The sequence below is a fragment of the Magnolia sinica genome, chromosome 1, assembly GCF_029962835.1.
Source record: "Magnolia sinica isolate HGM2019 chromosome 1, MsV1, whole genome shotgun sequence".
In the NCBI taxonomy this organism is placed as follows: Eukaryota; Viridiplantae; Streptophyta; class Magnoliopsida; order Magnoliales; family Magnoliaceae; genus Magnolia; species Magnolia sinica.
This window is the reverse complement of record NC_080573.1, coordinates 103,892,981-103,965,069: the sequence shown is the minus strand read 5'-3', so window position 1 is coordinate 103,965,069 and position 72,089 is coordinate 103,892,981. Positions and strand designations below refer to the sequence as shown.

At 40.7% G+C, this 72,089-nt stretch overlaps 1 protein-coding gene across 2 annotated transcripts; it reads left to right on the top strand.

Moving 5' to 3' along the window:
- Positions 1 to 12,825: 12,825 nt before the first annotated feature.
- Positions 12,826 to 66,186, top strand: LOC131252871 (phosphoglucomutase, chloroplastic). 2 transcript variants are annotated; one of them, XM_058253640.1, is made up of 22 exons: positions 12,826 to 13,174; positions 13,253 to 13,318; positions 14,268 to 14,312; positions 14,396 to 14,488; positions 14,620 to 14,672; positions 26,263 to 26,314; positions 26,412 to 26,480; positions 40,340 to 40,408; positions 40,562 to 40,684; positions 40,780 to 40,832; positions 50,241 to 50,319; positions 50,413 to 50,477; positions 50,562 to 50,629; positions 62,864 to 62,982; positions 63,067 to 63,141; positions 63,314 to 63,429; positions 64,934 to 65,075; positions 65,272 to 65,357; positions 65,453 to 65,495; positions 65,596 to 65,673; positions 65,775 to 65,880; positions 65,962 to 66,186. In XM_058253640.1, the coding sequence occupies exons 1-22, from the start codon at positions 12,971 to 12,973 to the stop codon at positions 66,027 to 66,029; spliced, it is 1,872 nt and encodes a 623-aa protein (XP_058109623.1). In that variant the 5' UTR covers positions 12,826 to 12,970; the 3' UTR covers positions 66,030 to 66,186. The 2 variants fall into 2 exon arrangements, with proteins under 2 accessions (XP_058109623.1, XP_058109616.1); XM_058253633.1 differs by having other exon boundaries at positions 12,828 to 13,174; positions 65,272 to 65,353; positions 65,449 to 65,495.
- Positions 66,187 to 72,089: the final 5,903 nt, after the last annotated feature.

Here is a 72,089-nt window from a genome sequence, read left to right as displayed (position 1 = left end):
CCACATAAAATTTCTTATGTCGTGTGATTTGTGCTTTGATTTATTTCATTGCTTAATTATGTTGTTTTATTATATCACATAATTATAGTGTTTTGGAGAGGCGAGATCCTAAGGTTTTTGTGCAACGCTCCCAGCATACAGAGAGGGAAGGTGTTAGGCACCTGCTATGCGCATACAAATATATGGTCTCTACTTCATAAGATCTAACTGTTCTTGAGAGTTAGGATTTAGTTCTCATATATGAATGTGTGCAATGCTTATGACAAAAATGTGAAGTAATTGGCAAGTTTTCTGTTGGGCAGGATCCAATTAAATCAGCAAGCGTCGGAGCATACTTCTGAGTCAATTTGGTGCAAAGTGTGTTAATTGATGAGATGAATATTGCACTAGACAAATGTTATGGCTAGATGAGGCTTGATTGAAAATAGTTAGTGGACGGTAGTGTGCGAAGATCGTATCTAGTAGAATGGATTGAACTTGGGTTGGCTAAAGAGGCTAGTGTTAGGGCTGGACTTAGGTTAGGCTCTCTTCCTCACTCTCACTCTCCTTAGTGGGTGGATAGCTAATGGGGTTTAGAATGCTTGAAAGAGGCTTGTAGGTGAGAGGGATGGTTAGTGAAGGATAAAAGAACGGTGAGGAATGTTTGATTAAGGATGCTTCTAGATCGATAAAGATACTTGATTGTGGATGATAAAATGTGAAGGAAATGGGGGTATTTACAGCCCTCTAGCCTGGTTTTCTAGTAATTCCTGCAAAGCTTGAGGTAAAAAAGGGCTTGGATGGCTAGGATTTAAGATTACCATGTGACAAGATCTCGTGTTTTGGTTTGGATGGCATAAGGTGTAATTTTGATTTAAGAGGGGCATCTGAGTAATTTTAAAGTTTTGCACCTGTATGAAATAGGCATGGAGGACGACTGCACACAAGTAGGCAATTGGCCAAAGTATAGTCAGTGCCACATGGCCAACAGTACCCTGGGTGTCGCTCGTCCTCCACTTTTGCTCCAGCTTCAGAGGGAGGCTCCTCTTATACAATTGGATCTCTTTAATCCTCTGAAGCTACTTTGTTATCTCCGCTTTCCTCCTATTCGGGCTTTGGAATGGACTTAAGCCAAAATGAGTTTATAGACTTGGCTTGATTAGGTGAGTTGACTAAGTGGGTTGACTCAGTAGGTTAACCTAAGGGTTAACTCTATAGGTAAGGTTTTTCCTAGAGTTTGGGTTCGAGACCAGGTTTAGGGTTTTGTCGGGTTATTGCGACTAGGCTAACTAGGTTTTAGGGTTTCTAGGGTTTCGATTGGGTTTTGGCTTAGGGTTAAGGGTATGGATTGAGGTATGGATTGGGGTTTGGCTTACGATTAAAGGTGTGGATTGGGGTTTCTGTTCAATCTTCATCAAGCATTTCGGCCCGAGGTGGAGTGTCTATAATGTGTTTGACTCCTACCGTCATCGTCAGGTGAGAAGAGGCCTGACCCACCTAGCACGAGTGGATGTGCGAATTTGGTTCAAGTTGAACCCTGTATGTTAGAGTGTAATGGGTTTGCTACTGGCTACTGAGTGGAATAGTTTATAGGCCACAGTGTGTTTGGCACCACTACGAGGCAAGTATGTGAGGTCTTACACCATGGTGCGTTTGGGTAAACCCATGTGTCTACTTATTAGATTATAGTATTAAGGTATGATTGGCCATGGGTTAGTGATTTGACTGCATTCGCATATTATGGCATTACCCATGTTCATATGGTATTATGTGATATTACGGCATCTCGTTTTATTTCCTTGTGCATTCTGATATTCACATGGTCATGACATGCAGCAAGAACACTATACACATGAGATGTACTCACTGGGCTTTTTTTCAGGTCATGATAAGAGGCCGAAGTAGTTTACCTATAGTGCTCTACTATTTTGATACTTCTCTTGCGATGTACCTACTTGGTGGAGACTTTTGTACATGTAAATATTATATATAGTGGAAAAGAAAACTATTTTGGCTCGTTATGGAGATTACATTCCCTTGCTCATATGCAAAAATATTTTCAAAACTCCCATCGTGTGTCGGATTTAGGACACAACACGTAAGTGCCGGGTATTAAATTTGAGGCACAATAGGCTCGATGCTCACTGATTCATAGGGAATAGCCGAGTGTTGAGTGGGTTCGGGCAGGGGCGTGCGTTCGGACAAAGAGAGAGGGACTTAGGGTTAAGGTCAGTGAGGCTCGAAGGGGGGGGGGGGGGGGGGTGTATTTTTATTACTTGGTCAATTTGAGTTGAACCGAGTAGGGTTCGAGTAATGGATCGAGTCGAGTTCAATGTCTATTTGACCGACCCAACATCCTGGTGCACGTTGTGCACACAGGCCCGTGGTGCACATGCACGCTATGTGGACCCCACCGTGGTGTGATCTTGCAATCCACGCCAACCATCCTCCTTGATGATCCCACTTGAGGTGTTTGGCCATTTATCGGGACTATCCAACGCTTGGGTGGTCCCCAAGTTGTGATTGGAGCATTATTTGGAGTTTTTCAGCAAATCTGAGGGCCAGATCGCTTTGAGTTTGAGTGTTAACGGTCCAAAAAGAGTCTTGGCCCTCCTAAAAGACTCTGGTGTCATGTCTTAGGCATTGATAGGTAGTTTTGATACGTAGGTCTATCCCTTATCTTTGTTTTGGTTTGAATCTAGGCTTACCATTATATTAGCAATGTTTATTAGTAACACCTGTACTAAAGATGTGGGGGTGTTACATGAGTCAAGTTGAGCTTTTCCGAGCCAAAGCGAGTGAGTTAACCAAGTTGACTCGATTCATGTCCAGCTCAATGATTAGGTGCACCTATTGAAGTGAAATGTGTCTTTAAACAGAAATTGTTGAAAACCGTCCTCCAATACATGGGTCAAGAGAACAAATCCACATAAAATTTCTATAGAATCAAATATGCACCGTTGCATGATTTATAACCCCTTTGATTCCAAGCATATGTCCATACCTGACTAGTGAGGGGAATAAAACATTTTCAACTTAATTGAGAAATAGTAATCGAGATTGGTTGAATGTTGTTGATTCCCCTGGATTCATCAATGATGGGGCTGAAAGTCTAGGTTTTTGCAGAGGTGGATAGGACCCCCATAATGTGGGGATGAGGATAATGTATGTGCCTTATATCCACAATGCACAACCATAGTGAACGCTCATTTTAATATAGTTGAGTTGGTACAGATTTTGGGTGTAAGATATTCATAAGAAACAATAGCCAATAAATCACTAGTGGGCCATCTGTGATGTACAACTAATACTTACATTGGTTACTTGTCCAAAGTTGGGGGCTTCGAAAAAGGCTGAACGGAGTGGATGTGGTAACATACATCACAATGGGCCCCACAATTACGGATCTCACTCACCTCAGCCGTGAAAGGCGGTCTCACCTAATCCGCTTGTGATTGAGTTGAGTACCATATGCTCTTAAAGACACATCAAATACTTGATGTATTGGATTGTAAACGGTCGCTCAATATCACTGGGTTTTATGGTGGGCTAAACATGGCTCATCCAAATGGTATGATTCCAGCCGTGCCCTTAAGGAGTGTTTGGCGCATGGAATTAGATGGTATTAAATGGGATGGAACTTTAAATCCCTTGGTTTGAAAAATCATCCCTGTTTGGTTCATCATAGGTTTCCAATATTGGATCCTATGTATAAAGTAGAGAGGGTTAGGGAATTCAACCAGGATTTACGAAATCCATGAGATTTCCTCCTAAAAGCATGAGCTAGGAAGTTCTTCCATTGAGAAGGGAGGTGGGGTCCACCCAGTGTTTGAATTGTCGACGAGAAATCGATAATATCAGCGATATTATCGGTGTCGCTGAACCGGCGATACCGAAACCCCAAGTTTTCATTTCTCTTCCAAATATCGACGAAATATCGGCGATATTTTCGATTTTATCGAAAAAATAGCTATCGTTCTCCTTATTATTGAAAAAAATTGAAATAAATACAAAAAATATATACAAAAAAGATCTCTTACCTTCTTTTTCTCCTGATCTACCTGCGAAAGTGGATTTCGGCTAGATTTAGTGGCAAATCGCTGTTGATAGCTCTGAATTATCCGAGATAAGAAAACCCTTTTAAAAAACCCTTTTGTTTTCTTCAAAGAAAGAGATTTGAAAGCGAACTTGATTTCACGGAGATTTACGAAGATTTCTGTTCGGATTTGAAAAAGAAAAAGATAAATTTCTGGAAAGTTTTTTACGGAAGATGAGATTGATTGCGATTTTCCGGAGAAGAGGAGAGAATTTCGTAAAAACGAAATTTCTCTTACATCCGGGAGGGGATTAGCTACTGACGGGTTGACTATACTCACAGGTTGAGTCGCGAGACTAGCTACTGAAGTGACGTTGGCAAGTTCCGTGGGCCCCACCATGATGTATGTTTTGCATCCACACCTTCCATCCATTTGGAGAGATCATTTTAGGGCAATATCCAAAGAACGAGTTAAATCCGAAGCTCCAGTGGACCCCAGCACAGAAAACAGTGGGACAGTGACACCCACCGTTAAAAACTTCTAAAGGCCACAAAAGTTTTAGATCAAGTTGATATTTGTGTTTTCCCTTATTTAATGTCTTTTTTAACTTTTAAACAGGTTGGATTTCAAATAAACATTATGATGGGCCTTAGGATAGTTTCAACGATGGGAATCACTCTCCCCGTTGTTTTCTTTGATGGGGTCCACAACAGATTTTTATTTGATTCATTCTTTGGTTCATACCCTAAAATGATATCAAATGATATCTAAAAATGGATGGACGGTGTGGATATAACATATACATCATAGTGGGGCCACATAACTTGGTGACGTCACGTCAGTAGCCGACTGGCTACTCAACTTGTTAGTATCCATCTAATCCGCGTCCTCTCACACCTGCTGTATGGCTGCTGTATACGTAAGCAAGTTCTGTGGGTCTGATCACAGGGTATTTGTTATTTCAAAACCGTCCATCAATTTGGCGAGCTCTCTTAAGGCTTGAGACGAAAAATAAAACAGATCTAACTATCAAGTGAACCACACTGCAAAAAGCGGTGGGAGATTGAACGTCTACCATTGAAACCCTTTTTGGGGTCACAAAAGTTTTAGATCAATATGAAATTTGTTTTTATTCTTCATTCAGGTCTTTGTGACCTTATGAATAGATTGGATGGAAAATAAACGTTATGGTGGGCCCTACGTATTTTTTAACGGTGAAAATCATTATCTCTGCTACTATTTGTGGTGTGGTCCAAATGATCTTTGGACATGATTCATTTTTTGGATAATGCTCTAAAATGATCTCTAAAAATAGATGAACGATGTAGATATAATAAATACATCACTGTAGATATAATAAATTCCATCATTTTCCCCATTATTCGTCATTTTTTTTCCGCATTTCCGGTTATCGGCGATAACGATAATACTTGTAGCGATACCGACAACTCGAACACTGGGTCCACCTTGATATTTGTGAGGAATCCACTTCATCCATCTATTTTACAAGATCATTTTAAGATATGCAACCAAAAATGATATAGATTTAAAACTCAAGTGGGCCACAGAAGAGAAAACAGTGGGAATTGAGTGACCACCATTGAAACATTCATATGGCCACAAAAGTTTTGTATTACGATAAAGTTTTCTATGTTGTCAGTTCATCCCGATAAGAATGAACTTATAAATAGTTAGGATGACATATAAACATCAAGGTGGAGCTCAGAAAGGTTTCAACAGTAGGAAATTCTTTCCCCACTCTTTTCTCTCGTGTGACTCATTTGAGTTTTGGATTTGCTTGACTTTTGGTAGCATGTTTTAAAATAATCTCACAAAACGGATGGACATGGTGGATTACTCACAAACATCGTAGTGAGCCTCACCTTACTTCTGATAGTTGTTTTCCATGTACAATCAAACAATTATGAATCAAAACATGTATTTAAGCTTTACATCCTACATGATCCATACACCAGAGTAAATAGCTCACTCCCATGACATCAAGAGACAATCCACCTACAAGTGCATTTATGTGCCAAACACCCCCTTGGTGTTGAAGGAATATTCATAAGTCTGTTTTGAAATGGGTGCTAAGATTCCCATCAGGGTCCTAGAGACACCCACAGGCCACAAATCTTTAAAAAATAAAAACTTATTTACGTGTGGCTACCATGCCACCTGCCTGATTCTTGTAAACTCAAGCTCCGTAAGGTGCTTGTGTTAAATCCAATCTGTCCATTTATTTCACCAGTACATTTTTATGACATGGACATAAACATGAGAGAGATCCAAAAATCAAGTGGAGTACACCACACAAGAAGCAGTGGAGATGGAAAATTTGCCGATTGAAACCGACAAGGCGACATAGAAGCTTTGGATGAAACTGATATTTGTGTGGGAATCATACCTCGTGAACGCTTTCCAACTGGTATAAACATCAAGGTCTACCCGAAGAAGGTTTGACTGTGGACATTTTTCCACTATTTCTTGCAGCTTGCACATCTGATTTTTGGATCTCCCTCCTATTCGGGTCTGTATCCTAAAATGAGCCGGAGAAACAGTTGGACCGAATGAATATAACACAAACATCATAGTGGGCCACACAGCTTGGGCCGCGCCCGTGTGGGCAGATCCAAATCTCCAGTGGACTTCATCACAAGAAACAATGATCATGAGAAATTGAACACTGTAAATGCCACCTTTTACTTGGCGTCTTTTCGACGCGCTCTTAAACTTTACTTTCCCAAAGTAAACCATTTTGTACGGACACACTATTTGCAGGCGAGATACCCTTGTGTTGAGTGTGGCTTAACACCTGTGGCTGCGGTTATAATCCGTAGCTAAATACCAATCGTACTACGGTATGCCTTTACAGAATGGCTTACTTTGGGAAAGTAAAGTTTGAGAGCGCTTTGAAAAGACGCTGGGTAAAAGATGGTGTTTACAGTGGTAAATTTCTCGGATGATTCATTGTCCATTAAAAATCATCTGTGAGCTCCCTTCATCTGGGCCTGTGTGACCTTATAAATAGGTTGGATGGCAGATAAAAATTACTGTGGACTTAGGAAGTTTTTAATGGTGGCATTCCTTGATCACGGTTTCCTGTGGTTTGGTCTACCTGGGATTTAAATCTGATTCAATTTTGGGTCCGTACCCTAAATGATCTTGGAAAAATGGATGAATGGCGTGGATATACAACACACAGATCGAGGTAGTCCCCACGGTCACGACCTGACCGAACTCAGTCAGGGCCCGATCTGACTGAATCCGCGCCCGGCTCACATGCCTCTTCCCCAGCTTTAAGTGCGGCAGTCATCAACTGCCATCCCCCGGAAGAAACTTCGATACTCTACCATACCACGACCTTTCACACTCATGCATCCAGAAATGCCCTAAGAATATGCGTAACCCAGGTCAAACCGACTTAAACATGGCCCCGCCTTAGATGGATCGCAAACAAACAAAAATTACCCCAAACGAACACATAAATTATAGCATTGACATACATCAAATGGACGGCTAGGATGAAAAAATAACTGATGAGGATCCCTGTGCCATAGCTTCTCATTGGTCCAAGTCAGCATTCATGAAATCGGCTGACGTCAGTTAAGAAAATATTTTTAAAAAAATACATATGTATTTCTAGAAGGAAAATATATGTACTTCCTTTTTGTTGGGTGGATCTTATGTGGACCCTACCATGATGTATGTATTAGATCTATAATAAATTAGTTCAAGGCATTAACTTAAAATCAAGGCAGATCCAAGGCTCAAGTGAGCCACACCATAAGAAACAGTGGGAAACTCATCGGAGGCTAAGGAAAGCTCAAGTTAATATTTGTATTTTTCTTTCATACAAGTCAGTGTGACCTGATGAACAGGTAGTATGGCAGATAATTGTAACGGTGGGCCCAAGAAATTTTCAACACTAGGTGTCCCATTCCCACAGTTCCTGTAGTTCTGGGTCTGCCTTAATTTTTGTTGTGATATCGCAAAATGGACGTGTAAATTGGATCTAACAACCCTCACCCAAGCTGGTGGACCCTTACCGTGAGGCCCACTTTGATGTATTTATTTTGTATCCACATCATCCATCACTTTCACAGTTTAGCTTAGGGCATGATCCAAAAAATCAAGCAACATCGAAATCTCAAGTGCACTATACAGTAGGAAACATTGATGATTGGTCATTTAAAACTTCTTATGAGCCTCAAAAGTTAATGAGTGAGCTAATCAACAGGTTGGATGGCAAATAAACATTATGATGAGCCATAAGAAGTTTTTAATGGTGGGCTCTTAGTTGCTCCTATTTCTTAACTGACAATTCTCTTGACATTTGGATCCGCTTTATTTTTAGGATTTTGTCGTGTTGTTCATGGGCAAAACGGATGGACAAAGTGGACATGGTAAAGACCACACCTTCATGGTCATGGATGAGATTGGGCTGCACCGAATGCCGCTCCGCCTACTTGGACGTAGATTGCCTGGCGAGGTAGCTACTCACAATGCTTTGTGGGCCCATCATGATGTATTTGTCCTATCCATGCCATCCATCCAATTTTTTAGATTATTTTATTTAGCCAAAAAATGATGAAAATTCAAATTTCATATGGACGACACCTAAAGAAAAGTAGTGATTGTGTTCAAAACTTCTTAAGAGCCACAAAAGTTTTAGATTAAGCTTATATTTGTGTTTTATCTTCATCCAGTATACCTAAACTCATGAAAAATAAACATTACAGTGAGCCCTAGGTAGTTTTTAATTATGGGTATTTAATCGCCACTATTTTCTTATGGAATGGTTCACTAGAGATTTTAATCTCCTTCAATTTTGGGCTCATGCTACATAATAATCTCTAAAAATAGATGGATGGTTTGGATTAAACACACATATATCATCTGGGACTCACATAGCATTGCCAGTAGCCACCTCGCTACTGACTTTTAGTACTCAATCAGCCCCATCTGGATTGCCTGAGGGAGCTTAAAAACTTCCTACCACAGGATTTTTGCCATGCTAGGATATTCTTTGAAAATGTGGCAGTTTCAAGACTCAAAGTGGGCCGCATGAGGGGAAGAAGTGGTTAGGAAAATGTCTATCATTGCCAATTTTGCTTATTTTGAGCTCCTTATCCTAACGTGTTTTGATAAAACATATGAATGGAGTGGATTCCCCGAACATCATGTTTGGAAGTAGAGCTGGGCATCGGACCGAGTCGGATCGAATTTGGTCCAACCCGATCAGGTTCAAAATTTGTAGGTCCTGACTCGAACCCGATCAGATTCGGGACCGGATCCAAGTCATTTAACTTGAACAGATCCTAACTATTGCTGGCCTGAATCGATCCGACTCCGACTCAGTCAAGAAAACCGAGTCAGATCAGATTGAGTAATGTTCGAATAAAAAACTGATGGATTGTGTGGATAAACCAAAAAAAGCTCAAGATGGGCCCCACATAATTAACTCAGTAGGAAAAAATAGACGCTTAGCTTCTTGAAGAAGCTTTACACTAGAGATAGCCTCTTGAAGAAGCTTTACACCGCAGAGGCTTCTTGGAGAAGCTTCGTTACTCCCAAGTATAGTGTTCAGTGTTCTGTGGGGCCCAACATGATGTATGTGTGTCATCCATGCCGTCCATCTATTTTTATATATCATTTTATGATATTAGAAAAAAAATGAACTATATCTCAATCTTAAGTGGACCACATTACAGGAAATAGTGTTGAATGAATTTTGACCATTAAAAACTTTTTGGGGGCAATAAAAGTTTTGGATCAAGCTTATATTTATTGTTTCCCTTCATCTGGGTCCTTATGACCAAATCAACCGATTGGATTTCAAATAAATAGTACAGTGGGCCTTCGGAGGATTTTAATGGTGAATATCCATTCATTATTGTTTTGTTGTGGTGTGGCCCACGTAAGATTTATATCCTTATACTTTTTTTTTATCAAGCCCTGAAATGATCTGTAAAAATGGATGAATGGAATGGATGAAACACATACATCGTGGTGGGGCCCACAGAGCACCGACCATCAGCCACGAGCGGGTGTACTTGCTTCGTAGCTAGCACCAGCTAGCCTACCAAGCTGATCTAGGTACGTGTTGTGCGAAGACGGGCACTGACGTGCCTCGAGCTTCGAGTTGTACAAACGGTTCAAAGGATATCCACGTTACATGGCCCCACAGTGATGTGTTTACTATATCTATACTGTTCATCTATTTTTAGAGATCATTTTAGAGCATTATCCAAAAAATGAATCGTATCCAAAGATCATCTGGACCACACCATAAATAGCAGCGGAGATCATGATTTTCACCATTAAAAAATTTGTAAGGCCCACCATAACGTTTATTTTACATCCAATCTATTCATAAGGTCGCAAGTACCTGAAAAAACATATTTTATAAGGTCACAAATACATGATTGAAGAGAAAAAACAAATTTCATATTCCTATGACCCCTAAAAAGGGTTTCAATGGTAGACGTTTAATCTCCCTCTAGTTTTTGTAGGGTGGTCTAGTTGATGGTTAGATCTGCCTTATTTTTTTATCACAAGCATTAAAATGAGCTCGCCAACTGGATGAACGGTTTGGATATAACACATACCTCGTGATCAGATCCACAAAACTTGCTAACGTTAGCTGAGTCCGTCCGCTTCTCGCCTTCTCCTTACTAACTTTCTCAGTATATCTCTCTCGAGCAGCTAAGTCCAAGCTCCGAAACCTCCTTCTCACCTTCTTGTTCAACCGAAATAGAGAAGCAAATATGGAGAGAGAATCTACGATATAGAAAGATGGAGAGAGATAGAGAGATAGGAACGAGCTCAAGTGTACATTGGGTGGGATTTTTTGGCGCCGAGGCGAAAGCTTAGGCGGTAAAAGTAAAAATGATATATATATATATATATATATATATATATACGCGTATATATATATATATATACGCGGTCCGGATCGGGTTGGTCCAAATCGGATCCAATCGGATTGGGTTTCGGATCGGGTCGGTTTGGAACATGGACTATCCCAATTCAACCCAAAAATAATTCGGATCTGGATTACGCTACCCGATCCTGACTGATCTTGACCATCGGTTATATTCGAATCAGGTCGGATCGGGTTTGATTGGGCCGGATCCACTAGTTCGGGTATGAAATGCCCAGCTTTATCTGGAAGTGGTTGCAAAAAAGCTTTCGCAGGCAATCATAGTAGGCTACGGAAATTCAACAAGTCAAAATATGGACCTGATGGTAACTTCACCATTTGATAGTGCAGTATGGGTCCAAAATGATTTATGTATTCCATCAACACTGGTCATCCATTTTCATCATCATTTTAGAGCAGAAGCGCAAAATTAAAGAAGATAAAAATCTTGGGTGGACCACGCCATAGGAAAACAATGGTTATTGAACCCACCATTAAAAACTTCCTTGGGCCCATTGTAATGTTATTTGCCATCCAACATATTGATTAGGTAGCAAAGTCCCGGTGAAGGAAAAAAGTATATTGACTTCATCCAGAGCTATTGTGTCCCACAAGAAGCTTTTAATGGTGGGCATTCAATCACCACCATTTTTTGTTAGATGGTCCACCTTAGATTTTGATCTGCTTCATTTTTTTAGCTCATGTCTAAAAAGAAACTGAAAAAAATAAAATAAAATAAAAATAGAGTGAATAAAATACATACATCATGGTTGGGCCACATAGCGCGGTCTACTAAACATGAGATTGTTGCACTATACACTGCGAATTTCGATTTCCCGGGGAGAAGAAAACCAAAGTTTTGACATGGAACTTATGTGAGTCCAGATCCTGAGCTCAAGTGTACCACGCCCCGGGAAACAGTGGGAATGACACCCTACCATTGAAACCTTTTGAGGCTAAAGAAGGCTTGGATCGATTCAATATTTGTGTTTTGCCTTCATCCAGCTCCCTGTGACCTGATGAACAGGTTAGATGGCAAAAAAATGTCATGGTGAGCCCTACCAAGGTTTCAACAGTAGTCATTTAATCCACACCATTTCCTTTCGTATGGTCCCATTAGGGAAGCTTGGTGCAGGTTATTAGATGAGATTGGTGGGATAGAATTGCCTTTGGTCTCTTGTAATTCTGTCCCGCGTTTGGCGTTTAGAGATGACGGGAAAGTTTGGGATTACATGGGATGAAATTGCATTTGGTCCCATAGAATTGCCTTTGGCCCATGCATGATTTAGGTGGATTTTGAAATTTACTACACAGGTGGGCCCACGTTAATGCATACGTTTATTCATGCCTTTTATTCATATAAACAGTTTACCCGTGACATTCTAGTTATATATGTATACAAGTGAGTGAATGACATCTCTTATGAATTTGGTCCCTTGATTACAATTCCACTGTCTACCAAACATGATTTTGTTTAATCCTAAGGACATGCAATCGTTATCCAATAATGATGTTAATCCCATGTAATACAATTTAATACCATTTCTATATACCAAACAAGCCCTGAGCTTTTGATCTGCTTCCTTCTGAGGCTAACGCCTCTTGGGGCTAACGCCCTAAATTGATCTGAAAAATGGATGAATGGTGTGGATCTAACACATAATCATGGTGGGGGTACACAAAAGATCCACACGTCAAAAACATGTGTTAATGTTCCGTGCGGAGTGATTAAATCGGTGCATGAAAAGGAAACACGTACAGGTACGTATTTCCCTTTATATTTTATTTATATTTTACATTAGCTGACGTCATTAGTGTTGATGTGGACCCATGAGAAGGAACGGCACAGGAGTCCCGTCCGAATCCGAAGAGGAGTCGACGAGATAAGGACATTTTCCTTTCTTATTTATTCATTCTACTTCTTTCGATCTTCGCTTACCAACGTCACACAATCTCGGATCACGCCCCTTTGGTAGAGAGAGAGAGCACAGAGAAAACTGAGAACAGAGAGAACAGAGAAAGAGGAAGCATGGCTACTGGAGTGAGACTGGAGAGTGTGTTCCTCTCTCCTTCTAAGCTGCCTTCATCTGTGAAGAAGACAGCCAGTCCTTATTTCCCCTTCGCCTCCTCCTTCTGCAAGAACTCTCATCTCTCTTCGTCGACATTCCCTCGGAGACTGTCGTCGGTGATCAAGGCATCTTCTGCCACTGTTACCGAACCCGAGGGCATCAAGGTCCTCTCTCTCTCTCTCACACACACACACACTCTCTCTCTCTCTCAATTGCTTCTTGAAATTGATTGTTTTGAACAGGTCACCGCAATCCCTACAAAGCCGGTCGAAGGTCAGAAGACAGGAACCAGCGGCCTGCGGAAGAAGGTATTGCTTGTTCTCTTTCTCCTTACTCCTATGCGAATAATCATATCATCCTATTGGATTAGTTCGCACCATCTTATGGTGCAAATTAGTTGATTTTGGATTCTTTGACTATCTGATCATTGATCTGGACCGTCCATCTGGTATGAACCACTCATTGTTGGCTGTCGAGCCAATATTGCACTGATCGGATTATCATAACCATTCGATCAATGGGTTGTGAAATGGATGGTGTGGATAGGTTCTAATAGAAGGTCTGATCATCAAAAGGGATTGCTCGCTTGGTGGGTCCTTTCTTGGATTGCTTGTGCCTTGCAGGGATCAATTGATTGGAAGATCCAAATTATTTGATTGGTGGCATCGGAATGGATGGTAACTACTAACAAAAAACGCAATAGATTGGATGGTCGGATGGTTAGGATCAACCAATTTCTATTATATTTGGCATGTCAGCTTATGAAGATTGAGCTGGACAGGATGGATTCTCGCCATCAATTCAATCCTAACATGCCACTAAGTGCCAGAGTAGATATGGGGATTGTTAATTTGTTACTGTGAAGAGATGGGACAAGGTGTTGGGATTGTTGTGAAATGGCATGATCCAGCTGATAATGGTAAGCTATGATCCCTATCATGATATCGAATGAAACTATCCATGGAATCATGAATGTGGACCATTGCCATTCTTAACCAAGGCTCGGGTTAAGCTCCCTCTCAGAACCATCATGGGGTTAAAAGTAAAGCGGCTTGATGTTTCCACTTCTCGTTGGGTGTAGAGAAGCACTGAGGCTATATCCTGGATTGTCCGTGATCCCAATACAACTCATTTGCACTATAATTAGTGTCCAAACTGGTTGTATAGGATCATTCCCCTATTCTTCTTATTATTTCTTGAACAATCATTACCCTCTTCTCATCAGGTTTTATTGTTGTTCTTTTCTCTTTCTCATAGGTTAAAGTTTTCAAGGAAGAGAATTACCTCGCAAACTGGATTCAAGTATGCATGCCTTCTTTATTATGATTAGTTTTCCTTTTGTCTAAGGTGTTTACACAAAAGATTTGGTGCTTTGGTATTGCTAGGCATTGTTTAATTCCTTACCTTCTGAGGACTTCAAGAATGGTTTGCTGGTGTTAGGAGGTGATGGCCGCTACTTCAACCGAGAGGCCGCTCAGGTCTTGCTCTCATCACCCTAAAAATCTTTTTTTTTTTCCCCTTTCTTATTTCTCTCTACCTTTCCTCCAAAAGCTTAATTTCTCATTTGCCTTTCTACTTCCTCATTGTGTGTTCAAATATAAAACTGTAGATAATAATCAAAATTGCTGCGGGGAATGGTGTTGGCAAGATCCTGGTTGGCAGGTTTGTAACTTCATTTCACTTTGCTGTTTGGATCCAAAAATATCTTTTGTTAGGTTGAAAGATACACAAGGGTTTATTTGAATATGGTTATTTCAGTGCATGCCCCTCTCAATACAGGGGACGGGTATCCATTTTCTCCCCATTTGGGCTATAAATGTGAAGGCCTATTCTGAATATTATCAAACCTTTCTTGGTTCACAGGACATGCAATCTGCATGTAATTGTTAAATGTGCAAACCGAACACGTTTAGTTGGATATGTTTTCCTTATGTTTGGTTATATCCGTCTTTGGCCTTTGTTATGTTTATGTTCTGTAAGTTGGAAGTTTAGTCCCATGCCACTTATTTTTTGTGTTTGGAGCCTTTCCTCTCACCTATATAAAGAGGTTTAGTACTACTCCATGATTACTCAATTGAATAGAGTTGGAGCTCACTTTTTGTGAGAGTGCTCATTAGTATAAATATTTTTTGAGTTTGTTTTCCTTGACTAAAATTGCCATTTAGTACAGGAAGCATGACATAACCAAGGACATGATGGCTGCCCCTGAGATGAGTTTATTGGGGTTCTCTTTCATGTAGGCAGATGTGCCATTTACCCTAATATTGCACCTCCAAGATGGCTTAAACGACATACAAATCTTGGGCAATTCTAGCTTGAATTTGTTTAATCGCCTGCCTCCCTCATGATGACATTCTGAAGCAATTCAGTAATAGAATGAATGAGAATTTGATACCTGAATTGTCAGTATAGATGAAGTTAACACAGCACTAGAAGATATGAATAGAGAGGGATAAATAGCTTATTGGAATGGAAATCTTCGCGCTAGTGACAAACTACTTAGAACTCCAGAAAGCTCAGAAAAGTGTAATGCAGTAATGCCTCTGCCTCCTAGAACGAGAGCTGTTTATATACCCAAAAGACGTCCTGGAATTATTAAATCTTTAACCTAGATTTCCAAATTCTTAGATTGATTCAAAATATCTCTAATCTATTCAAATAGGATACTCTGCATCTGCAAGGATTCAGCCAAACTGTGGCCCAAAATAGAATTTGTAGATCCAGAGAATCAACCCAAAATTTTCAATGAATCAATAAAATCATCAACAATACTCTTCAAAAAGCAGTTATTGTAGCCAGAAAAATTCAGCCCCCAAATTAGTAGAAATTCAACACATGTTGGGCTCATAATGGGCCTTGGGCATGTATGGTTCCCCCTAGATTGGAGAGAACTCAACACCAGTGAGTTAGATACTTCATGCCAGTAGAGGTCCACATGCAACTTTTCAATTTGTCACCCATGATCCATGTGCCTTTGAAATGGGGCTTGTTCTTCCATTTGACCAACTTTTCAACTGCATTTATTGCCCTCCTTTGGTGTCAGTAGTCTTCATGGGATACTTTTTTAAATAATTCCTTCTTCAGCAATTGTTTTCCCATGTCACCAATGATTTCATCTTGTATGTTTTGTTTTTTTGAGAGATAACTGCGAAATTCATTAAGAGCGAAGGAAGCAAACATAACTGAGAGACGACCCGCTGAGGTAGCAGACCACTCAACTAGCAAACAAGGGAAAAATTACAAGAGGAAAGATTAACAACATTAGAAGCCCATTCAAATAGGAGAAGATGCAGAAGATGCACCCTTGTAACTATTACTTCCATGGAGTTCGACACGTCACGATAACATCTATTATTTCTTTCTTCCCAGATAGCCCACCAAACGGCTAGAATAGACATTCTCCAAACCACTACAGTCTCCTTTCCCAAAGCCACACCATGCCAGGCTGCAAGCAGATGGTTCGTAGAACGCGGAAAAGCCCAGGAAACCAAAAAGGAAGAAAGCAAGATTGACCAAACTGCTGGAAAAACGGGCAATGGATGAACAAATGATCGGTCGATTCTTCATTAGCCAGGCAGCAAGGCATATGTTTGAGATAATCATTCCCCTTTTCCTAAGGTTATCCACCGTAAGGACTTTCCTTCTCCCTACAAGCCAACCGAAAGCTGAAATCTTAGGAGGCACTTTGTACTTCCAAACTTTCGCTGTCGTAACCTCATCCAATCTTGCTGAAATTCTGCCTATGCACAAATAGAGGGACTTAACTGAGAAAAGACCCTTCTTATCCGGGCGCCAAATCAACCTGTCTTCTTGAATGGTATTGAGTTGCCCTTTGTCGATACGTTGAAGAAGGGCCACATAATCGTCGATTTCCCAATCGTGGAGATTTCTTCTACAAGAGGGGTGCCGGATGACTTTATTACCATGCATCGAAAAACAATTTGCAACCAAAATGAGACAGTTGGGAGCCAGGCGATAGATGGAAGGGAAATCCTCCCTCAGCGTTGAAGAGCCGACCCAAATGTCTTCCCAAAATCTGATCTTGTCACCTTTGCCAATAGAGTGGCCGATCCTGCTAGAAACTTCCTTGCTAGAGCTCAGCACCCCTCTCCACAAAGACGAGGCTCTATAGGAAGAAGCTTCCTTGGATCACCACCCATCAGCTGAGCGGCCGTATTTGGTCTTGATGAGCTTGTTCTGAAGCGCCCCCTCTTCAGTCCCAAGTCTCCACCACCACTTCCCTAACAAGGCACGATTCATCACTTTTAGATTTCTAACACCCGCCCCCCCTTCTTGATATTGCTGACACACCTCTTTCCAGTCAAGCAGATGGAATTTCTTCTTTCCCTCCATCCCATGCCAAATAAAATCCCGTCTCAGCTTTTCTAGGATCTCTATAATCTTAGCCGGGCATTTAAAAAGAGACATGAAATATAAGGGGAGATTAGAGAGAGCTGCTTTAATCAAGGTGAGACGCCCACCTAACGATAAGTATCTGCATTTCCACCTGGCTAAGTAGGATTCAAACCTTGCTATTACTTTGTCCCATAAGGCCGTTAGAGGCTTACCGACACAAAGCGGGAGACCAACAAAAGTTGTCGGAAGAGTACCCGTGTCACACCCAAAAAAATCTGCAAACTCTTTAACTTCAGAGACATCCAAGTTAACCCCAATCATCCTAGATTTAGATAAATTCACTTTCAGACCCGAAATCGCTTCAAAACAACAGATGGAGGTGCGGAGATTGCTGACTTTCGAAACATCTGCCTCACAAAATAAAAGGGTATCGTCTGCAAATTGGATGTGGGAGATAGGGGAATCCATGCCTTTCACCTTAAACCCACCAATGATACCTTCAACCTGGCCTTTTCCTAGCATACTTGAGAGGGCTTCTCTCACAATCAAGAAGAGAAAAGGGGGAGAGAGGGTCACCTTGCCGAAGACCCCTCGAACTCTTGAAGAAACCTATTGGGGACCAATTGAGGATAATCGAGAAATAGGCTGACCCAACACATTCCTTAATCCAGGATATCCACTTCGACCCAAAACCCAACCTGTGAAGCATAGACAAAAGAAACTGCCAATCGACCCGATCATAGGCCTTCTCTAAATCAAGCTTGCATAAAAGACCCTGTTTACCTAAAATATGACTAGAGTGGAGACATTCAGCTGCAATAAGGGCACTATCGATGATCTGTCTTCCTGGAATGAAAGCGCTTTAATTATGAGATATAACTTTGTCTAGAACCCCCTTCAGATGAGAAGCCAAGACTCTGGCCGGAATTTTATAGGGCCCTCCCAGGAGGCTGATCGGCCTAAAGTCTTGCAGCGAAACCGCACCACGAGATTTAGGAATAAGCGCAATAAAAGTGGCCCCCAACGATCTAGACAGCTTACCATTCTTGAAAAACTCCTTGATAAAAGCCATCAAATCCTCCTTTAGAACCTCCCAGAAGTGCTGAAAAAAAGAAACTGGAAAGCCATCGAGCCCGGGGGGCTTATCACCCCCTAACGTCTGAACAACCCTCTTGACCTCTTCAATAGAAAACTCCAGCTCGAGGGACTCTGCTTCCAACTTAGAAATACGCTTAAAGGAAAGAAGGTCAAGAGTCGGTCTGGCCCACCCTTCAGACTGAAGCAAATTAGAAAAGAAAGAAATGGCCTCCTCTTCGATTCTGTCTTTGTCTTCAATCCTTTCTCCATTGACCATCAGGGAAGAGATCTTATTATGTTTGGCACGCGCACTGGCCAGAGAGTGAAAAAACTTTGTATTTTTATCACCTTCCTTAATCCACTTACTTCTTGCTTTTTGCCTCCACGATATCTCATCTTCGCACACCCTTGCTGAATACTCCTGAATGAGCTTTTGCACGTCTGGCCCTGTTAGAACTATTAGCAGCAGTACTTTCGGAAGCATTATCAATGGATTGGATCTCGAGCAGAATGGCCTCCATTTCTTCCTTCCCGCTCTGAAGCTCCACTTTCTTCCACTCTTTGATGGCTTTTATCAAGGAGTTTTTCAGTCTGTACGCGGCGTAGCCCTCGATCTTGAACCCCTTCCACCACTCAGAGATAAGCTGCGAAAATCCCTCTATCTGTAACCAAGAAACGTCGAATCTGAACGGTTTTGGCCCCTAATTATCCTCCTCCATAAAGAGAATAATAGGACTATGGTCTGACGTTGGGCGAGGCAGCGCCATTTGAGAAAAGAGGGGAAATTCTTCAGTCCACTCCCTTGACAGCAAAAATCTGTCCAAGCGCGCTAAGGTAAGGGGCCTCCCTCTGGTTGGACCAGGTGAATCGAGACCCAATCAGAGGAGGGTCCTCCAAGGCCTGAGACTCAATCCATCTGGAGAATGAACACATAGCAGAAGAAACTCTGCCAGGCTTGGATTTCTCTTCAACATATCTAGAGATGTTGAAGTCGCCGCCGAAACAACAAGGTCCATCAAAACTATCCTTGACAGAGGTCAGTTCCTCCTAGAAAGCGGACCTACGCTCTTCATGGTTGGGGTCGTACACCGAACAAAATAGACAGGACAGATCCGAACCAACCTGTTTGAGAATAACTGAGACCGAAAAAATGCCAACCCAGCTACGCTCCAAAGACCATTGAGACGACTTCCAAGCCACCAGAACACACCCCGAACTGCCAGAAGTATTTAACGACACCCATTTCGCATCAAATTCCTTCCAGAGAGAACCCATGAGATGGTTGTTGAAATCCTAAACTTTGGTTTCCTGAAGACAAATAATGTCGGCTCTGCTTCTGCCAATAGAATTCTTGATGAGGCTCCTCTTCTTCTTAGACCCCACCCCTCTGACATTCCAAGACAGGATTATCATCTAGGAAACCGACCTTCCCCGTCGCCCTCCTCCGGGCCTACCCAACGTAATCTTGGTGCAATTGAAGGAACTAGATAAGAGGCCCTGGAGTTCTATATTTCTGCCTGACTTCGGAGTATGACTTTTAGGAGGGTTGGAGCCTTTCAAGGGGCGCCCTCGCATCTCGATACAATAGAATAGAGCAATAAAGTCCTCAGGGTGGTCTCCAAAAGAAAGCCCCAAAGATCTATCCACGTGGCCCAGAGCTTCCCTTATCCACCTCTTAGCCTGAATAAAGTCCGCTAGCTTCACCCTCTGCTCCTCCGAGAGCATTAATTTCTCAGCTACTGGAGTCGGGGATCCCATCCTGATCTGCAGGGGTTCAGCTTCAATAATATCTTCGCCTTCGTGGTCCTGAAAAAGAGCTAACAGGGCTGAGTCTGACATAGTCTCGGAATGAAGAGCCGAGCAAGGAGAGTTGCAGCTCAGCGTCTCAACGAGCTCAGAGCAGGAAGAGACAATGCGATGATCTTCTATATTTCCACCCTCCATCGCTAGCAGCTGGTGAACTGAAAGGTCGAAATCGAAAGAGCCATTCGTCGTGAAATCTTCTGCATCCTGGCGTTTAGGACAGATTTGTTCCAAAGGCTCTTTAAGACTAGTCTCGACAGCTGAGAAGGAAGAGTCTAAGCGCGTTGTTTCAGGACAACCAAAACGAACTGGATTTAAATCTGCCCTTAAAGGAAGGTTCAGATTCAACCAACACTGGTTTGGGACTTCCGAAGGAAAAGTCTATTGCCTAGCAGCAACCCCAACCAAACAAATGGCAAGCCGAGCCTCCCAATGCGTTACATCCATCCTAACAATGGGAGAGATAATGACACGTGGCTTTGATGCTTTGAAAGCGTGAGAACTTGAAAAAGACGTGTCACGTGAGGGGGAGGGGGTCTTAACCATCGTTCGAGAGACCGAAAGACCCTCCGGGTAACACCATGTGTCGCTAGGAGAGAGAGAGGTGTCGACATCTCTGCCGATGTCGACATCCCTATCGGTGACGTCATGACTCTTGACCTAACGGACTTTCTTTGCCTCTGCCACGTAGCGCGCTTCCTCTCCGCAATGGCGACAGCTGTCCTGACGATGAGATGAAGTTCCACCGGCGCACGTTCTCTCCTTGTACTGCTGTGTCGGTATACCTGGGGAGTACCTAAAGCGTACTCCTTCTTCTTCCCTGGCTGGAACAACAGCGGACGACTGCTGAATTCGCTCTTTCGACCTCCGGAGGTCTCCCCACCTCAGAATGGGGGAGCCTTTTACCTCAAGTTGAACTGGGAGAAACACCTCTCTCTGATCCATCGAAACCTGGATAAAGGGCGGTAGTGGGTTCCCTTTCCTTCTACGAATCCTAGCTCAAGCCACTCCCATCTCTTCCCCCGACGACGTTTTAGGATCCAGGTCGATGAGTTGCCCCAAACTTCCAAATGCTGACTTCAAAAAATCATCATACCAGAGCTCCAGAGGGATTGACCATAACAGAATCCACACCTCTTCGACCCAAAGATCGAAAATTCTTCCCATCTTTGAATCGCAACAATCGGACCATCTTTGTGAAGAACTCCAGCCATGATTAGGAGATCCAGGTTGTATTCTGGACTCATCCTTTTCCATAGCTCATTGAAGCCAATCGGGGTAATAGAATAGCAGGAAGCCGGAGCACTGACACAATCATCCAGCCACTGACGAACTTGGGTAAGGGAGGCACCTACCCTAGTAAGGGTGACCACTGACTCCCAAAGAGCTGTTTTCGATTTCGCAAAATCTAACGGGTTAACGGAGATACCCGCAGCATCGTTGTTCTTATCCTTTTGCTTTTTGCACTGTCTTAACCCCTTCAAACCCCGCACCGGGGGTCGAAACACGTCCACCATTATCGAGCAATATCTCTTTGAAGGAGAGGGAACCCTGCTGGAACGAAGAGGAATTGTGGCTGATCATGGGCTGAGAGTGGAGCGAAGTAGACGGCAGGGGCCTTTTGCCTAGCTTAAATCGAAGCTTAGGACCAAATCTTGTCCTCTGAACTCGCATTTTGACCCCCCCAAAACTCACTCCGTCTAACGATTTAATCGCCTTCCTCAGTTCCTCCTCCGAACTCATTCTTACCAAAGCAAAACCCCTATAAGCTCCATTTGCCTTATCTCTGGGCATCACAACATCCATTACTATACCCACCCTTCCAAATACCCTTTCAAAGTTAAGGGGGAACCACCCAACTTGATAGTCTTTGACAAACAGGGTAGGGTAGCTATCAACACTTCTTTTCTTCACCGGAGCTTTCTCTTTCGTACTTCTTTTAGCAACTGTGATCCAATCTTCCCGAGAATCTTTACAGGACGAAGGTAGCATGGTCCCCTGTCCTTTTCCTCTAGACACCCTAGAAGGATCAGGATCCTCGCCCATGTCGAGCGGCTCCGCCATTATCAGTTGGAAGCGAGCGGCCCCTCTGGATGACATGTCGAGCGACTACTTCCATGGTACTCATCTTGTATTAGATACCTCGCCATGGTACTCAAACAAATTTAGGCACATTAAAAGTTGCGAGATATCTTAGTCATCTAGTAACTCAATCTCATAAGCATTGCTACCAAACATGCTCTTGATTAGGCATGGAACCATCTTCTTGGACTTGAGGTTGTTATAAGTTTCTCTTAGAAACCATTCTTTGTTAGATAAACTCTAACCAAGCTACATTTGTTATATATCTTCTCTTTGTGGTCTTTGTTCATGGCTTCTTGATTCTTAGTGTTGCTCTCTTCGATCTTATTTATCTGAGCTTGTCTAAGGTTTTTTCCAACAAATGGTAAAAAGTCATCATTGCCATTCTCTCGATCTTTTAGTGGTATTCATACCAAGTCAAATGGGGATTTTCCCATGGTGTGATTTAATTAGTTGTTGTTGGCAAAATCGATTTTGGATAAGGCCAAGTTGCCCGAATATCCGTTGTAGATTATGATACTCTTCAAATTATTGCTAAGGTTCCTATTGGGGGTGATATATGCTAGAGAACAGAAGCTTTATCTGAAGATGCTTACATAAAGTGAATCAAAAGTGTTCCCCACAACGTTCATATCATAGTCCGAAGTTACAGTCTTCACCACCCAGTGAAGTATCACAATTTCCTTGAAAAAGATGTTGAGGTGTCTACCATCTTCTTGCACCGTATGAAGTTGGCCATTTTTGGAAAATTGTGCACTACAATGAAGGTCAAATTTACTTCCCTTTAAGTCTTAGGAAAACCCAAAATGAATGCCATGGAAATATCCACCCATGAACTACGTGTGTGTTGGGTTGTGGACGTGGTGCAGCATGCACACGCGAGTATACTTGACAAATGCCTAGATGGTTTTTTGTTGCTTTTTGAAATTTTGGTTTTGAGACGGTTTTGCAACTGCTAGCTAGCATGGTCAAATTGTTTCAACCAAACATCTCTCTTATGAAAACCCAACAGTCATGACTATTGGCAACCATTGAAGTCTTTGGTTCCGTTTTTCTTATGCATTCAAATCACTTTGCCTACATGTATCAGAAATTGGCAAGTATTGTTTTCGAGTTCGTTTTGTCTTCGGGTTCAACGTGTTGTGGTGGTTCGGGTCTTCGTACATCGAGTGCACCGGTGTGGCGAGACAACAATTGAGGGTATCTGGAGGTTGATTGTCCAGTGTTCCTCTTGCACTACGAACAACCTCCAAAGGAGGACAAATCAACTTCAAGCCAAGTGATTTTCATCACGCCTTGATTCCAATAAGTCCTAATTCCCCCTACTCGAATTTTATTTTTTCTTTCACAGTTTATTATTGTGAATTTTCAAAAATTAAGGATTTACATATCCAAAATTCCAACACCTCCAACGTAAATGTCCTCAACAGGATCACTCTCTTGCTCAAAGCATTCACCGCCTTGTTTTGACTTCCTGCTGGGATGCAAAAGAAAGGTATGTTCCCATGGGGAAGCTATCCACTTTGAATGACAAGCACTCTGTTTCTTTTACGAGTTCAATATCTCAATGCCCCATGATCCGAACATAGAATAAACTCTAGATGAATTAGGTAATGGCTCAAATGTTGTAGTGCTTGAACCATTGCATTGAACTTGAGAACATATGTGGTGTAGCTCTTACATGCATCACTAAGATTTTCACCAAAAAGAGCAATCCCTTTCCACTTCAAAGACTTTGTTAAAGTTTGAAAGTGCGAGATCATGGCATCTGTTATTTTCTTCTTGATCATTTGTTTGCTACTTGGTTCATTCACACTTCCCTCGGCGTATGCAATCAGGAATGGTTGTGACAATCTGTTGAAATTTTGAATGAATCTGTAAAATGTCACTCCTAAATGGCCTTATCTTCTCCTTGTCAACCTTGATCCCTTCTATGGAAACAATATATTACAAGAGAACAAAAGAACAACACTATCTAAAGGGTTTGTAGGGCACATGACTATGCAATGGCCTTGATATTCTCTCCAACCTTGATCCGTTCTATAGAAACAACACATTTGTTGTTGAGAAAGGAGCAATTTTTTCAAGTCAACATGTTGTGGCTTCCCCCGTTATACATAAAATATTTGCTATATATAATAAAGGTGGATAGAAGAATCGTGACTAAAAGAAGAATATCATTAATACAACCAACTGGCAATTTCCCCATGAAGGAACAAGTACGTCTATCGTTAGCCCCAAAAAATTACTTGGTACATTTGAAAGGCTAAATAGCATCACCAATCACTCATACAACCCATCTTGTGTATTAAACAAGATTTTCACTCATCCTCAGACTATATGCGTATCTTATGATATTTGCCCTTTAGGTTGATCTTTGGAAGATTATTGTCCATGCGACATGTTCATCATATTGTCCAAGCGTGGAATAGGAAACTGGTACTTGATATAATATGATTGATTGCACTAACATCCATAGACATCCTCCTATATCCATCTTTGTTCGGAGTTAATAAAGCAGAAACGACATGTGGCAATATGCTTTCCTATATGAACCCCTTGTATAGCAACCATGTAACTTGTTGGTGGAGCTTTGCGTGTTCGGTTGAACTCGTTTAGGAGTGTAAGATTCTGTAAGCTCAAACCTGACATTTGTCAATATGGTGTTGAATGTTCCTCATAAAAGGAAGTCCTGTTGGGAGTTCTTCAGGCACCAAGTCTTCATATTTACATAGAACCTTCTATATAGATGGAAGATTTGTGTGCTTTGCCTCTTCTTTGGCGACCAAGAAAAATATAATGCCGTTATTCTTGCTTTCTTCTTGAAACTTTTCTAAGCATAGCAACTTTTGGCCCTCTTTATCAAAATTGGTACGGGGAGTGGCCTCACTGGTGTAATGTGATCTCAACTCCATCCTTGACGAAGGAATAGGTGTTAGCCTGAATGCACTATACCTCAGTCCTGCCACCGTTCGCCCCCAGCAAATGTGCCATGCATCCATGGGTACTACATAACATGTCTCTCACCACGCCTCATTGTAGTACTTGGAGTTAGTAGAGAAGGATACTGAGCACTTAAGAGTTAACAGAGACTTAATCGGTTCACCCCCATTGTTGAACTATCGAAAATTGTACGGAGGGAGATACATATGTTCTTTCAGTTTTGTCTTAGCCACCATTTCCTTCGAGACTACATTCTCATTGCTTCCTCCATTTATCAGAATCATGCATGTCTTCTCAACAGAAGTACAAGTGGTTTTGAAAATGTTCTATCTTTGCCACCACCCATTATCAATCACCTGAGACCTGAGGGGTTCAAATTGTTATCTGTGAGATAACCAGTGTCTCTGCACCATCTTCATGTCAATCTGTTACTTCTCTTGTGGGTTGGGTTGTGTCCCATGATCCTAACTTGTTCTTTATAATCTATTGACATCTCATGCTCTATTTTAATTTGCGTACAACATGGAGTGTTTCTACATATTCTCCTTCCACAACCAAATATAAATTTACTGATCCTAGACTGATGTAAATGGCATTCAAAAGCACGATGTTCTGGCTGCCCACATTTAAAGCACGTGAAAGGAGTGCTACTTTGTCCCATTTTGGGTGCAGTAATCCTCACCCATAACCATTTCTCCCTTGGTTGGATTCTACTTTATAATAGATGCTAGTTCTTGAAATGTAAATTTGGATATTCTATATCTTTTCTTATCCAATTATTGTAATTATATAATTGTAAAGGAAAATCTACTTGGTTTTCATTCTATTCTTCGTGTTCTTGCTATATGGAGGAATCTAATAAAACTCATATTATGCAGTGTTGCTCCATTAGTTTCTCTATGCTTCATACAGAGTTACAGTTTTATTTACTTTTCAAACATTCACCTTTGTTTGTGGAGCTGAAAGTCAAGACAACATGCTCTTATGGCAGGGAGGGTCTTATGTCAACACCAGCTGTTTCTGCTGTAATCCGCAAGCAGAAGGCAAGGATGTGGTTTTCTTTATCCTCTAATTATCATTTGCAAGTCTATGTCAAACATATGCTTCATTTTTTGTTTCTAAGTTAAATCTTTTTGACAGGCCAATGGCGGCTTTATAATGAGTGCAAGCCATAATCCTGGTGGACCCGAATATGATTGGGGTATCAAGGTGAACTGTTAATCGATGCTCACATTTTAATACACAGTGGGCTTATTTTAGTTTTCTCAGTTACCAAACATGTATTTTAAGTAATCCATTTCATTTTATATCACCACAAATTACTTTTATGAGTACTGAATCCTAATGTTTTACAGTCCCCTTTTATTAAGTGGCAAAAGCGCATGGTTTTCTTAGAAACTTATGATACTCAGATATTTATACTATATATATACGTGACTAGCAGTTGTACATTTTGCTCTCACAATTAGTTTTTGGAGGGTGCCGTGCATTAAAAATTCAAAGGACATGAATGACCTTTTAACTAAATTTATGGGCATTCAGGAACTTAAAAATGTGACTGGTATCTAATGCAGGACATGATTTAATGCTAGCATGCAGCGTAAAGATTATGAAAGAGTCCATAAAGTAATTCAATTAACAAAAGATGCTAACCTACCAAATAATTAACAGTAAACAATAGGAAATAAAATCTGATTTAACCTAAATCACATACCCGCATGCTAAGAAATCACATAAATCAATTAAAACTAGGACAGATGGAAGGATAGAACTTCCAATTTAGCATATGCATGTTCCACACTCAAGGAACAAATTCGTAGGTGATGTAGGACATGAAATTTAAATATGATATGCAAGAATTCAGGCTTAGATCAGACTAATGCAGAACGATCACATAATAATTCCACATCCCACACAAAAGTTCAAACATTCAAGTAAAGGGGAATTTGCACGGGTCTAGGCCTACACAGGCTAGGACTGGATCAGTAAAAATTATAGACCAAACAATGCTCAAAGGGAAATAGAAATCAACCACATATGCATAGCAATCGGTTTTTAATCCAAGGAATTCCCCAATTTCGATTCAAGGAACCCTAGGGTTGGAAAAGGGGCAAATCAATTAGGGATAATGCAATCTAGGGTTAGGGTTTATGAAATTAGGTATAAAAAGAGGAAAATAGAAAGAAAACCTGAACTTGGGACAGCTCCCACGTGCAGACAGCAGGCCAGGGCCTGGCCCACGTGCGCTCGAGGCTGGCCGCACATGTAGTAGGGGCCTGAATCCCCAAACGGACTCCTTGACCTTGGTCGGCCGGGGGGGGGGCAAACCCTCCAAATCTCATCGCAATCCGATGTGCGGTCAGGGCGTGGTGCTCCGTCGAAGTTTCAGCCCTCCTGCAGGGCTAGATTTCTGAAACTGGCTGTATAGAGACGAACAGCTGCAAAACAAGCAGATTTGAAGCAAAGATGATCGTAGGATGGATGAAATAAGATGGAGGGGGTGGATTGGGATAAACGTGGCTTCGCACCACGGTAGTTAGCCCTTCAAAAAGAGAGGGCTTCGCACCCACTTAAAGAAAGGGCTTCGCACCCACTTGAATTTTTCCACAACTCAAAAACTCAGAGAGCAAAAAAACATGCAGAAATTTTTATTCAACTTCAATGAATCAAAAGAACTGCAAGGGGTGCCTATTTATAGGAAAACCCTATACCCCAAAACTCGCGCCTTATGCGCAACCTATTACTTGGCGATGAAATAAACTAAATAAAACTAATCAAAGAAATGTAAAGCGTTCATGATGTTCTAAATAACATAAATAAACAAAACCTAAACTGTGAACTTAATTCGACTAGTGGGCTACGATCATGAGATCCCATGATGGGCTTTTCTTGACTATTGGGCCCACTCTTTTGAATCGTCTTCTAACTAAGAGGCCCTCTCTGGACGTCATCATCGAGTCAGATCGACGGTAGGGCCCTCCTTCGTACGCACGTGCGTAGGGGGGTTGCGTGCGTACGCGTGTGCGCATAATGTCCCCATCAACTCTCTCTGGCTGTGAAGATTTCATCACTGGTGAAATCAAACTCCTGAACCGCTTCAGGATGTCGGAATCAAGTCTCTGAAGTTCCTTTTCAGTGAGCCACGTGTTGTCGGAAGCTGGGCATGACTTCCATTTAACCAGGTACACTTCTGAAACCCGCTGTCCGACGTTAAAACTATCTCATGGTCCAGGATATCCTCTATTTCCTCTTTGGGTGTGTGAAGGCTAGGTATGGGAGGTAGAGGCTGAGAAGAAAGGTCGGGAAGAGGCCATGGATCATGGGATAAATCTGGGGAATCAGGATGGGTGGGCGAAGGGCCGGACAAAGTATCAGTGGTCCCTTAAAAAGTAACTAGATCCTCCACATTGAATGTGGAACTAATTCCCATGGAAGGTGGAAGATCTACCTTATATGCATTGAGACCGTTTTGTTTTATAATTTTGAAGGATCCAGCGCTACGCGCATGTAACTTGCGAACGGCCCTCAGAGGATACCGCTCGGGCCTGATGCGGACAATCACAGAGTCCCCAATATTGAATTCTTTGAAACGTTTATGCTAGTTTACAGAAAATTTGTAATGTTCATTACTAGTAATGATATTTCGCCTGATTTCTTGATGCAATGAATGGATGTGATGTGCAAAGGACTCTACAGACTCTGATGGCCTATGGGACAATGACATAGAGACAAGATCAATAGGCTTCCTAGGCTTATAACCAGTAACGACTTTAAAAGGACTTAGACCTGTGGACCTATTGACATAACTATTGAATGCAAACTCAGCTATGGGTAGTACGGTGTCCCATGTCCTGGTATGCTCCCCCACTAAACATCGGAGCAAATTTTGTAGGCTCCTATTAACCACCTCAGTCTGACCATCGGTCTGAGGGTAGTAGGCAAAAGAAAATTAGAGCCTAGTATTCATCATGTGCCACAGTGTCTTCCAAAAGTAACTCATGAATCACACATCACGTCAGACACTATGGTTTTTGGTAACTCATGCAGTTTGAAGACCTCACTAAAGAACAACTTAGCAACATAAGATGCATCGGAGGTCTTAAAACAAGGAATGAAGTGGGTCATCTTAGAGAAATGGTCCATGACAACAAATATGAAATCATGTTTACGAATAGTCTTGGAAAGTCCAAGCACGAAGTCCATACTGATATCTTGCCAAGGGATGAATGGAACTGGCAAAGGAGTATATAATTCTGTATTTTGTTTCTTTTGTTTTGTCAGTTGATAAGTATGACATTGCCCTATAATTTTGGTCATGTCTCGCTTGAGGCTTGGCCAATGAAACCCATCTTCCACTAGGGCAATGGTCTTGGTCTTGTCTCAACCAAAATGACCCGCAACCCCTCCTGAATGTAACTCCCAGACAAGAAAATCGTGGAGGGACGTGCGTGATATGCATAAGCGGTCACTCCTAAACAAATATCCATCTAAAATCAAGTACTCACTACTAGCTCCTGACAGACTCTTTAACAACGACGCGTACACAACTTCGAAATTTGGACACTCTACTCTTCTTTGATACGCTCGAGGCCCGTAACTTCAACGCTCATGAAGTTGAGTAACGCGACTCGACGACTCAACGCGCCAGTAGGCTTATTCTCTACACCGGCCTTGTGCTTAAGCACAAAAGTATACTCTTGACGATAGCCTTGACCTTCTCGGGATCCGCCGATACGCTCTCAGCTGACACAATAAAACCTAAGAAGATCACACTACTGACAAAAACGTCACTTCTTTAGGTTGGCGTACAACTTCTCGACCCTAAGGATCCCACAAACCTGCCTCAAATGGTTGAGGTGTTGATCCTTGGCCATGCTATAAATCAAGATATCATCAAAGTATACGACCAGGAACTTCCCCATGAAGGGCCTCAACACTTGGGTCATCACTCGCATAAAAGTGCTCGAGGCGTTAGTTAACCCAAAAGGCATAACTAGCCACTTGTATAGCCCATCCTTTGTTTTGAACGCTGTCTTCCACTCATCACCAGGGCGTACATGGATTTGGTGATAACCACTTTTGAGGTCAATTTTTGAGAAGATAGTAGCATTGGCCATCATATCCAACATGTTATCAAGACGCGGTATGGGAAACTGATACTTGACTGTGATTTTGTTGATGGCTCTACTATCAACACACATCCTCCATGTGCCATCCTTCTTAGGTTTAAGAAGGGCAGGCACGGTACATGGGCTCATGCTCTCTCGTAGGAAACCCTTCTCTAGGAGCTCATCAATTTGCCTCTTCAACTCATCGTGCTCCTTTAGGTTCATTCTGTAATGTGGGAGGTTTGGTAGAGTCACCCCATGGATTAAATCAATGGCATGCTGTATATCTCTCATAGGGGGAGCTCATTCGGTAGATCATTAGGGAAGACATCACGAAACTCATGCACTACCTGTCCCTGAATGGCCTCGGTGGGTAACTCTACGCTTGTCTCTGGTACACTCTCCCTAGCCACAAGGGCGTATACCATCGAGTCCGCTTCCGTTTCTCGCTCAAAGTCTTTGACATTCAGAATATGGAGCGGTTTGGACTTCGACTTCGACTCCTTCAATTCTTTTGAGCCGCTCACACCACTCTGTGTGGTGGACTCTTTTCCAGACGTGTTCTTGGGTGGCAGTGGGTTTATCTTAACCTTCTTGTCCTCGAACCAGAATGTACACACATTTGAGCGACCAAATATGGTAACATCCTTGTCATAGAGCCACGACCTACCCAGAATGATATGGCCAACATCCATAGGAACAACATTACACCAAACTGTGTCTTTATATGATTGAAACTGAATAGGGACACGACAACAGTGCGAGACTAGAATGGATGCTTCATCAACCCAGGAGACTCTATAGGGTTGAGGATGGGCTTCCAGCTTCAAGCCCAAACAGCTCACAGTGCTAGTCGATGCCACGTTGGCACAACTACCACTATTCACAATCATCTTACAGCTTTTTTCCTCACATTTTGCATAAGTGTAGAAGATTGTGTTGCGGCGCCAGTCATCAGAGTTCTTGGCTTGAGCCAAAGCGCAACGCACAATCGCAAGGGGAGGAGACTCTTGCGCCCCCTCTTCCTCATCACTAGGGGTCTCTATGGGCTCACATTCTTCCTCTTCACCATCACTCTCTGGGGGCACTACTTCTATTTGCCCATCAATAAAGAATACTTTGGTGCCCTCTCTCGTGCTGCACTGGTGAGCAAAATGACCAAACCCCTAGTGGCCCCACTTCCACGTGAACTAGACTCAACAATCTCTTTACCTTTATCATTCTTGGGTCTGGGCTAAAAATTGTTGGAAGGTTTGTTTTGGTATCCCGTGTTAGGTTTAGCCCCAGAGGAGTTAGCCTTAGCACTGGACTCACGAAAGTCAAACCGCCTTCCTACAGACGCTTTGAGATATTGCTCGACATCTAACACTACTTGGTACAACTGTTCAATGGTGTCTATGCCTTTGACGAGCAATTCTCTCCTAATGTTAAGATGAAGGCCCGTTTTAAAATGAGCAAGGGTGAGTATTGGGTCCTCATCAACCTCACAGCGGGTTGAGTACTCTTCGAACTTCTCGATATAGTCCGCAACACTCATGGAACCCTGTCAAAGAGGCTGCCATTCATCAATCAACCGTAAGCAATAAAAGAAAGGGAGGTACTTCTCTTTAAGTGTTTCTTTCATTTCTCCTCAATAGACTATTAGGAATTCCCTTGCTCTTTCTTTCTTTCGCTCAACCGTCGCTCAAAACCTCTTTGCTTGGCCCACAAGCTTCATCTTGGCAAATCGGACTTGTCGAGCATCCGACATGTCATATCACTCAAAATAATGGTCTATATCAACCAACCAATTCAGAAAGGCTTTAGGGTCCAAGTGGCCATCAAATGTAGGGACATCTACTCTAACTCCCTTGAGGAGTTGTGCATCTGGGTCATATTGATCATGATGTCTCTCACGGGGTGGGTGCACAAGTGCGTGCCCATGACCAACTCCTTAGCCGCCCCCATTCCTTGGTCTAACCTCTTGACCACCTGCCTGAGGTTGGACATCTTCCCTAATGGTAGGGTTTGTCCCGAGGGAGGCCTCTATTTGGTTAAGGCGCTGATCTATGCGTTATTCCAAGCGCTTACTCAGGGAATCAACCTGTTGGGTTAATTTGGCCACTGCTTCTGGCAGTTGCTCCATGTTTAGTGTAGGGTCCAAACCAAAACCGCGACTCGTACGTGTGAGCATACACTTGCTAACTCTACCTAAGAACTTTCTAGGGCAACTATATGTAACTAAAGAGAAATAAATGATCCTATGAGACTATATGAGAGAACTATGCAGTGTTACTAAAATCCAGCAATATAGTTGACAAAATAAGGAACTATGGACTCTTAAAAGCTATATGTGATGGACTGGATGCATGAAGGACTCAAACAAACTAACCCTAAATGTGTGATGTATTCCCCTACAAGAACCCTAGGCTCTGATACTAAATTTGATGCAGGACATGAAATTTAAATATGATATGCAAGAATTCAGGCTTAGATCAAACTAATGCAAAATGATCACATAATAATTCCACATCCCACACAAAAGTTGAAACATTCAAGTAAAGGGGAATCTGCACGGGTCCAGGCCTACACAGGCTAGGACTGGATCAGTAAAAATTATGGACCAAACAATGCTCAAAGGGAAATAGAAATCAACCACACATGCATAGCAATTAATCTCTAATCCAAGGAATTCCCCAATTTCGATTTAAGGAACCCTAGGGTTAGAAAAAGGGCAAATCAATTGGGGATAATGCAATCTAAGGTTAGGGTTTATGAAATTAAGTATAAAAAGAGGAAAATAGGAAGAAATCCTGAACTTGAAAAAACTCCCACGTGCAGACAGCAGGCCAGGACCTGGTGCACGTGCACCCGAGGCTAGCCACACGTGTGGTGGGGGCTCGAATCCCCAAACAGACTCCTTGATCTTGGTCGGCCGGGGGGGACTTCAAACCCTCCAAATCTTGTCGCAATCCGATGTGCGGTCGGGGCGCGGTGCTCTGTCGAAGTTTTAGCCCTCCTGCAAGGCCAGATTTCTGGGACTGGTTGTAGAGAGATGAACAACTGCAAAATAAGCGATTTGAAGCAAAGATGATCGTAGGATGGATGAAATAAGATGGAGGGGGCTTGGGATAAACGTGGCTTCGCACCACGGTAGTTAGCCCTTCGAAAAGGGAGAGCTTCGCACCCACTTGAATTTTTCCACAACTCAGAAACTCAGAGAGCCGAAAAACACGCAAGAATTTTTGTTCAACTTCAATGAATCAAAAGAACTACAAGGGGTGCCTATTTATAGGAAAACCCTATACCCCAAAACTCGCGCCTTGTGCGCAACCTATTACTTGGCCATAAAGTAAATCAAAATAAAAACTAATCAAAGAAATCTAAAGTGTTCATGATGTTCTAAATAACATAAATAAGCAAAACTTAAAATATGAACTTAATCCGACTAGTGGGCCACGATCATAAGATCCCATGATGGGCTTTTCTTAATTATCGGGCCCACTCTTTTGAATCAAAACTTCGTCTTCTAACTAGGAGGCCCTCCCTAGATGTCGTAATCGAGCCAGATCGACGGTGGGGCCCTTCTTCGTACATACGTGTGTAGGGGGTGGCGTGCGTGCGCGTGTGCGCATGATGTCCCCATCAGTCAGGGTGTCCCGCATCCATTATGGTACGGCCGTATCGGCCGATACATAATGGTAACAACCAACATCGTTACGCAATGTGATCGTAACGACGTTACAGCCTCGTAACGCTTGTTACGGGCCTAAAGAAAATAGGAAAAAAAAATACTTTTTTTTTTCTTTCTTTTCTTCTTCTTCTCCTTCCCTCTTCTTCTTCTTCCTCTTCCTCTTCTTCTTCTTCTTCTCGGACTACTGTGGTTGCAGCTGTGGGCCTTCTTCTTCTTCTTCTTCTTCTCTCTCTCTCTCTCTCTCTCTCTCTCTCTCTCTCTTTTCTTTTCGATTTCCCTCTCTCTCTTCTTTTTCATTTGGTATCGGAAAAAGAAATCAGAAGCGGATTGGCTGGTGTACCACACACCAACTATATAACTGTTGTAGGTACGTGTCATGCTAAGACAAGCGCTGACACTCCGAGTTGTACGAATAGTTCAAAGGAGATCAAAGTTACATGGGCTCCACAGTGATGTATTTATTATATCTACACCGTTCATCTATTTTTAGAGATCATTTTAGAGCATTACCCAAAAATTGAATCATATCCAAAGATCGTCTGGACCACACCAAAAATAGCAGCGGAGATAATGATTTTCACCATTAAACAATTCGTAGGGCCCACCATAACATTTATTTTCCATCCAATCTGTTCATAAGGTCAAAAAGACTTGAATGAAGAGGAAAAACAAATTTCATATTGATCCAAAACTTCTGTGATCCCAAAAAGGGTTTCAATGGTAGACGTTCAATCCCCCACTACTTTTTGCAGTGTGGTCCACTTGATAATTAGATCTGTATTAGTTTTTGTGTCAAGCCTTAAGACGAGCTTGTCTAATGAATGGAGGGTTTCGATAAAACACATACCTCATGATCAGACCCACAGGACTTATAGCTGGTGTGAGGTACACCAGCCAATCCACTTCCAAAGAAATCGGACTACATACGAACGCAACACACTTTTATCGCACGAGTTAATAAAAGGTCCACGTACCACGTGGGCCCCACTATGATGTATGTATTTTATCCATGCCGTCCATCTATTTTGCCACATCATTTTAGGTCATAATCCAAAAAATTAGCAAGATCTAAATCTCAGGTGAACCACACCATAGGAAACAGTGGTTATAGAATGCTCACCATTAAAAATTTCTTAGGGTCCACTGTAATGTTTATTTTCCATCTAACCTGTTAATTAGGTCACATTGACGTGGATGAAGGGAAAACACACATGTCAGCTTGAACTAAAACTTTTGTAGCCCCCAATAAATTTTTAATGGTGGATGTTTAATTATTGTTGTTTCTTATGGCGCGGTCCACCTGAGATTTGGATCTGCTTCATTTTTGGGCTCATGCCCTAAAATTATTTGGCAAAATGGATGGACAGTGTGGATATAACACATTCATCACGGGTGGGGCCCAAAAAACTTTGACACTCGTGTGCTACACTTCACAATCCGAGTCCCGCCTAATTCGGGCCCTTAAAAAATTGTACACAAGACATGTATTAACTTAAAATTTACCAATTAAATTATGGACTGTAATTGCTAACTCACAATGCCAAAATTAAATTGTTTGAATAGTTTTAATTGTTAATTTGTGGACGCTTATTTTTTAAAATAAGGCCTTTTGATTTTTTTCATGATTCACTATCCAATAAATATCCACCAATTCATAAGTGGGATAATGCCAATAAATTGCATGAATTTGAGGCTGATTTGGGGCATGGATTGGTCCTCCAATTTAGCCCCAAATTGGCAACGCCATCTACCTGAATTTAATTTCATTTTTTTAAAGAACTATTGGGAGAAATAATATCAAATTGTTGAGTATATAAATTAGATATTTAGAAAACTAAATATATGAATTTTGTAGTCAAATTCAAGTTATCTGGTTTATAAATTCATCAGACAGTCCGATACAACTTCTCACCAAAGAGTGGACCATTACACCACCATAAACATGTTCCAATTTATAAATGAATGCATATTTGGAATGCTTAGAATATTCCGAATTTAATCTATATTTTTTTTATTTTTTTTGGCAAAAAAAAAATTGCACCGTTACGCCCCCGTATCGCCGTTACACCCCTGTATCCGTATCGGTATCGAAGGGCACCGTTATGCCAACCGATACTGATACGGGATACCTTGCCATAGGTAGGTTTTATTATTAGGGTTAGAAAGGGGAAAATTTGAAATTTGAAGAATTAGGTTTCATGGGAATTGAGAATTTTGGAATTAGGGTTTTTTAAGAAATTTGGGAAAATGTAGGAAAGTTAGAGATTTTAGGTTTAGGGTTACGGTTTTGGGAATGGAAGAAATGGGTTTTGATATAAGGATAATGGAAATCCAAAAGGGGTTAGGTGGAATTCACACGTGTGGTTGTACGGTCACACGTGTGGCGTGGGAGGATGGGTTTAGGTCGATTAGGGTTTGGATTGTGGAAGGGTATGAGAAAGTTGGGTTTGGGAGAAGACGAAGATCTGTGATGGGGAGAATGAAGAACCTGAAGGAAATACCTGGATGGAACATGGTGTGAGGATAGATGGAGACCTCGTACCTCTGTTGATGAAGATTAGCCTCGCACCAATCTTCCTCCCAAATCACATGAAAGTATCTTCAAATCACATGAAGATGGGAGAAAAAAGCAAGAGCTTTTCTCTTCTTCTTTTTTTTTTTTTCTTTTTAATCACAAAATCTAATAGGGTTGGAACTCCACCTCCCGTGTGCTTTTATTATTAAAAATTCAACATAATTACAACTGTGCCGCTCACTTAATTGAAGTGGCCCATCATTCAAAATAAGAAAATTAAAACATATATTATCAATCTCAACCATCAAATAACTCCTAAAAATAATACAAAATTATAAAGAAAGCAATATCAAATTCTAAGGGGCCTAGATTTAAAAGATCCGGTGGCCCTATGGCTTAACTGACAAGATCCAACGGTCGGATCGACACGAAATAGAAATCTTATGACTAAAATGATCTCTTAAGCACCCCACATGCATCATCCCAAAGTGTGATCTTCCTGACGCATGTCCAATGCATGTGGGGTATTCAAAATAGCTCGGCGAGCCCCATCTGGAACTCATCTCTCATCCATAAAGAAAGCTGCGCTGATGTGGGTGGTTGTCTTCGTTTCCGGTACACACAAGTAGGTCCTCTGATGTCCCCATCAATATCTCTTGGATGACTCAGATTTCACCTGCACAAGCCAGCCAATGGGTTGCATTTACCCGCAAAAACATCTCGAATGCCTACTTTTTCTCTTGAGAAATACTTTCGTACTCAGGCGGAGTGTGATGGATGATATGCGGGCTGTTAGAAATTGCATATGTGGCATACGAGTAATTCAAAATAAACAATCCAAACTATGGGTACCAGCTTTTAGATGTATCATGACTCAAAGCCTACTTTTTTTTGGTCATTTCATGAATCAGAGGTTAGGATTGTCCAAACAATATGATTTTAAGACTCTTAGTGACAGTCGGTTATGCAATTTAATCTGTTTAATTTGAGTTAATATACTTCAAATGTACCATTTCAAGTGCCAATGTATCATGTCATACACAGCCAAAGTATCATACAAGTCCTCGTCTCTATGTAACTCTAGGCCCAACCCTCCCGCTCTCCGATTTCTCTCCTCCATCCTCTCTCCATGTGTGTTGCACATGCCACCCACCCAGTACTTCATTAACCAGGGTACATGACTCAAATATCCACACACTCGAAAAGAAACTTACTTCCACTAGATATTATCTCAGCATACTTGGTTTTTGAACTCTGATTTATGGATTGAAATGTTCGGTACAAGGGCTACAAGTGAAACTTGTATATATTGTTGGGGAAATATTTTGACATGATTCTTAAAGCAACTCAATTTTATAAAGGAACAGCAAAGGAGAAAAAACTACAAATGTGATGGTGAGAAATCATCTCAAGCAGAACAACAAGAAAACTCAAAACAAAAGGAGCTGTGGGTGTTCCTGAATCAAGGAATTGCAATCACTGAAGAGATTCATTTAAATTCTGGGTTACAAAATGGCCCAACTTACAAGCAACAAAAATATCTTCCTTTCATTGCTGCTGATGAAATATTCATGCCTTCAAAGATTTTGCAGTTTCTTTCCTTCCAAATGCCCCACAAGACGGAAAGCAGGGGCATTCACCAGATCAATGTACCTCTAGAATTAAAAGTCCCTTTTTCTCATCCTACAAGCAAATCAGTAATGGATTCACCTAAAACCCAAGAAATGCCAAAATTGTCAAAGACTTGATTCCAAACATAGTGGTGACTGAACAATGGATGAATAGATGATCAACTGATTCGTCAGCTACCCTACACATGATGCACATGTTGGAAACAACAAAATTTATGTTCTTGAGGTTGTCAATAATGAGGATTTTAGTCTCCATTGCGCTCCAAACGAATGCATGAACTCTCGGCATAACAGAGGATTTCCATACCACTGCAAGCGGGGATTGGGAACCATCTATAGAAAGCTAAAGTGCCAAGGAAAGACTTGGGAGTTTTATTTTCCTATTCTTTGACCATTTCCTAGCTTTCATATCTTCCACTGTAGGATCGATACGAGCATTATACAACAACAGCAAGAGTCTGCTATACAATATTATCTTCTCCTCATTTGGATCCCTGTGAAGAATCACGTTCCAAATCGCATACCCTCCCCTTTTGTTCATAGTAGTCCATCACCTTTGCTTCTTTGTTTACAAAAAGTGAGAAGAGAGAGTAGAAGGAATGCGGCAGAAGAGGTTCATCCAGCCACACATCTAACCAAAAAACATTGCCAACCAAAAAACAAATACCTTTATGAAACAAGGTCTCTGCCTTATGATGAAGGATGAAACTATCTTCAAGATGTGTCCGTCCAATGGTTATCACTTTCCAAACATCCAACCCCAAATTTTCGAGTGGAGATATCCAGAAACCAGCCTTGCCTAAAATACCGTATTTGTTGAAGATCGGCTTACTTCATAGAGCTTTTGGCTCTTCACTAAATCTTCACCACCATTTTCCCAGCAACACCCAATTCTTTTCTCCAATTTGCCAACTCCAAACCTCCGATTTTTGCACACCGTCCCAGTTCATCTAGTGGAATTTATGATTTTTGTCATTTCCATATACATGTGTCATTTAGACCAATATAGAGAAATCAAGGGGCAAACCAATTCAATGGAGACTGGATTAAGGATCAGGTTTGAGAGAGGATTTTCTGTGTTTTTTTCTTCTCCTTGGGATCTCTAGTGGTTCCTCTTCAAGATCACCTGATCTTTGTTTTCTTTCAGTTGTAAAGAAGAATGGTCTGATTTTTGGGGATTGGGTGGGTGGGGTGGGCCTCACCTGCACATTTGTAGAATAAACTTATTCATGAGAGCAGAGAGATTGAGTAGGATGTTGCTCATAGAATTCAAGAAGGGTAGAAGAAGTGGAGATGTACCTCTGGAGTTTTATGTGACCGTTGTGTACCAATCCAACTAAAGGGGAAATTTTATAGGATGGCTATAGGACCAACCATGCTTTATGGGGTAGAATGTTGCACAATTAAGGAAGAACATGCTCATAGGATGAATGTAGCTGAAATATGGTTATTGATTTAGAAATGAATGCATTGAGGGAACTTAGGAGTAGGAGCAATAGGTAATAAGATGAGGGAATGTAAACTTATTAGATGGTTTGGCCATGTGCCGTGGATACAAAGCACTGCACCAGTTAGGAGGAATTTGTCGGTTCATGTTGAAGGCTCTAAAATGGCAAGGAGAGGGCCCAAAAGGACGTGGGTTGAGGTAGAAAGAAAAGACTTGAGGACCTATGGTTTAACTGAGGATATGGTACATGAGAGAGTGGAATGGTGGAAGTGGAACAGGATTCGTATAGTTGACCCCAAGTAGTTGGGAGAAGGCTTAGGTAATGATGATGAAAAATACGATTTTGAGTAAAAAAGAGCCATCAATAGTCCATGCCCAAATCCTATCATCCCCTATAGATTTTAACACTTAACTTTAGAGCATAAAACAACTCTACAAATTCCACCCCCCTACTCCCCACCTGAGGACTCCAAGAACTCTTTAACCATTTTTATAAGATGCTACATGATCCACGAGTTTCGATGCAAAACTTTGTCGAATATCCTCTGAAAAAATTGTTTTTTCACCTGATCCTAATCTGTGCAGGACCCCATTTTTAGAACATCTTCCCACTTATTTCTAAAACAATTTCTTGTTCTGCTAGTTGATGTTTTTGTATTCACTCTCCACTAATTCCTTATTTTGTACATATTAGTTTAATTACAGTAGCGGGCAGCCTGCACCTGAATCCATCACGGACAAGATTTATGGAAACACACTTTCTGTATGTTCCTTCTCTTCTCAAAATTGTGTTTTCCATTTCTTATACAAGATAACATTTAGCACCATTTGTACTTGTAATAGAACCTTTGCATGTTAGCTTTATGACTAACAGATTTCTGCTGTTGAAACTTGAATCGTGGAATTGTAAGGGCAGATTTCTGAAATAAAGATGGCAGATATCCCCGATGTTGATCTGTCTCGTCTGGGAGTCACAGAGTATGGAAACTTCAGAGTGGAAGTGATCGACCCAGTTGCTGATTACTTAGAGCTAATGGAGGTACTAAATGAAGAAATCAGATCCTTATATAATTTCTAGGATGTTTTCTCGTGCTTTTTTCTTTGACACAATTTTATGGAGTTGTTTCTGTGCAGAGTGTGTTTGATTTTAAGCTTATTAAAACTCTCATCTCGCGACCAGATTACAGGTATATGATGTGTTATTAAAATCTCATGACATAGATGATGTTTTTGTGTTTCTTGGACACTTTGACATTTGCAGGCTATGTTTCATGCTATAAATTTTTATTATAATTAAAGTATATCATTTTCAGTTCAGGCCATCCTAACTGCTATGCGCATTTCCCAGCTCTAGTTACTGAATACATTTATTTTGGTTCTTCTCTTAATCTATTAATTCTAAAGAAACATGTGCAATGAAAACGTCCGATGTCAGAATGTTTTCAAGTAGCTATGTTCTTTTTTTAATCAGTAACAATTTTTTTAGGAAAATGCTTGCTATAAAGAAATTATAATGATCCATCAAGGCTATAGGTAGGAATTACCAATACAAAGAGAAAAAAGATGGTCACCTTCCCTAGCTAGAAAGTCAGCAACACAATTAGCCTCCCTTGGGATTTTGATAACTGGCCTCCTCCATGTTGCAGGGAAACATTCCCAAGCAATCCCATTTCAAGAATCAACTTCTAGTGTTAGCGGGCACCCAATGGGCATCAACTCAGCTTTGTTTGAGGAACCATCACCCTCCAGTCCTGAAATGAAAGTTTTGTTCGTGATTGTCCCTTAGCATGCTTCCAATCCCATATGAGCATTAAGCTTCCAACAACTAGAAGAAGCTGACGAAGATCCAAAAAGGCCAGACTCATGGATCCATTAAGAATGAAGCTCCAATCTAAGGAGATGTGATATATAGAATCCTTTGATTTCTTTTGATACAAAACTCCAATTTATTAGGGCAATTTTAATTTTGGCCACCACAAGGGTGATGCTGGAGGGATTATTGTCAAAATCATAGTATTCCTTTCCAGATCCCCCACATAATGGCATGCCAGAGCATCCTTTGGAGAATCTTGCCTCTTGTGTTGAATGGCATGCTCTTCCAACTATCCGCGAGAACTGTAACCACACAATCCGAGGAGGACCTACTTGATATCAAACAGGCTAAAGAACACATTTGATGTAGTCAGTTCCCACCCCACATGAGTGGCCCAAAGTGGGCCTATCTAAGCACACATGTGAAACAGTTTCCAAAACTTAGATGTGTGTAAAGGATATATGCATATGGTGAATATGCAGAAAATACCAATACACATGACATAACTAGTTTTAGTAATCCGATAGTTCTAGGAGTCTTTCTTTGTATTGCTTCTGCTGTTAGTGACCACCCACTTGACAATAGGGCATGCTGCTTCATCAAAAATAGCATGGCGGGAATTGTATACCTGAACATTGCAAGGATCAAGACAAATCTATATAACACCATAAGCAATAAGCATGCAAGTATGAGACTTGACAACAAATTTACTAGTTAACAAAGGATAGCAAACCATCTCATTTAGCTCATTTAGCACACTGCATGGTATTCTGTTTCACTCGTACCATATTTATGATGACATCCTGCTTTTTTCTTGCTATTTGGCCAATGCATATGGTTGCTGGTCTCACTTATGAGCTTATAGCTTTTTTTTAGGAGTAAAATACATCCTAGGACTTGTAGGGATCCCCGAAAGAAAGCTTAAATGAAACTGAAAACATCAAATGACAACTAGACTCTTCGATTGTTTGCCATCAATTAGTTCAGACTATGTGCAAAGACATAGAACTGTTACAACAATTACATTCACAAACCTGTGGTACAAAATCAGATGGATTCTTATTGTGTACCAAGTGTCTGCACCATATGGTATGATACTTGTGGATATTACTGGGTGTGCCCGTGGTCTTGTTTATTCTTTTGATTGCTAATCAATACCTTTGGGCTGCATCTTTATAAGAGTTTGCACACTTTTGTCTTCTTTTTTCCTCCCTGTTTCAGGGAAAATGAAAACCTTTATGCATATTTGTAGCATCTATATACAGCCATGACCTCCTTTCCCAAATTTTCAGTACTACCAAATTGTACTCTCAGCTTCTATACTGCTGTACCAAATATCTGGACCTCTACCCAATATAACATTTTTTTGGAAGGTTACTATTCGGTTAAAATGGCAGGTATGAGTAAGACAGAGAATTACAAACTTTCCAACCAAACAGATGCAGAAGCTAGTGGGAAACAACTGGCTCTGGTTACAGAAATTCTTATTTATGCACTTTCTTTGCTAAGGAGTTCTGGGACACTGTCTTTGGGCTATTTCAGTTTCATTGGGTGATGCACAGCTGAACTGGGGAAATGTTTTTAGCATGGCACAGCTGCACAGGGGAGGCAAAGGAGAGGCACTGTGACCGAAGGAAGGAAAATTTTGATATTGAGATAACATAGACAACAAAATAAATTAATAACTCATGACTGCATATCTCATCTATGAATTACCATCACCATAGCTTTGCTAGTGCAGTGCTTGTGGCCAGTCACAAACCAGAGGGTTTGAGATTCCAGACTGTTATGCACGAAAACCTTCAGAAGTGACAATCTTAGCTGTTAAAAACAACTTAGGAATGTGTTTTTATAAAATTTATGTAATTAATATGAAAGATTTGATTACTATTTGATTGTTTTAAATGCAAATAACATTTCGTTATTTTGGGAAAGTGAGTTAACAGAAAAATCTACAAAACATGTCAGTCTTTTCTAATCTAAAATAATATCTTGGTACCGAGAAGATTAGCACTATTATTTATGCCTGACAAGGTCTTGACAATTGAGAACCTTCAAAAGAGGTCAATGATTATCCTGAATATTTGCTCCTCGTGTATACAAGCGGCGGAGTTGGGCGATCATCTGTTTATGCACTGCCCTTTCGCTCATAAAGTCTGGATGCATTTCTTAGCTATTTTCAAATCGCCTTGGGTTATGCCGCTTAACTTAAGGATGCTCCTTTGGGCATGGCATTGAGGAGTGGGGAAGAAAGAAAGGTTAATCTGGCACCTTATCCTCCCAGCCTTATGGTGGTTTATTTGGGGGGAGAGAAATGGTCCATGCTTTCAAAACAATTCTGGTTCGGAGGAGTCAGTGGTGGGCAAGGTCAAAGTGTTAATGATTGAGTGGGCTTCTCTTTTGAAAGATGTAGCTAATTTTGACCTCCCCTCTTTTTCCGAGATGTAATTTGTGGTTTTGTATTTGTTTTCTTCTCTTGTTTCGTGCGTCAGTGGGCTTTTTAATAAAATTCTTATTATCCCTCAAAAGAGAAAAAGAGCAAACACTATTATTGATGTCAAACTTGGAATATATGTGTAGCCCAGGGAACAAAGAGCCTTGGTGAACACATCAACGAGTTAGTCCTAAGATCGAACATATGGAATAGAGATTTCGCCATTGGAAACTTCTCACGTATTGAGTGACAGTCGACTTCGATTTGTTTAGTTCTTTGGTAATAGACTAGATTGTTCTCTATGTGAGAAGCAACTTGATTGTCACAAAATAACTGCGTAGGTAGGTCAACTTTAAATCCCATTTCTTGTAGTAATTTCTTGATCCACATAAACTCACAGGAGGTATGAACCATTGCTATTTACTTTGTTTTGGCACTCAATCGGGCCACCACACTCTGCTTCTTGCTCTTTCATGTGACTAAATTTCCTTCCACAAATCTATAATATCCAGTAGTGGATCGTTTATCTGCTAAGGAACCTACCCAGTTTACATCTAAATATCCTGTGACCCGAAGATGACCATTCCATTTATACAAGATTCCTTAACCTGGTGCTCTTTTGAGGTAACAGAAAATTCTAATAACTTCTTCCATGTGAGATATTCTTGGAGAACTCTTGAATTGGCTTACCACGCTCACTACATAGGATATGTTTGGTAAAGTAACAGTTAAGTAAGTTTTCCAACCAATCTTTTGTACCTCTCCATATCCTCAATTGCATCTCCTTAATCACTAACATGCTTGTAATTATGATCCATTGGAGTGTCAACTGGCCTAGTCCCAAGAAGACTCGTATTAATGAGTAAATCCATAACATATTTCTATTGAGAGATGGATCGAAGATGACCCAACTCTTTTTTGAGGAAATGTTGTTAAATATATTTATTTACTTCTTCAATTCCCTTGTTGTCGGTCCTAGTAACAACAGTATCATCCACATATATTACAAGCACAATGAGGCTCGAGATACATTTCTATATAAAAATGGAGTAATCAACATGACTTTAAACAAAGTCATAGTGTAATACAACCTTGTTGAACTTCTCAAACCATGCACGTGGAGACTGTTCTAACCCATAAATTGACTTTTGCAATTTACACACTTTGTTAGACTTGCCCTAAGCAACAAATCCTGGAGGTTGCTCCATATAAGCTTCATCAATAAGATCACCACTTCCTCTGTAAGATCACCATGAATGCATTTTTTTTACGTTAAGTTGGAAAATGGGCCAACCATGATTAACCACTACTGATTGTATAACCCAAATGGAATTTAACTTAGCCACAAGAGAGAAGGTTTCACTGTAATCAACTCTAAATGTTTGAGTATACCCCTTCGTAACTAGGCGAGCCTTCAACTGTTCAACTATACCATCCAGGTGAAATTTGATTGTGTAGACCCATTTACAACCCACAACACGTTTACCAGTCAAAAGAGTGGTAAGTTCCTAAGTGTCATTCCAATGAAGTGCATCCACCTTTTCTTCGATAGCCTGCTTCCACCCCTTATGTAATAGAGTTTCCTTATATAACTTGGGAACAAAGTGAGATGACAAGGACGGGGCAAAGTTGCGGAAATTTGGAGATGAGCAATGAAAGGAAACATATTTAGAAACGGGATGATTGGTACATGTACACTTACCTTTTTTAGGACAATAGAACATCATATGTGTCTAGAGAACTCATTGGACCACAATCCTCTGAAGAAAATATGTTGGACGGCACATCATGATTGATTGTACCATCAGACCTTTAGCTGAAGCACAGGGGGAATGGGAGAGGCAGTAGATGATGGAGGTTGGATGTCTATGTTGATCACAACAGGTATGGGAATTGGTTTTGTATTAATAGATTTGTTATCTTTTGAGAAGAATGAGGTAGACCAAATAAGGTAATATCCGCACATGCATATTGTCTTCTAAGTGATGGACTACAACACAAATAACCCCTTTGTGTGCAAGAATATCCAAGAAAAATACATTTAACTGCTCGATAATCAAACTTATCATGGACAGACTCCAACTGATGTACAAAACAAACGCATAAAAAAAACTTTGGGAGGTAGAGGAAACAATTGAGTATCTAGGAACAAAACTGGGAACAAAACTTGATGAGGTGATTGAACATTTAAAATAGATTAGGGCATCCAATTTATTAGAAAATATGTTGTGGGTAATGCATCACTCTAAAACCTCTTAGGAACATCCATGCGAATTAAGGAAGCATGAGTTATCTCAAGGAGGTAACGATTTTTCCGTTCTGCAATCCTATTTTAGGGTTTGTGCACATGATGTCTAATGTAGGATTCCTATGTCAAAAAAAAAATAATAATAATAATAATAATAAAATAAAAGCTTGGGACATATACTTCTAGGCATTATCAGACCAAAACACAGATACTTTCAAATTAAATTAATTTTACACTTCCATGTGGAATTGCTTAGAAATATAAAACAATTCAGATCCATCTTTCATTAAATAAAGCCATGCTATTCTCAAACAAGCATCAGTAAATGTAACAAAATACTTAAACCCAGACCTAGTAGATATTTTAACTAGACTCCAAATTTCTGAATGGACTAGAGAGAGGAACTAAATGACGCTTCTCAACATGTGGTGAAAAAGTAGCATGGTGATACTTACTCAACTCATACATCACACTCTAGACATGACATTGACAACAAGGAAGGAGTGATTCCTTCAAGAATCTTCAACGATGAATGATTGATACGGTGGTACCACTAATAAGTCGAGATGTCTTTTTGTGTTGTTGCACCCACAACGTCGCATTCAAGATAGTACAGCCCACATGCTCATGTACTTCACGAATCTTCCTCTTTGTATTTAGGCTCTAGAAAACACAATGTGAAGGATAGAAAGAGACGCAACAGTGAAGAGATTTAGTAAGTTTGCTAACAGACAAAAGGTTTAAAGGAAATTTTGGAGCAAATAAAACAAAGGATAATGAAAGAGATGGACTTGTATGAACGATGCACATTCTATATACTTTGGATTAGGTATCATTTGCCAAAGTGACAAAAGAGCTTGTTAATTAGTCATTAATATACGAAAACACACTAGATTGACCTGTCATATGGTTGAACGTTCAATTACCCATGGAGTATGAGATTTGGGTTCTAAACAAGCCATTCGTGAGGTTACAAATGTAGTTATAGGCGTGGAAGTAGCTACAATGGTAGTAGGAACAGACTGATTCTCTAAATTGTTCAACAATTTAGAATATTCTTCTATGTCTGAGTAACTATCTCACCAGTCATGCGTGTCTGTGGAGATATAGAATTAGCAAGAGGAAGCTCGCTACTCCATCCAGTGTGGGAAGCTTAATTAGTTTATGCAAGGTCCTAACATTTTTCAATAGAATGATTGGAAAGCCCACAATATGCACACTTCGTATGTCTGCGACCTCTGCCACGACCGCCTCTTATGTCGCCACGAATACATCTTCCAATATGTCCACCACCACACTCCGTCCAAAGAATGATGCTAGAGTCAAGTCGTCATTGGCTCCACTTGTACAGCCCAAAGATACACAGCGGAGGCGTGCATACACCTCGTTTAAAAAAAAACATGTCTTCGTTACCCAAATTTTGTGCATGTACCAGTTTATACTCACATTTTAATCTAGCTAAGACCTTGGCTGCTCAAGACTCTTCTTGTTGCTGATATAGTTTCTCCAAAGCGGTAGTTAGGGGTTGATACACATCAATTGTTCTCAAATTCCTTTAAGTTTGGAATAATATTCACCCAACAATTTCTTCTCTCCTTGTTAAAGTTCCAATATTTCTTCATATAACTAATAAGTACGAGAGATGCTTTTATCAGATGAATATATCTCTCGTAGAGCACCCTACATTTCTTTTGTTGTATCCAGGAAGGTTTCCTACTATTCCATAACCAGATCATAATTTGGGGGTTTTCCTAGATCCATTGGTTATAAGCATACTGGATTCTTCATCAAGTTTCCATGTATTCATATCTCTCAATTTTCCCTTGGCTAAGAGAAAAACTTGGATTGACTTATACCACTGTAAATAATTTGTCCAATTTAACTTGATAGAGATTATCTTGACCACTGAAAATCAGATGGGTTTATAAATCCAGATTTTGGGTCATTTTTTATCTCCATAGCAAATAAAATAAGAGTACCTCACGAGCACAAACGTGGGTTGACCTAGCACAATTAATGAGCACCATACTTGAACACTTCACACGATACACATCACCTTGGACAGAAGAATCAGCCCACACGTCCATTACTAACTGGCCACGAAGAAATATACTCATGCACAAGGCATCTAACACGAGCAAACAGCCCATACATTTGCAACGGTCACATGTGAGGTGATATCGTTCAAGAAGATGATGTCTCCATTCCCTCCTCCTGACACACGCAAACCATTACCAAAGGCCCGACACATAAAAGAAACAAAAAAGAATCCCTGGGTTCTTTTAGAAACTTTCAGCACAAGCAAGATAAGGAACACTAAGGGATAAAGAAAAGAAATAAGAAGATTTGAACAAGAAAAATAAGGATAAAAAATTACGTAGCTGTGATACCATGTAAAATAGTGGGGAGAGAGAGAGAGAGAGAGAGAGAGAGAGAGAGAGAGAGAGAGAGAGAGAGAGAGAGAGAGAGAGGGGTTTGAAGGCTCTAAAGTCTAGAGTCTTAAAAATTGGTGCATGTTTTGTCGATAACGTGTAGTTGACAAGATTGGAGAGTAGAGGAGCAAACTGTAAATTAGAGGTTTGAAGGCTCTAAAGTCTAGAGTATTAAAAATTAACATAATTAAGATGGATTATTTGGAATGCAACTTTAGTAGGAATAGTCTCATAGGCTAGTTTTTCCTTTAAATTTATGGCTAGGAGATTCCTCAAAACGATTTGTTTCACTGCCTTGGCCCTCTTATTCCAAATGACAGAGAGATTGATGAGGATGTTTCCAATAGAACTAGAGGGATGAAGTAGAGATGTGCCTCTGAAGTGTTGTATAATTGCAACATGAGAAGAGCAAATTTTATAATCCTTGGGGTAGGGGGTTGTGGAATAACCCCGCACCATCCTTCTCCTGGTCATATCCTTTCACTTGCTCCCTTGTTTTGTGGTTCAATAAATTTCCAGCAGTTAGAAAGCAACATGAAGTGGATGAGTGTCCCAGAGAAGAGAATATTGAGATGGATGCCAGGAAGGATGCAACTTTCAATAAGGTCATTCAAGCAGCCTAGTAGTTGTTCCAATAAGAAATAAAGTGATAGAGAGTGGACAGAGATGGTTTGTGCGTGACTGTAGACAGCTCTGATAAGGAGGGGAAACCTTGAAGGGCTGGAAAAGAGGATGAGAGGCAGAACTTATAAAGGACTTGGAATGAGGTCATGAGAAGGGATAGGAAGGCTTGTTCACTTAGCAAGGATGCCTTTGGATACAAATTATTGGCAAGACGGACTTGCAAAGATGATCCCAAATATCTGGGGCAAAGGCTATGATGATGATGATCATGTAATTTTTCTTTCTTCTTTAATTCCCCCCACTGCTGAGGTATTCCATAACGGTAATGGTGGTCGTAATGGACACCACCGTTACTGTTATGATATGGGCCGTAATGGCCATTACCCTATTACGGCCCTGTAATGCATAAAGGTTAACATGGTTACCATTACGGCCATTGCATAATTGTTTGGAATACCTTGCCCACCACCCATTTTGATGAGCATCTTCGATCCGATTCTCTTTCATGGTCTACGCAAGCCACTTTCCCTCTTTTACTTTATTTGTTTATGGACCAGGATTTATGTAGTCTAAAGTTGAAATGCTCGGAATCCAAATTTTCATGGTTGAAAATTCTTGAAAATTATTTATCAATAAGAGAGCTAGAGTGTGGTGCTAATTACCCATCTGAAGCCTTGTTCACTTACTGAGGATATGGCCTCAAATAGGAATGATTGGAGAGACCCAAAATAGCTGGGACATGGTTATGAATGATCATCATGTAATTTAGCTTTATTCTTTGGTACCGTTCTTATGTATGGTTCACTTGAAACCACTCTCTATCTTACTTTCTAAAAGCTCAGAATCCTAATTTCATGGTTGAAAGATTTTGATAATTATTTATCACTCAGCCAGTTTACTCGCGGAGTGTCCTTGCTTTTTGTGAGCGTCAAAGAAAAAAGTGTGCCATCTATATTTTTAATACTCGAACAATTTCTGGACTTACTCTTTTTATGAAATGTGAAGGTAATTTTGATAATCTACTTGTTGAACAAAACCTTTCAGGTTCGCATTTGATGCAATGCATGCAGTGACTGGTGCCTATGCAAAACCAATATTTGTTGATAGGCTTGGAGCTGCTCCGGTATCTTCACACATCTACAAAACTCTTAATAAATTAACTACGCTTATAAGGTGGTTGAAATATTTGAACATAGATGTTCGGTGTATCCTGCAGGATTCCATTGCCAATGGAGTGCCACTGGAAGATTTTGGGCATGGTCATCCAGACCCCAATCTTACGTAAGTTTTTTTTTATAAAAAAAATGCATAAAACTTGTTTCTCCATGGTTATAAGATGTTATTTTTGTTCCTATTGTGAAATAGGTATGCCAAGGATTTGGTCAACGTTATGTTTGGTGAGAATGCACCTGATTTTGGAGCAGCGAGTGATGGTAAGAAAAGATTGAAGTTTTGTTGATGGTTTTGATGATTTTCCAACTGCCCTGGATTTTATGTGAGTTACTTGTACGGTCTTTTTAAAAATGCCTCAGCTTTCAAGGTGTGTTGCGTAATTTCCTGAAGTTCTGCCTTCACGTGCTATTTTGAACCCTGAACACTTCTATTGTAGTATATGAAACAAAACCAAGAAGATCACTTGTACACTATCATTCTTGTGTAGTGTAAACTTGTATGTTTTGTGAGCTTCCTTCTTGGCTGAGAATCATGACCTGACTAACACCAACCTGAGTACATAGTGTGTTTGGGTTTATTATGGTGGGGTAAATAAACCCACCGACCAATTTCTTTTAGATGGATATATAGATCATCAGGAGTCCCATCCTCATCCGTTTTCAGATCTTAAGGCATTGATCCATCAGAAGTCCACGATGTTTTTCAGCTAGTAACCTACTTCCTATTGCAACTCCAGTTAACATTTGCAACAACATTCTTTTCCATTCACCTTTAAAAAAATATTTTTTCTATACCATTTTATAAAAAAAACTCATGCAGACCCAAATGGCTAGCACCATGATGATGATGGTGAATTGGCGATAATGGTTTTTTTAAAGTACATTTTTAACTGTGATCCTAAGTGGATCAGTTCGAGCAACTAATCATGGCGGGACAATGAAGGGCTGGGAAGAATATCACGTCCTTGGGCCATTGGCTAGTGCATGGTGGGTAACAACTGAAAGAACCGTGTGACATGATTTCTTCTGGACTGGGCTGATGGGCCTGAAGCAGACACATTAATCTTCTTATCTTTTTTATAAGAGAAATGCATATGATATCAATTCACAATTATGCCCATCACAAAGCTGAAACAAGCATTGCCTTTAGTGCCACGGCAGGTAGAAAGCACTACAGGCGCATAGAAGGAGAACTCTTAAAGCTTGAAATGATCAATCACCTTAGAGAACCATGCTTTAGTAGCTCAACTGTGGCTTGAAGAGAGAAATTTGGCATAAACCCTGACAACTGCTCCAACATGTGCTTGGCAGTTTCCATGAACATGAGACTAGCTAGCTGATAGGGGGGGATCAATAGCACTAACAATGACATGATAGTTGAGTGTTTTCTTGTCAATTAGGCCTTTGAGCATGTTTCTCATCATGGAAGTGAAGATGGTTCATTGAAATGAGTTAAAGACATTTTCAGTCAGTGTAATAGTTCCAAGAATGGATTGACAAAGATTGCTTGTCCATTAATTTTGAGTTTTGGGGATGCCCATATTTTGGCTAGAAGGGTTAAAGGAAGAAAAAGGAGAAATGAGAGATGGGAAGAAGACAAAAGGCAGAGAGAGAGAACACATCAATGGATCATGAAGGGAGAAAAAAAGAGGTGAGAAATATGGGATGGTGTGGCTTCGAGAGAGGAAAGGTAAGTTATGGTTCTGTATTTATTGTGAAGAAAGTGTGAACTTCATCTGTTGTATCTTAAGAAGGGTTATTTTGGGTAATCTTCTGAAATGTATATATCATGGGGTTGAGTGAGTAAAAACAACGTATAAAAGGAATATGGAACAGCTAGAAAGAAAAGGGACATTGGGGTTATGTTGCTTTTGCATTTATTATGAAAAAGTTGAACTCCATATATTGTATAAACAACTTCTATCAATGAGTTTTACCCTTCATTTTGTCATCAAATTGTGGAATCGAGATTAGACAAGTGATGACTTTTGTGAATTTTTTAGCATAGTTTGGACATGATTAAGTACTCATACAAATAGTTTGGTGTTTGAGTACGATCAACAACTTAGACAAGTACATATCAATGACTCTTTTTTGTTCTTTTTTGTTTTCGTAGAAGATGATATAAAGAGAGCAAGCAGAGTAGTTTTGATGGATTTTAACAATTGAGGCTATCATTGTACCTGGACAATTGATGGAAAAGTATATGGCGAAGAGGAAAACTTTACACATGATTTTTATAAATATAGAGAAAGCATACGGTATTAGTAGTGTTTAGAGTAGGGCTGAAAGTCGGGCAGGTTAGGTCGGGTTGGTGCTCAATCCTAGCCCAACCTAAGGTTCCTATACCTCAACCCAAACCCAGCCAACCCAACCTCGGGTTGGGAATTCTCAACCCAAGCCCAACCCAAGCGGGCTCGGTCGGGTTGGTCGGGTGATGCAGGGACATGTGATGACCTAATCCTAGATGCATGTATAATCAGGTTAAAGAATATTCAAATAAATACACCAATTAACTAACAGTTTCCAATCAAAGGGATTAGGTAAATTTCAAAACAAAGATGAGGTCATTCCGTCATGATCATGCCCCTTAGCATAAAATCGCGTAGAAATGAAGGACCTAGGGATATGAGGATATCCCAGATCTAGCATAAGTCAGTCCACAGTCAAATTTGGATCTGATTCTATTGACTAGCCATCTCTCTTTTCCGTTCAAACTAGAAAGGGTATATTCAGAAAGGAACGAAATGGGTGAAAAATGAAGAGTTCGAGATGAAGAAGGTATAGGTCCTTTTGTTGTCAAAAGAAAAGAATGAGAATGATTCTTACCTTTTCCTGCACCTTGAAGATCTAGAAAGAAAAAAACCTAAAATCAGAGTGGAATCCTCAACACCTAAGGGTCAATCCTAAAACCCTAATCTCTTGAATAAAGAGGAAGAAAATAAACGAATTTCTATTCATTCAATAATAATGAAAATAGGGTTTCTCACAACGTATATATAAGCTATGGAAAAAGTAATAGTGCACTAAAGCGCCTGAAAACAAGAAAAATAATAAAAATGACGAAAAGTAAAGAAAGTGCAATAAAGTCCCTGAAATAAGGAAAAGAACAAAAACGCCTAAAACTAAAACACCCGTGTGGTAGGGTGTGAAATCCGACCTATATATCTATGGTCAGGGTGTGGTCATGCCGCTCCTACACTCGTAGCACGTCAAAAAATGGGTCTGATGGACCCAACGTCCATCCACATCAACTCCTCCGCTCCGGTACTCTGTCGGCGATGCCTCCTCCTCTCACACTCTTTAGGGTGCACCACTGATGTCCGCATCATCGGGTGGATACATGCTAATATTTTTGTTATTATATTAGTCTATTATATTTCAATACACGTCTTATTTTTTTATGTCTATGATTTTATTAATTATGTATGTAGTTATTTATAGTAAAGAACTTCCTTTTTTTCTAAACAAATAAGCTAAACTATAGGACAACGACTCCTTTAAAAGTCGTGTTGTATAGCACACAATATATTTGAGAGAGAGAAATCCAGCGTATCTTGTTTGTTTGAGTCATTGGAAATGATGTGGACCAATGAGACCCGACGGCACTGGAATTTCCTGTGCCTTCAACATAGACGATCCACACTCAATTATAATTTATAAGTAACTTATATATCAATCAGGTGCGGGTTGGGTCGGGTAACCCAAGACCCTCAACCCGAGCCTGACCCAAGTTTTATCAGGTTGGTGTTTATATAGCCCAAGCTCGAGACAGGACCCGATACATCCTACCCGAGCCCAACCAATATGGGGTCGGTCGGGTTGAACCCGCCCAACTTTCAGCCCTAGTTTAGAGAGGTTGTGTGGTGGGTGTAAGGAGAAAAGAGGTTCTAGGAATTTAGAAAAGAGTTCAGCCACTTTGCAGATAGGGAAATTTTTCCTGGACATGACCACATCACTTGGCACATACTAGAGACTTATCTACCATAAATAGGGTGCTTCACCACATTTGACTTCTTAAGGACTTTCATCCTTGGCTGCAATCTCAACAACTACCACATGACAAGGATCGCAGAGTTTTCCCTCATTAAAGTGAGTAGAAGAGGGGAATGGGGGGTCTACCTGACGGAAAATTCTTGAGCTTCTACCACATGACAAGGATCGCAGAGTTTTCCCTCATTAAAGTCAGTAGAAGAGGGGAATGGGGGGCCTACCTGACGGAAAAATCTTGAGCTTCTAAAGAAAGATATACGTAACAATGGAGCTGATGATATTCATTCTTTCATCTGATTTCACCATCTTTCTTTATACCCCATTCACCTCAACAGATATGGGACGAATTCCCAGTCAATGTGTTTTATATGTTTTTTTCTGTGTCAATTTTACACATTAGTCCAGGAATACTGTAGGATTCTCTCAAATGCAGACAGTCATTGGCTATCAGAACCCCATCAAGAATTTGATGTACCAGCCCATCGTCATATGCCCACGAAATTGTCCAAAATATATTGTGGAGCCCAGATCACTGATTGAACAGATTGTGGATCCAATTGTTTGATTGGACAGATCATGGGCTCCACCCTTGGATTTCATCAATGCTTGACACTTGATGCATAAACCTTGTGAGTGCCCTTGTGCTTCTTGTGTCCTACTGTAGATTCTGTCGGACTGTCAACTACATAATCTACACCTTGTGAGCACCTTTTTGCTCTTCTATGGGTTGTATATTGAACTCTGTCAAGACCTCAACCAGACAACTTGCCCTTCTAAGCACCCCCCTAAGCACCCCCAATGTTCATCACTAGACATTCTAGTGGGCCCTTGGGAGTATCTGACAATATACTCTATCATCAGGATTGATGCAAGTATTTGACATTATACTCTATCACCAGGATTCATGGGAGTCCCTTTTTGTTGGGTTCTACATTGGATTCTATCTGAGGCTCAACTCCAATGCTCATATTTGACATGATACTCTATCTGATCAGGGGTCATGGGAGTCCCTCTCTGCACATGATGCTGCCCATCCCCAGAACTTCCAGTATCCCCTTCACACTGAGTCTCAAATATGATTCTCTCCCATCATGATTCATAAGGGCCTGTTTGGATACCATCAAATAAGTTACCTTTTCTACTTACACTAGTAGATAAGTAAGTTTGGTTTATGATCAATTATAAGTAACTTTTTTATTTAAAGTTAGTTAATCACTTCAGTTTAATAAGTAGATCCTGATAGATCCTTCATGCATAGTATTATATTATTGATAATATAATTGATATTGCAAATTATATATGAAACAATGAATACTACCACAATAGATCCTTCATGCATAGTATTATATTATTGCATAAATCACAGTATAAATCTCTAGATAGTAGATCCTAATAAATTTTGATGATAACTTAATCAACAACCAGTGTTCGAGTTGTCGGTATCGCTATAAGTTTCACTGGTTGGAGATGAAGAAACAATATCATTATCGCCGATAACCAGAAATGTGAGAAAAACAGGAAAAACTGTGGAATTTTTCAGTGAAACTTTAGGAGATGCCTAAATACACATTTCTTTTTCATATTTAAGAATAAAAAAATTACAAAAAGAATGCATGCATAATAAGTTTCCATCCATCCATCCATCCATCCCATCCCATCCCATCCAGCCACCCATCCATCCAACCTCCTAATCCATCCATCCATCCCTCCCATCTACCCATCAATCCAAACCATTCATTACATAATCCATACAAATAGATTTTTTAACCGTTTTTTCGTTATACGTATTATTAATTTATTTTTAAAAAATATTTAAAAATAAATAATTTAATCCTTCATTTTTCTTTAAATAGAACCAATGGATCCTAATGGACCACTTTCAGTCAACCTATCCTCATCATATGGTAAAATGGCCTTCAATGAGCCACATTTAAAGAAATAAATGAATAATTTATTATATCCCAAAAACATATTTATTTTAATATTAAAAAATACAAAATATGAATTTTATATGTAGGCACTTAGAAATTGCACACGAGCAATCTAATTAAATCGTCCAAATTATGATACCTAGTGTAGTTATATCATAAATTCAAAGTTAAGTATCAGATTGGTGGACACTAATTGGACTATTCAAATAAAAGAAATCGAATGGTCCTATTTTCATAAACAAGCATCCATGAGTCAGAGGTTATGATTGTTTGATCAATTTGTCCATGGAATTGTGACTTGTCTAGAGAGGGTTGCTCAACTGTGAAATTTAAATTAATACATTTTACGAAGAATTAGCTGGGATGCGGATTTCTTGCGAGAACATATGAAGCTGGGTGGGGGCCACTATGATGTTTGTGAGAAATCCACCCTGTCCCTCTGTTTTTCTAGATCATGTTAGGACATGAGACAAAACAGAAATGAGGCAAATCCAAAACTCAAGTGGGCCACACGACACAAAACAGTGAGATTGAATGTCCACCATTGAAACATTCGCAGGGCCACAAGTTTTAGATCATGCTAATATTATAGTGTTTTCAGTTCATCCCAGCAGAAATGACTTGTTAATGGTTTGGATGGCATATAAACATTACAATGGAGCCAGGGGAGGTTTTAATGGTAGGCATTTCCTTACCCACTTTTTCTTGTCATGCGGCCCACCTGAGTTTTGGATATGCATCATTTTTTGGGCCCATTTCCTAACATGATCGGGCAAAACGGATGGATGGGGTGGATTTGTGACAAACATCATGGTGGGCCCCACGGTATCGAACTAGCTTCCCTATACAGGAAGTTCCTGTGGTAGGCTATGTAGACCTTGAACCAGCGCTGTGGGTGTGACATGGCAGTGGGGCCCACCTCCACGTGTGTGTTGTATATCTATGCCGTCCATCTGTTTTGCCAACTTAGTTTAAGGCATGGGCCCAAAAATGAAGTAGATCCAAATCTTAGGTGGACCACTGACCACACCACAAGAAACAGTGGTCATTCACCATTAAAAACTTTTGTGAGCTACAAAGGTATTAGATCGAGCTGATATTTATGTTTCCCCTTCATCCAGGTCTATCTGACCTTATCAACAACTTAGATGGCAAATAAACATGACGGTGGACCCAAAGAAGTTTTTAATAGTGGGTGCTTAGTGACCCCTGTTTCTTACGGTGTGGTCCACCTGAGATCTGGATCTGCTTCTTTTTTTGAGTCATGCCATCAAGTGACATGGCAAAACAAATGGACGGCCTAGATATACAACGCGTGCATTGAGGTGGGCCCATAGAGTCACATGCATGACTCATTGCACGTTTTGAAAGTCGCAACTTAAGTTGCGTTCGGAAGTCATAAACAAAAGGGGAAAGTGGGAACGAACCCAGACTGTTTTTCAAACCCTAAAATGATGTTTGGAGGCATCTTCACCAAGGAAACGCAAAATCTGCGATTCTTTCCAATTAAGTAGAGGAATTTTCGACCGAAAATCCCAACAAGATTACCATGCAGTCACCAAAATATCTGAAATCCCTGAAATCGAAATTTTTTTTTAGGTTATTAGACCAATTAGACCAAATGTTGTGCCAAAACTCCTTGCAAGGTGCTGAAAAAGATTTTTTCAAATAGATCCAAAAGAAAGAAAGAAAAAAAAAAGGTATTTATTTTCTTTTTTCTTTTAATCTTTTTTATTTTCCAGTTTATACGCTGGACCTTCAATTGATTTTATTGCCGAAAATCAACAAAAATGTTGAAATTTTGAAAATATTGGCGAAATCCCGCTGATATCTAGAAGAGACGATATTTGTGGTTTCGGAAATTATTAGCTATAATTCGATAATTTCGCCGACAACTTGTGGCTGCGAGATCAGAACTGGCGGCCTCCATCCAGAAAAAACAGTGGATCAAAGATGCTATGGGTCACATCAGAAGATCCTTAGGCCTCTCTTTCGGAGACCATCCTTAAGATTTTTTGGCTCTTTTCCACTGCATCGAAGCTCGTGGCAAGCCTCTGAAATGTCAAAAATCTCCAAGAAAATTTCATGCTAAGCCCATTAGAAATAGAGAGTTGTAGAGCCTCCTAACCAGTCCTGGACATTGTTTGGAGCCCACAGAATGTGTTATCCATGGTGGTCGTAGGGGAAGATCGGTTTCTAAATGAAAATTCTGTCATGGAACGTTGGATGCGTGGGATCCAAGAAGAAGTGTTGCCTGATAAAAGATATCACAGGAAGAAGTAAAGCTGACATTATTAGCTTCCAGGAAACCAAGTCCCCGGCCTTTTCGGTTTCTCTCTTGAACATGCTTTGAAAAGTTCGAAATGCTAAATGGGAGGTTTCAAATGCGGTAGGTAGTGCAGGTGGGATTCTTATTGCATGGAATTCGGAGATATGGTCAATGGAAAGTAGTCAGATTAGTGAATTTTCGGTTTCCGTGGTCCTAAATCAGATGGGATCCAATTTTTCCTTCCTCATTTCTTCAATCTATGGTCCTAACCATGCTGATAGGAGATCTGATTTTTGGAAGGATCTTCATGCTGCTAGGGAAATTTTCGACGGTCCATGGTGTATCAGAGGTGACTTCAAAATCACGCGACATGTGGAGGAGCGTTCTCAGCCTGGTCGAGGTTCTGCTGCGATGCGGTCTTTTTCTCGCTAGATTGATGATCATGAGTTGATAAATATCTCGTTGTCTGGCTCCAGATTTACTTGGTCAAATTTGCGTGACTCGCCTACTCTTGCAAGGTTAGACCGCTTTCTTGTTTCAGCAGATTGGACCGAAATTTTTCCGAATGTTTTGCAGATGTCTCTTCCTCAGCCAACGTCTGATCATTCGCTGATTCTTCTCTCTATGGAAGAGGAAAATTGGGGCCCTAAGCCGTTTCGTTTCGATATTTCATGGCTGAAGATTGAGGGTTTCGATAAGCTCATCTCTGACTGGTGGAAGGAGATGAAGGTCGATGGCTTCGCAGGCTTTAGACTAAGTAAAAAGTTGAGCATGTTAAAGACCAATTTTAAAGCTTGGAAATCAGACTTCCTTCTCAAACGGCGGGCAACAGATGACATTTTGGGTCATATCCAATCCATTGATGCTGCTTACGAAGACGATCCGACAGATTGTACATTGTGGTCCAGACGCGCTGAGCTTATTAATGTGTATTCAGCTAGGGTTTTAGAGGAGGAGATCTCTCGGAGACAGAAGGCTAGGTGTAAATGGATAAAGGAAGGTGATAAAAACACTTGCTATTTTCATGCTATTGCTAGTGCTCGGGCAAGTATTAATAAGATAAACTGTCTATCGATAAATGGGGAGCGCACAAAAGACAAGCAGATGATCTCAGATGAGGTCGTCTCTTTTTTCTCCAATCTTCTCAAGTCAGATACCCATCACAAGCTCACCCTGGATTTTCTGCCTATGGATTGGATCTCTGAGTTGGATGCTGCCTCCCTGGAAGCTGGGTTCTCCCCTGATGAGGTCAAACTTGCAATCCAGTCACTGGCAGGGGACAAAGCCTCGGGCCCAGATGGATTTCCTATCTTAAATTTTCAGCATTTCTGGGAGTTGTTGCAGGGGGGACATCCTTGATTTCGTTAAGGAATTCTATGAAAGGGGCCATTTGTCAAATGTGCTTGGGGCCAGTTTCATAGTCCTCATCCTGAAGGTGCAGGGGGCAGACTCTCTCCGTAATTTTAGGCCTATCAGTCTTCTCGGGAGTCCGTACAAAATTCTCGCAAAAATTCTCGCCAACCGCCTTCAAGGAGTTATGGACAAGATCATTTCCCACCACCAAAGTGCCCTCATCCAGGGTAGACAAATTATTGATAGTGCCCTCATGGCTACCGAATGTCTGCACTCCAGTCATATATCTGGGTCAAGTGGAATCTTATGCAAACTCGATCTTGAGAAGGCCTACGATCATGTTGATTGGAATTTCCTTCTATACATGTTAAAACGGATGGGCTTCGGTGACAGATGGTTAAACTGGATTAAGGCTTGTGTCATCTCAGTTATGTATTCGGTCCTCATTAACGGATCCCCAAAAGGCTACTTCAAAAGTTCTAAAGGCCTTCGACCGGGAGATCCGCTATCTCTGTTCCTTTTTCTTATTGTGGTCGAGGCTTTATCGCGTATGCTAAGAAATGGTCAGGCGGAAGGTATTATTGAAGGTTTTCAGATAAAAGATATGGAACATCCCATCTCTCATATCCAGCATGCAGACGATACGCTCCTGTTTTACGAAGCCGACGGGGATAAAGTAGGTAATCTTCGTACAACTATTCGTTGTTTTGAGGCAGTTTCAGGCCTGAAAGTTAATCTCAGCAAGTCAAAGCTGATAGGCGTTAATATTAGCGACTCCGAGACTTGCCGTTTTGCTGATTTTTTTGGTTGTACCCTTGAGAGTCTCCCTACAAATTTTGTCGGCAACCCCCTATGTATTGGTAAGCACTCGATGGTATTTTGGGACAAAATCATTGATCGTTTTGAGCTCTACCTCGCGAGGTGGAAATATAGATATCTCTCGCTAGGGGGCCGGCTCACATGGATAAAAGCGGCGCTCTCAAATCTCCCCTTATATTTCATGTCCCTTTTTAAATGCCCGGCAAAGATTTTACATATCCTGGAGAAGCTAAATGGGACTTCCTGTGGCACGGTAGTGAGGATCAAAAAAATTTTCATTTGGTTGCTTGGACAGATGTGTGCAAACACTTTCAGGATGGAGGCACTGGAATTAGAAATCTCAAAGCTATGAATCGTGCCCTCCAAGGCAAATGGTGGTGGAGACTTGGAGCAGAAGAAGGAACCCTATGGAATAGGTTGATCAAGTGTAAATACGGGAAATCGGCTCAAGGCTGGTGGACAAAGGGGGTGTCTAAGAGTAGTGTTTCTGCTGTTTGGAGAGGAATTCTATCTTGTCATAGAGAGGTACAAACTCAATGTAGTTTCTCCATGGGGAAAGGGGACAGAATTCGGTTTTGGGAGGATATTTGGGTGGGCTCCCAGGCATTAAAAGAGGAATTTCCAGATATGTATAGGTTAGCCCCAAATCCGTCTATAACAGTGGCTGATTGCTATTCTATACAAGGAAATGTCGTGGTCTGGGCTCCCCCTTGCAGGAGAAATCTTCATGATTGGGAAGTAGAGTCTTATGTGAAGCTTCTTCAGTGGATAGGAAACTGCCATCCTGATCCGGATCAACATGATAAGCTAGTGTGGCCCCTTGACAGCAAGGGCCTGTTCTCGGTTAAATCTTTGTATCATCTCCTTGATCAGAAGACTGAATCTTCAAAAGTGACGCTTACCGCAAAGGTTTGGAAATACAAGGTTCCTCCGAAAATCGCTGTCTTTGGGTGGTTGGTTGGAAAGAGAAAAGTACTCACTATTGATAATATGAGGAAAAGAGGGATGATATTATCGAACGTTTGCATCTGCTGCCTGTCAAATGAAGAAACAACGGACCACCCGTTCGTTCATTGTCCTTATTTCAATTCAGTTTGGTCAACTATCCTTTCCAACTTCGACTTTTCCTGGTCCTTTCCTAAATCCACTGATAGCGTCTTCGCGGCCTGGCATGGAGTCCCCCTGGATACGAACAGAGCTGCGGTGTGGAGAATCTCTCTCCTGGCTGCTTGGTGGGCCATCTAGGAAGAAAGAAATTGGCGTTGTTTCAGAGTCGTCCATGTGATCAAGAGAATCCAGCATTTCCTCTCTGAATGGGCTTGTCACTCTACAAACATTAGCCACATCCCTCTTCTTATCGGCACTCAGCTTGCTAGGGTGTAGCTGCTTTCGTAGGCTGTTTTTGCTCCGTCTGTTTGCGTTTTGGCTGGGCTCTTCTCTGCCTCCTTTATTTTCTTTTTCTGTTTTTGTTTTTGTTTTTTTTGTTTGTTTTCTCTGTTTCTGGGTGCTCTCAACTCGCTATCTCAGCAGTCTGTCTCCATCCTTTTCTTTAAATGAAATCTTCGTTGCCTTTCAAAAAAAAAAAAAAACTTCAACACTGTCAACAACAAGAGTATAGGAAAGAAATTTTGGGACAATAAATTAGGTATCTGGATTACAAAATGACCCATAAATCAGCTTGCATGATTCAGAGGGGAAGATGCAAAGGGGTTGGTGATTTAGGTAACATTGTAGAGGCATAATGTTCTTAGTTACTAATCATGGATGCATGAGTAACATTTACTACCATTTCAATACGTGTATTTTACTGGATGTGACCTCTAACCGGACTGTATTTTGGAATTAACCATAATAACCATAGGATGTGGTTAGATTTAAGTATAATTTACTGTAACTTTTGGATTATTTTTTAGTGCTACTCTTCCTTTTTTTCCCCCCATTAAATAGGATCTACTTATTGCTCTTCAGTCTTTGGAGTTTCTCATTCTAATCTTTTCTATTTTCTCTGATGAAATCATCAGTTGCATTTGTTGGAAATTCTGCCAGCCTCTCAGTGATCCCATTTGGAAGTTGAGGTGGAGAGTAAGGGGAAAAAAATCTAATGCTAGACAACTCTTTTTTGTCATTCAGGAGATGGTGATCGCAACATGATTCTTGGGAGAGACTTTTTTATTACTCCTTCAGACTCCGTCGCAATTATAGCAGCTAATGCACAGGCGGCAATTCCTTATTTTCAGAATGGTCCCAAGGTATGGAGCATTGGGTAGCCTCTCCATTTGTTTTTCCACTGACCTCAAAAAGGAGAGTATTATTCATAGCATTTTCACTCCTAGGGTCTAGCTAGGTCAATGCCAACAAGTGGGGCTCTTGATCGTGTTGCAGAGAAACTGAATCTGCCTTTTTTTGAGGTTTTTCCCCTGGACTATTGCTCCATTCTTCCATCTTTTACGTGATTTCTCTATCTGGTTTAACTTACTGCAGGACGGAATCTGTTTATTCTAACGTTTTCATCCCCTGACCAATTTCAGCATGTATTCAAGAAACAACATGCACCTTAACTGAGTCTCTTCATGGATACAGGTGCCCACAGGTTGGAAATTCTTTGCTAATCTTATGGATGCTGGGAAGTTGTCTATCTGTGGTGAAGAAAGTTTTGGAACAGGTTCTGATCACATACGTGAGAAGGATGGCATATGGTAAATGCACACTCTGAAACATGAAAGGCTACTTAGTGGTATTTATAGATGTTTCAAAAGTAGTATTTATAGATGTTTTAAAATTAAGTAAATGAGAAAGGTCATCATAGTGTGGTAGTTAAGCTCATGTGGATCTAGATCCAATGTTCCTATCTACTGGTTGCCAAAAGATGGAATTCAGGGTCGAAAAATTTATTGGTAAATTTTTTTTAAAAAAATGCAAGGATTCAAAGTATGTATTGTATTTTTGTTTTGAACATGCATTCGATGGTGTAATCAGGCCATTCTTTGGTAACAATGTTGTCTGTCCAGTAGTGTCAGCTTAATATGCCGAAAGTCAACCAAATAGGCCCTGGTTGAACACAAATCAAGCATGATTTGTTGGATTAGAGCCCATCAAATATAAATACCACAAAAAACATGGCAATATATATATGGGAAAAGGTACTATGCGCTCGACCTCACGAGTCCGTCCCATGAGGTCGAGCTGTGTGGGCCCCACCGTGATGCGTTTCGAACATCTACCCCATCAATCAGATGCACCATTCCATCGTGGGCCTAGGTCTCAAAAATCAAGTCAATCCGTGACTTGTGTGGGCCACACCACATACAGAAGTGGGGAGGGGCCGTGCACCATTAAAACATTCATAATCATTTTTTGGGCCCACCGAGATGTGGTTTGCAAATCCAGCCCATCCATTATGTGTGTCCCACTTGGATGAGGGTTCAGACCAAGTTTCAGCAGCATTCAAAACTCAGGTGGGCCCCACCAAGTGCTTTTATATGTTTTAACGGTGTCTTCACATGATTTTAGATGGTATGGCCCACCTGAGTTCCGTATACGGCTGATTTTTGGGATATCCCATAATTTAGAGGGGACCCATCAAATGCACGATGTTGATGGTCGACACACATCATGGTGGGGCCCACACAGCTCGATCTCACGGGAGCTTATCGTGAGGTCGAGCGCATAGTACCTTATATATATATATAAAATAAAATTTTTAAAAAAACAAAAAAATTACCTCCAATATTTCTCAAATTGTCTACTCTCCTTCAGTTCATTGAATCCCACTCAAATTTGATGTTTTCATCATCAAAATAGGCCTGGATCTAGTTTAATATTAATTTCTAAGCTTGCTTCATGGTTGAAATGAATAAGTCGGAAAATGAGAGAAATTCTGAAAATCAAAATGTTCATAATGGGCCTTTTATAGCCATATTGGCCTGTAACGTCCATGTTGGCCCTGTAACAGTATTGATACAGAATTGGCCCGTGCTAGCTGATACGGCCCTTTTTTTTTTTCATAACGGATTGATTCACCCCCATATAATAGGGGTGACCATTTCCTTTATGCAGTGGATGATAATGCCGTGTGTGTGTGTGTGTGTTCATGGATCATAGCTGTTTTACCTTTTGGCCATATGCTGATTGCTTCAGCATGCGTCTTGTTTTCTCGTTCTGTTACCAAAATTTGAGTGTCTCATTTGCTTCAATTCCCAGGGCTGTCTTAGCTTGGCTTTCAATCATTGCTTACCGAAACAAGGATAAGAAGGTTGGAGAGAAACTGATTTCAGTGGCGGATGTTGCTAAGGAGCATTGGGCAACCTATGGACGAAACTTCTTTTCCAGATATGACTATGAGGTAAATGTCACTTCCATTTTGTTGTTTGGATCAGCGATTATGGGGAACTCGCAGCTGAGTGTGCTAACTCACCTTTCGAGTCTCGTGATCCCTACTCCAATCCTCTGCGCTCCTGTTCTTGCTTCCAGTCATTTGTTGTAACTAAGGCTCGATCCTGATGCTTTGATAGATCAAATACTAAGAAGTCTTTATTCAGGAATGTGAATCCGAAGGAGCCAATCAAATGATTGGACACCTTAGGGAATTGATCTCCAAGAGCGAGGCAGGTGAAAAGTATGGTAGGTTTTACGCACCTTTGAATTCAATTGCAATCCATCCAATATTCAACTTATCACATTCTGATGCTGATCTTAACAATGCCGCGCTATTATAGGAAGCTACGTACTTCAATTTGCAGACGACTTCACCTACACTGATCCTGTAAGTATACCCAAAAAAACATTCACTGTTTCTCCCTTTTTTCGTAGCCGAGATCTTACTATAGCATGCAAGCTCATATCATTTTGATATTTATTATTAGGTGGACGGTAGTGTAGTATCCAAACAAGGTGTTCGGTTTGTTTTTACGGATGGATCAAGGATCATCTTCCGTCTATCGGTATGCTGCCAGCCTTTTGATTTTTGGGTGCATGTATCTTTGTAATATGGAAAGAATGACATGAAGTTGATGACATGTCATGTACCCTTGTACATTTTCAGGGGACTGGTTCGGCAGGCGCAACCATTCGGATTTACGTTGAGCAGTTTGAGCCTGATGCCTCTAAGCATGACGTGGATGCTCAAATAGCACTGAAGCCACTAATAGGTTCGTTTATCGACATTTCAATGCTTTTTTAACCACATCAATCCAGTCGCTGACAATTGTGATTATTTGGCAATGTTTCAGATCTAGCTTTGTCAGTTTCAAAGCTCAAGGACTTCACAGGCAGGGAGAAGCCTACCGTCATAACATAGAGCATGGTGATGTATGTTGTAATTATAGCTGACCAAGTGCTATTTGAGTAGAGGTGAAACAGATAATGAGGCATCCCCTTTTATTCTTTTATTTATATCCTTTTCTTGAATTTTGGTTCGTAATCATAAGGGGGGGAAAGAAGCCATGCCTTTGCCATTTGAGGTTTATTTTCGATTGAATCTTTAATGGATAAATGGGCATGATGTAGGGCTGTCAAACAGGTACCCGAGATACCTGATCCAATTTAATGGATCTGAATCCTAAATTCAGACCCCATATGTGCCCAATCAGGACCCCATTAGTCTAATAAAAGAAGGTTAATGGACGTTGCTCCCCAGTTCTTTCCCGCTTTCTCTGTCATCTTCCTTTTTTCTTTTGATTTTTAGTAGACATGTTCCCTAGTTGATGGGCCAGTAACAGCTTGGAGTTTCAGTAATCCAATGGACCACTCAAAGAATGGTTAACTATTTTGGTACGCACATAGGTCAGCTTGGAGCTCTCTCTCTCTCTCTCTCAAACATGTTCTCTCTGTAACAGTTCGGTGTTTCGGTATTTCTGATGGGCTACTCAAAGAATAGTACTCTTAACTACTTAGGCTCACGCATGAGCATAGTACGTGTTTGCTTGATTTTTGGGCTAGTAAGGGTGGGGTCCACATGTTCCATGTTCCATGTTCAGTGACTTGGATCTTTCACAAAGTTTCGAAGGTCGCACATATTGTGTACCAATGCATACGGTGTTTGTAGTATCTGTATCATTGCTCATTATATGGGGGTATGGAAATATATATTTAGAGGTGTACACGAAACCGAGCTAGCTCAGTTAGCTCGATTCAAAAAAGTTCAGTTTGAAGCTGAGTTCGAGCCAATTCGAGCTGATTTTTTGAGCTCGGCAATGAGTTCGAGCCGAGTTCGAGCTGGCCTCAGCTTGACTCAACTCAGATCGAACCCATCTCGAATCGAACTCGGATCGAACCAGTTCGGTAACTCGGTTACTTTGATATGGATGTTGCTCACCAAGTGTTTGATGAAATGACCCAACGAAGTGTGGCTGGTGGCAAGGAAGGTATGTATATGAAACCAATACCCTTTTTCTCTTGATTTTAATGTTGCTTAGAAGGTGTTTAATAAAACACCTATAAAATCATTGTTGTTGTCTTAGATATAGTGAGATTTTGAAGGTGCAGTTCAGTTGTTTGTGAAAATGCTGCATAGACGAACTTGGCTCGAACTCTACTTGAACTGGCCGGAGTTGCTGACCGAACCGAGCCGAGTTGGCTAGTCAGGATCAAGGACCGAGTTGAGCCGAGTTCAAGCTGAGGTTGGCCGAGCTGAGTCGAGCTAAGGCCAGCTCGACTCGATTCGACTCGATGTACACTCCTATATATATTGATATCATCGCTATCATCATTGATACCTAGAATGTATCGCTATGTATCGCTATGTATCGCTAACTAAGGGAAACACATGGAAATGGTTGAATTTCTCAATGGAAATTTCAAGAGATGCTAAAATATGCATATTGGCATATTTAGGACTCAAATAATTGCTAAACAAAACAAAACATGCATAATAAGTTTCTCTTTAGTGGGGTTTTAAAAGCATATAACGCCAACTTAGAGCAACATGAGGAAATTTATGAAAATTTTCAGTGACACATCATGAGATGCTACAATTCACATATTTGCATATTTAAGAATTGAATAATAGCAAAAAATACGCATATTTACATATTTAGGAATCAAATAATAAAACGTATGCATAATCCATCCATTCATCTAACTAATCATCCAACCATCCATGCATGTATGCATACATACATCCATCCATAATTCATCTATCCATCTATGAATGCATATATACACATACAAACATGCATCCATAAAAAATAAAAAATAAATTTTTTTTTATTTTTTTTTATGAATAAAATTTTGGCAATATCAATACATTGGCGATATTATTGAAATATCGCTGATACTTTGGTGATACAAGTGACACTTGGAATTTACACGGCTGAAAATATTGACAATACAAGTGACATTTGGAATTTACATAGTTGAAAATATTGGCAATACAAGAGACACATCAAATTTACACAATTGAAAATATTAGCAATGCATCGGTGATATTGATAAATTGGTGATATATTCTCGATACCTACATTTCTATTACTAACACTGTTATCTGTATCACCAAGCTAGAGATATGGATAACATCGAGGATACTCGGAACAATGGTTGCTAGTATTTAAGATTCATTATCAGGGATACCGAGCAATGGTTGCTGGTATTTAAGATTCATTATCAGGGATACCGAGCAATGGTTGCTGGTATTTAAGATTCATTATATAATGAGAGTTGCTGGGGGCACAAAATTACCCACAAAATAGTCATTGAAAATTACTAAACCATGCAAATTGAAGGGACGTGAAGGGTTTTTAAGTGATTAAAAGTGCAATTAGGTAATTATGGTGAGCCTTTTCCTAAACTTAGTTTGCAACTATGATACAGGGTTGTGGATGGTGGTTGCCTTGAAAGTCTTTGATATTGGAAGAGGAAGATTCAGAATTTTCAATAAATGGCCCGGGAAACAATGCTAAGGAGATTGTCCATATTGAAAGGAAAAGAGTTAAGATTAGAGGGTTGAAATATTTCAATTTGAGAGTTCTTTTTTATTTATTTTTTTCACCACTTTGTATTTCCCATTTTACACAACGGCCCGTTCATATAAACTGTCTGGATCATTCAAAATCGGTGATCCAAACCTGGTCAAGATCCAATGATTAATCCCAAAATCTACAAGGTTGGGTTGGTAAGGTTCAACTAAGCCAAACTCATTTACTTAAACAGGTCACATTTCTAGTTCAAGGTTGACCCACTACCCAAATTTAACCCGGCCTAATCAGTTAGGAGGGGCCGGTTGACCAGGAGGCCAACCCCTAGGCTAGCAAACCTCTTCTTTTTCACGCACACCAAATGGGCACTCGAACCAATTACCTCAACGTTGAAACTTAGAGAGTCTACCACTGAGACATGAGTAGGGGACCCCACTAGCACATTCTGATGAGGGGATTTCATACAAGCCCATTTACCTTGAGTATGGTACCACCTAACTCGAACCGTGCCTATATGGTACTCCCAAACCCGAACATTGCTAGCTGACAACCTTAGGTTGATGGCTTATAACCCCTTGGTGCTAAAGCTTTTGTTGATGGGAGAAACCTGTAGTTATCCTTGGCAACTTTATTAATAACACTCTCTCTACCTGATAAGTAGCTGGACTACCCTTGAGTATGGTTTCTCTGCACTCTCTGTAGGCCCGATGTGTACCCAAACCATGTCAGTTTTGTACCTCGAAAATGGTACCCTACGATTCGTTCCTCACCTTTAGAGAGCCTAAGTTGATGGCTTACATCCTTTTCGCTATAAAGTTATACATTATGGTAAAAAGCAACAATACACTACGCACTAAGCAGCATTTTTATTTTATTTATTTATTTTTGTGTGTTGGGGGGGGGGGGGGTGGGGAATAAATTCAAAAAGGTACCTCACTAATCTAGATAATTATCATTTCACTACATTCCGTTGGCCGGTTGGATGTGCCTGGGAGCAAATGGGTCAGTTGCTTGTGACTATGATGTCTATGTAAAATCTATCCATCCACTGGGTACATCACCTTATATTCAAGGGCCTAAAAATCACTCCATTCCTGATTTATGTGGACCACATGATTGGAAACAATGTACAAGGCAACAATCTCCTTTCAAACAGTTTCCTTTGATATGGGCCACATAAATCACAGATGGGCCTGATTTTTAGGCCCCGGCCCTTAATTTTGGTGTGTCATATAATGGTTGGAGTGGATTTCACATAATTACCATGGTGGACCTTGTAAAAATCAAGGGAAGTCTCTCTCTTAAATTGTTTTCTTTGGTATGGCCCACTAGAATCACAAGTCAGTTTTTTTTTCTTTTTTCTTTTTTCTTTTTTTTAACTCTAAGCCTAAATTGGGATTAAGCATCTAATGAGTAGATTTTGCATAAATATCATAGCAAGCCCCTCCAAAAATCAAGTTAGTGTCCCTTTCCAGATTATTAAATAAATTTTAAATAAATAAATAAAGTTAAGGGATGCCACTCTTGATTTTAATGGGCCCACTGTAATGTTTAAGTAATATCCCCTCAGACCATTAGATATTTAGTCCCATATTAGGGTCAAAGACAAATTTTAAAAAGAAAAAAAAAAAAAAAAAAAGAGAGGAAGAAGATTGATTTGTGATTCCAGTGGGCCACACCAAACAATTAGCTGAGAGAGACATCTATCCTTGATTTTCACATAGCCTACCATGGTAATAATATAAAATCCACTCCAACCATTAGATTCCACATTAAAATTTAAGCCTTTGTCACAAACATCATATTTATTTGTGATTTACTTGGGCCATATTAATAGAAACAATTTGGAGAATCACTTTTTTTTTTTTTTTAATAGCTTGTTAGTACACCCCACTAGCAATTCACACTTCACTGTTAGCCACCCCGATGCCAAGACCTCGGTGTTAAAACAAGGTATCTTTCACTCAATCTACCACTTGAGCTATGGTTCGGGGTGTAATTTGGAGAATCACTTGAGCTATACTAATAGAAACAATTGGAGGGTGAGCATTGCCATGTACTCTATTTCCTATCATATACACTCAAGCTATCAATCCATTTGCTTACATGGCAACCCTGACAAAAGGTAGCGGAAGGATATTTATATCCATTAATGAGATGGCTTTTTGAAAAAAACAAATCTAATAAGGTACGGGAATTTAATTTCATATTAATTTTTATTGATGACTAAATCTGGACGGCTCTCCCCTCTGATCCACGAACTCTGAACCGCTTCAGCGTCCTAAACCTGCACACTCACAATGAGCAAAGGAGACCTTGGTCTAGGCAGGGGACCCTCCGATGCCTAAGTCAGGTCAAGGGAATCTGGGTCTAAGTTCGAGTGTAGTGAGAGAGTGCTAGATGTTGCGCACCTGTAGCGATGGAGTCCCTTTGTATTTATACCTACCTATCGGACAGTCTGGGTCCGTTAATCTCTGCACGATTCTCTCAATTAGTGGGATTCTATGATTGTGGAGATATTATCCGAATCCGGGGATCGTGTAGTGTATCGTGCGTATCTATGGGCGAGACAATCGGTCATGTCCACTTAATGTAATTTCTTAGTTTAGCACATGGAACGTCCACATCCCACCTCGGCCTCGGCTCGGGATTTCAGGCCAAAGAGGCTCTGACTCCGAGCCTCGGACCTAGACTAGCATACACATGGGCTTTTGCCATTGAGTTATTAAGCGAGGAATGCGTCCCGAGTCCAAGCCAAGCTTCGGTCTGGACTTATGATGGACCCGGCCTTACTTGTCCGTCAGGTATTCTAGAGGTCTCCCCTCCAAGCTCCGAGGTGGGCAGCGGACTTAACCCGTCGAGTTGAGTTTCCCCGCAACGGGTGACATAAATGTAAGTGGTCGAACGATTCGTCTCTGCTCGGGCAATAGTGGGGCGGTCCGAGATCTTGCAAGTAGGTTTTGGTATGATCTTCACGTCGACTACCTCGGTTTTAAATTACTTCAAACCAACAAACTCGGTGTAGGAGCTCAACTGGGGTCGAGCCAAGCATCTTCCTTCAGATCAGTCCTACAATTTTACTTTTATGTATCCGATCCAATTAGTGTGACGTCGGACCTTGGAATTGAAGGGACTCATATCTTCCCATAACAAAAGCCCCCTACTCTCCAAATTCGGGCTCGGACTCGGAGAGTAAACACGTGTGGAAGATCAAAAGTTTCTCGTCATGTCTTCCATGTGTGCAGCTGCAATCATGATTTCCTCATTTGAAGTATCGCGTCCTCGGGGCTTTTTCGTTCGCGAGTTAACCTCCAGCGGACTCGTGGCGACAATTAAGATCTCGAATCGTTGTTGAGCCTATGGCCGACTGCCACGTATGCCCTAGGAGACGTTTAAGTGATGCTCCTCTGCTCGAGCACCGCTTCTACTACCCAAATTTTGTCACC

What these genes read in the sequence shown, in the direction of transcription:
- LOC131252871 (XM_058253640.1), top strand. Translation starts at nt 12,971, where the DNA reads ATGGCTACTGGAGTGAGACTGGAGAGTGTGTTCCTCTCTCCTTCTAAG. An exon ending in GGCAAGATCCTGGTTGGCAG is followed by an intron (nt 14,673 to 26,262) that starts GTTTGTAACTTC and finishes CTCTTATGGCAG; the next exon opens with GGAGGGTCTTATGTCAACAC. An exon ending in AGCACTGAAGCCACTAATAG is followed by an intron (nt 65,881 to 65,961) that starts GTTCGTTTATCG and finishes GCAATGTTTCAG; the next exon opens with ATCTAGCTTTGTCAGTTTCA.